The sequence below is a fragment of the Oxyura jamaicensis genome, chromosome 2 (genome assembly GCF_011077185.1).
Source record: "Oxyura jamaicensis isolate SHBP4307 breed ruddy duck chromosome 2, BPBGC_Ojam_1.0, whole genome shotgun sequence".
Taxonomy (NCBI): Eukaryota; Metazoa; Chordata; class Aves; order Anseriformes; family Anatidae; genus Oxyura; species Oxyura jamaicensis.
In genome coordinates, this window is record NC_048894.1 from 31172002 (window position 1) to 31240528 (window position 68527).

At 39.0% G+C, this 68527-nt stretch overlaps 1 protein-coding gene across 6 annotated transcripts; it reads right to left on the reverse strand.

The window, feature by feature from the left end:
- Window positions 1-20362: 20362 nt before the first annotated feature.
- Window positions 20363-60576, reverse strand: AGR3 (anterior gradient 3, protein disulphide isomerase family member). 6 transcript variants are annotated; one of them, XM_035318496.1, is made up of 10 exons: window positions 60314-60576; window positions 46614-46674; window positions 31004-31126; window positions 28890-29025; window positions 26365-26428; window positions 24824-24876; window positions 24107-24183; window positions 23776-23839; window positions 22635-22718; window positions 20363-21858 (listed from the first exon to the last, which is right to left on the reverse strand). In XM_035318496.1, exons 4-10 carry the CDS (start codon window positions 28993-28995, stop codon window positions 21809-21811), a joined length of 498 nt encoding a protein of 165 aa, XP_035174387.1. In that variant the 5' UTR covers window positions 28996-29025; window positions 31004-31126; window positions 46614-46674; window positions 60314-60576; the 3' UTR covers window positions 20363-21808. The 6 variants fall into 6 exon arrangements, with proteins under 6 accessions (XP_035174387.1, XP_035174388.1, XP_035174389.1 ...); XM_035318497.1 differs by lacking the exons at window positions 46614-46674; window positions 60314-60576 and adding an exon at window positions 32864-32881; XM_035318498.1 differs by lacking the exons at window positions 46614-46674; window positions 60314-60576 and adding an exon at window positions 31243-31260.
- Window positions 60577-68527: the final 7951 nt, after the last annotated feature.

Genomic DNA, 68527 nt, shown 5'->3' on the forward strand with positions numbered 1-68527 from the left:
TCCCTCCAATTCCTGGGAGTATTAAATATAAAATATTTTACTAAAAGAAAAAAAAAAATGAAAGTAGTGAATAACTGACTCAGGTAAATGAAGTCAGTTTCCTGGAGAGTAGCAAATCGTCTAGGCTATGCTCTTCAGTAATGTGCAGTGATGTGAGTACCGTGTGCTTCTGCTGACAGACCACAGGCATGGGAGCCTGTAATGGGTTTTTTTGTTTCCTCTCATCCTGATGGAGTGTCTGTGTGCATCACTTCTCTCATCTGTAAACCAGAAATGATGATCATTAATGTTATTTTAATTATAAGTTTATATGACGGAGGTAACTTTCACCTTTCTCATGTGATGATCAAATAACCTGCAAATAGTTGGTATGCTCTTCCATCTGTTCTAGCTGCCTATACTTTCTATTTTAAATTCTGGAAAGGAAGGCCCAGAGAAGTCATCCAAAAGACCCAAACAACTTGCAGCTTTAGATGAGATTGATGCGGGCACTCGAGTGTTGCAATGTTGTGCCTGTGTACATGAGAAGCTGTGCCCTATTTTTAGAGGATGTGACCTCCAGTATGGTCTCCTGTAACATATTTCTCTCCTATCATTGAAGAAAATTACAGTCTATTAGACTGAGTGTTCAACTAATGCCTCCACTGCTTTTTTATTAAAGCTGTATATTATACACAGGTTTCTTCTTAATATTGACCAATAAGATTGTAGCACCTGTATTTCCTTGCACACTTCCTGGTCGATGTGTGCAATATATCAGTGGTGTGTGCAGGAGCAGTCCCACTTTCCGCTCTTGCTGTTGTTGCTGAGTGCCCCAAATAAATAAATAATGTTCTTGTAAATAAATGATTAACCAAAGCAGAGTTATCTGAAGAGCCTAAGAATTGATGTGAGCAGCAGCAAGCTGCATCTTAAACTACGAGACCATCCTTCTGGCGATTGACACTGCTCCGCCTGTGAAACTTCAGCCTGAATGCACTGCAATAATAGGAATTTTCCAACTGTCTCTGTAAGGCAGTCAGCTTGGTTTTGAAATAAAACCAGCCCATTTCTTCTGTTAAATACAGGAAATGGGAACGTAAATCTCCTAATGTCAGTAGCTATTACTTTTTAACTATTTCACTGCAGGCTGTAAGATTTTCTGGGAGTCTACATGTATGTGCTGGGACTGCTAGAGCCTGTGCTGTTGAAATGTGTTGTACTACATGCATTGTGAGGTGCTCAGAGAAGGCAGTGGGACCGCTTGCCACAAGTGCATGTGGTTAGCAGGGCTAAGGCTCAGGTACTCACAGACCTTTTAGTTCCTTCTGATTCTGGAAATGAGAAAAAAAAAATATTTAATTTAACAAATCTTTTCCAGATATCTAATACGTGCCTTGGAAGACTAAAGATATTTAAGGATGTTCAGGTTAAAGGTTGAAAGATGTTCATTAAATTGAAACTGTTACTCTGTGTTCACAGGTAATTTAAATTGAAAGAAGAAATATTCCACAGGCACCATTTTACTGCATGATCATAAGGGTTTCTTTCTGTTACTAATGTTGGAATGTAATTTTTGCTAATGTAAAAAAACAGGGAGATACAAGCTTCTAGCTTCTCTGTGTGACTCTCTTCAACCTATCTTAATGCAATTTCTAGAAAATATTATGTTAAAACAAAGCTTTGTTCTTGATTGCAGGTAAATTCCTCTTTATAAAGGAAACTCACACCTTGATGGTGTGTTTCAAGACTCTGAGTATAAAAATGTCTCAGTTTTTAAAGGTCAGCCCTTGTCAAGCCAATCTCAAACTGAACACCTCTTGCTTTTCCTGACTATTAGCTGGTCTAATAAAAGAATTCACCTTTCCTTACAAACTGATTTATATATAAATTTTGCTTCATAAAATGTTATAAAGTGAAAGATACATCACGTCAGGAGCTGAATTCTGAAAAACCACCTAGTCAGGTGCATGAAAATGCTGCACTGACTTTCTGTTTCACTGAATTCTGCCTGGTGAGTCTCACCCAGGACAACCTGCAGAGCTGGCGAGCAGGAATCTGGAATAGCAGCAGCAGCCCTGGGTGTTGGCTCTCTGCTCTGTGGCACCATAGCAATTTGGGAGTGGCTTTGTTTAATTAATAATCAAAATAAGCCACTTGCTGCCTTTAGTTTTATTAGGGAAGAGGACACAGAGCGGCTGTGGCTGGTCACAGTAATGAGATTTAAGTGTTACAGGAGATAAGAGAGACCCTTTTCTGTTCATGAAAGATGATATTGTCTTCCTTTCTCTTTGTGTATTTTAAGAAGGATGCTATTTTTTTTTGAACATAGTGGACAGGGCATAGTTAGGACAGGGTTCCCAATGCAGCTCTCAGTTAGCAAATATGAGACATCTAAAAGTTAATGCTGAATTTATTGTGCTGGTTAAACAATAGCTTGCAGCTAAGTTATCAAGAGAATATGACTGCAGTTTTTGCTAACAGGAATTGAATTGGATATAACACTAAATGCAAATAAAAGCTCCACCCTGGATTTTTTTTTCTTTTTCAGTTTTGTTATATCTTTCTCTATTTTTAAGATTGCATTATTCTCCAGTTCACCCTATATCAGTGTTAAAGATTTTCATGACAGACGGAGTAGCATTTCTTTCCTCATTAGCTGCATGTGCCAATGTTGAAATTTTGAAAAATAAATGCATATTTGGGAGCTGTAATAATAGCACTAGTTCTTTGTTGTAGTGAGGATGCTCCCCCCTCTACCAATGGCTTGTTCATAGCTTCTGCACCATGTACATCTTCAAAATAACAGTGGAGTTGGATGTGGAGCATTTTCCTTCATTCATTTATCTTTCATTTCATTCAGCCTTTTGCTTAGGGACCAAATCTATGACTAAGGCAACCTTTTTGAATGGGCTCACTGGAAATCTGGAGAGTTATTTGCTGTCAACAAATACTTTACCACTACCAGTACAAAAAATCCTAATAAATTTTCCCACAACTTACTTTACAGCGCAGAGCTAGTTTGAAGCACAACAGCTTTGCCATAGTATCAATAAGTGTTTTGGAAAATGTTAATATTTTTATTTATATTATTTCAATTCTTGATCAAAGTATAGGATTTTTTGCTGTTTCAGAAAGTCATTTTGGAAAAAAAATAAAATTGAGAATGAAAAGTAAGACTTTTTCAAACTTTCTCATGCAAAAGAAATGAGAATTGTTTAGAAAATGTTGTTATTTTGGCTTCCCTTCCCAAAATAAAATTGTGTTCCAGAGCATGGCCTCTAACTTGTGGATATCTGGTAAGATCTGTAAGTGTGAAGAATGCTTTAAATGAAGGCATGAATCAGTCACAAAGTCAGTGCTTTACAAAGGAGTTAACCAGGTAGGCAGTTTGATGAGAGATTGGCTGGATGAAATAGACTAAGTCATAAAATGACAGTGAGCACAAAAAGTGGCACAACCGATGGAATGGTGTAAGTAATGCTTCACAGAAGCACTTCTTCCACTCTTGGTAAAAAATAGGATAGTGTAAATAGGAAAAAATAGGATAGAGTAAAACAATGAGTTTAAGTTCTTCTTCAAGTGCAGTGAGGCTTTTGAAAATATGAGAGCAAAATTTTCAAATTTTTGAAGTGGTGATTCATTTGAACTGGGTCTTCAGAACACAACTTCAGGGATATTTGAGAAATTTTGGACTTAGGTCCACAGCCCAGTTTTGCATCTGAGTCTTACCGTTGCTGAAGGTATTTAGGATAGTGCCACCTGTGTCAGGGCTGCCAGAGCAGAGCGATGTCGTACATGCAAGCAGGGGTGAAGGAATGAGCAGGTCACAACATAGTGACATGAATGTTTGAAAAAGCTCAGTCTTTTGAGTGGAAAATCTCAGTTTACATGGTATAATACACTGAGATATTTTAATCCCCGAAGGAATAAAATCAACCTACTCAGCATTGAGGTTATGTTGGGAGATAGCAGAGAAGACAATACTGTCATTTTGATAGATAGAGTGCATCTAGTTTATAATTACAGATGATCCATTAAGTGCATAGCCAGGTGCCTCCATCCTACACTGTTCCTTACTCTCAGTCACAGGAGAACTTACCATTTCAACTTGTGCAAGTTTTGCTATATTGCTGGATACCCCTTCAGGGTACAAGAAGAATTTCACTTCCAGACATGGTGTTAAGGTTAAACTAGTTGAGGTATGCCTGTGGGTCATATGTAAGTAAGTGCTCAGCCTTGTCCTGGTTCCTGGCCAGTTTCTGGGAACTGGCTTTGAGCTGAGGCACCAGCCTAGAGTGAGCGCCCCACACCCCAAATGACGTGGGTGCATGATGATGTATGCATGTGTGATTACAGTTCTTGGTTTTCAGATAATGTGGCAAGGCCAGTTTTTTGTTACCTGCCTTAAATTTTTTTAATTCATTCCCTCATTTCTCATTTTTTCATGGTTATAGAGATGTCAGGATTTAATAACCTTTGAAACACATAATGTGGACATCTAAGTCACGCACACGGTGGAACATGTATGTGTTCAGGCATCCTGATACCGGACGTGCTGGCAGAAATGTCCTGGAACCACCTTCCTCGTAATTCCTGCTTTTAGCTCACTTGCAAAGCTAATTGGATAGAGTTTCTCAGTGTAAGCTGTAGCTTGGCTTGTGTTTCAGCTTGGTTTAATGACTAATCTCCTTCCAGTCTATATATGTTTAATCAGGAGGTGACCTAGGTCAGATAATATGTCTGCTGCAAATGTTCTACTTGCAGCATGTTTCATTAAATGATAGCAAATCTGTTCAGAATTCCTGCTATGCAGATCCCTTTCAAAACACTTTCACTGAAGGAGAGTATATGTGTTATACTGTGAATGGCTGCCTCCCTATTTCTTATTTCCTTCCTGTTTTAAAGAGCAGTTTCAGGGCTACAGTATACCCATGCTATATATATCTGTGAAGGTTTCAATTTCTCAAGCTGATGCTAATTTAAGTTTCAAAGAACTTCCTTCTGTATTAAGCAATTGTTTATAGAATGCTTAGACTTAAATATTTTGTTCTAAAACTCTAGCCTGCCCTAAATCTTGTTCACTTTCATCACTGTTATCTTTCTGGTTTCTAATCAATGTCAATCTCTATGTATCATTAAAATCTGCTCTACAAATTTCAAAATTCCGTGTCTGTCTATTAAATCTACATTTTTTTAAATCATCTATCTGTGTATGAATATACACACAAAGACAGTGCAGAAATGACAAGGGGTCTTGCCAAAACAGTGACACAGTAGGCCTCTTTTAGTTAATATTCAGAAATGGGAAACAAGCTTTCTTCATGGCCATTTCAAGCATTTGATATCCATTAAGATCATTTCTTGCTGTTGCAAAATTGAAAAGCCTCAGGGGTTTTCTGCTTGTTTTGTGCAGTGATGTCAATGCTATCCATCTGAGGTTCTTTTCATCATGGTCAACAACCAACACAGAGCACTAACAACAAGCAGTGACACCAGTAATTCTATCCTGGGAAAACAAACAAACAAACAAACAAACAACAACAACAACAACAAATCACCATGTGAATACCTGCTCTCCTATGGGTGACTCTACCTCCAAACCAACAAGCCATGCCTGGGGAGGGGCTGTCAAAGTGGAGGAATCTGCCCACTGACATAGCATCTGCTGTCTCCAGTGGGTGGTCAGGCCTCCCAGGGCAGCACCTGATGCTGAGCAGTGCCTCCTGCTGATAAAAGGACCCAGAGAGAGCATACTCTGCTAAACTGCTCCTCTGAGGGAAATCTAGGGAGGTTTTTCAAACAATAGCCTGTTCAACAAAGACCCTAAACATACCTATGTAGGAAAAAGCTGTCATTCTGACCCTGGCTATTTTTCTTTGCTTTCTGCTTATTGCAAGTGAATATGATTCCTTTCCCCCCCTCTAATATTATGGGCTTGAAAGGAGCATAAGAAACAGAATATCCTGTCAAATAAAATGGCAGTGAACAGGTGGTGAATGCTTGATCACTCGTATCATATTGTTTACAGGCTCCTTTGCATTGTAAGGACTCAGGAAGACCTTTGGTCCCTAAGCTGGTCATGTTAAGTTCATTGCTGAGGGTGAGGCCCTGCCGCACGCTCAGTGAAGTTATTGTGTGTGGAAGAGAATTAAGGGGCAGCCGCTCTCACACAGGCTGCTTTGTGTAAGATGGGCTGGGAGGAGAGATGTGTCCTGGAAATTAAACCCCTTCCTCTCTGCTTCAGCTGTGCCTCTGCAGAGGGAGTGGCATCACTGCAGGCTCACTGCTGCAGCTGGCTGCAGAGTTTTCTTGCTGTGTTTGCCTAGCTGGGTGGACTCTGAGACAAGGGAAGGTGAATAGGAGCTCTGACTGATATACCTGCTTTGCATAAGATCCTTGAAAAAGGTGTGACAGCCATTGACAGCCCTTTCTGTTTCTTTCCTCACTGGATGCAGCTCTGTGGTGGGGGAGGAAATAGAGTCAGGATGGTGATCCACATGATTGTGGTGTGAACTTCTATGAAAGAGTGACTGCATCAGTAAGGGAAGAACTGCTGATGTCAGCTACCTGGATTTCTGTAAGGATTTTGACATGGTCCCACAATACATCCTGATCTCTAAATTGGAAAGTGATGGATTTGATAGGTGGGCCATTCAGTGAATAAGGACTTGGCTTGAAGGTTGCATCCAGAGAGTAGTGGTCAATGGCTCTATGTCCAGGTGGAGGTCGGTGATGAGTGGTCTGTCCTGGGACTGGTGCTGTTTAATATCAATGACATAGACACTGGCATAGAGTGCACCCTCAGCAAGTTCACAGGTAACACCAAAGTGAGTGGAGTCAGTCAATGAAACAAAATGAAGGGATGCCATCCAAAGGGATCTGGAGAAGCTTGAGAAGTGGGCCCATGTGAACCTAATGAGGTTCAACAAGCCCGAGTTCAAGGTGCTGCATTTTGGTCAGAGCAATCCCAGACAGGAGTACAGGCTAGGTGAAGAACTTAGTGGGAGCAGCTCTAAAGAGAAGGACTTGGGGGTTCTGGTGGACAAAAATCTTGACAGGAACCAGCAGTGTGCACTTGCAGCCCAGACAGCCAACTGCGTCCTGGGCTGCACCAACAGAGTGGCCAGCAGGGTAAGGGAGGTGATTGTCCCCCTCTGCTCGGCCCTCCTGAGGCCCCACATGGAGTACTGCATCCAGGTCTGGGGCTCCAGCACAAGAAGGATATGGATCTGTTAGAGCAGGTCCAGAGGAGCGCCTTTTTGCAGCTTTTCAGTACTTAAGGAGGGCTTATAAAAAGATGGAGAACAATTTTTTGTTCAGTCTGATAATGACAGGATAAAGGGGAATGGTTTTAAACTAAAAGAGGGTAAATTTAGATTAGAGGTTAGGAGGAAATTCTTCACTCAGAGGGCGGTGAGACACTGGAAGAGGTCTCCCAGAGAGGTTGTGGATGGCCCATCCCTGGAGGTATTCAAGTCCAGGTTGGAAGAGACCCTGGGCAACCTGATGTAGTGGATGGCATCCCTGCCTGTGGCATGGGGGCTGGAACCAGGTGATCTTTAAGGTCCCTTCCAATGGAAGCCATTCTATGATTCATTCTATGATTCTATGATTCCTGCAGCATAGGAAAGGATGCTCTTATCTACCGCAAGCCTTGCAGAAACAATTAAAACCACTATTGACATGAATAACCTTGAGCAAGTTCTTAGCACAGGCAGTGGTGAATAGCTGCATTGTGAAGGGTTTTGGCTCACCTGTGTTCCCACTGGTGTTTCAGAAAGAAGGCTCTCAAGGTAAATGAAGATAAATAGAATCAGTAATATAATAAACCAGAGAATGACAAAGAAGTGTTGAGCAACAATCAAAACTTTATACAGGGACCAAAAGTTTACCCTCAATGATACCTGCCCATTTCAAGCACAAATACAGGCTGGGCAGAAAACTGATTGAAAGCAGTACTGAGGAGAAGGACCTCTGTGGATGAGAAGCTTGGCATGAGCCGGCAATGGGTGCTTGCAGCCCAGAAAGCCAACCACATCCTGGGCTGCATCAAAAGCAGTGTGGCCAGCAGGGTGAGGGAGGTGATTCTTCTCCTCTGCTCTGCTCTCATGAGACCCCACCTGGAGTGTTGCATTCAGCTCTGGGGCCCCCAGCACAAGAATAACACAGAAGTATTAGAACAAGTCCAGAGGAGAGCTGCAAGGATGATCAGAGGGCTAGAACACCTCTCTTGTGAAGACAGGCTGAGGGAGTTGGGGTTGTTCAGCCTGGAGAAGAGAAAGCTCCAGGGAGACCAGCAGCCTTCCAGTACCAAAGGGAGCCTGCAGGAAAGCTGGGGAGGGACACTGTGTCAGGGAGTGTAGGGATAGCACAAGTAGTAATGGCTTTAAACTAAAAGAGGGTATGTTTAGATTAGATATAAGGAGGAAATTCTTCACTATGGGGTTGGTGAGGCACTGGCACAGGCTGCCCAGGGAAGCTGTGGATGCCCCATCCCTGGAAGTGCTCAAGGCCAGGCTGGATGGGGCTTTGGGCAACCTGGTCTGGTGGGAGGTGTCCCTGCTCATGGCAGGGGGCGTGGGGGAGGGGGGGGGAGGGGGGTCGTGGAATTAAATGATCATTAAGGTCCCTCAAACCCAAACCTTTCTATGATTCTGTGATTTCTGGGTTATTTCATTTGTGCTACGATTTTATATAGAAAAGATAAAGTGACCTCTTAGTGCAAAAAACCCTCTCTTACCAAGAATTTTACCTAAAAATTATTTTTTTAATGGCATTTTTTATGACTGTGAAAATTCCTTTGGTTTATTAATAATTAAAATTATATATGAGACTGACAAAATGATACTGGAGTAAATTTTGAAAGAAATCATCTGAAGAAGTATTTCATTATTTGCACACAAATATAGATAGAAACTGTCAGTCTTATATTTTTTGATTTATTCACTGACTAAATTAATCCAAGAGACCTCTCTTTGGCCATGCTCATAGTTCCTTTTCTTCTTGGTCCTGGAAGGTCAGGCATAACCTGCATACATGAGGAATCTGCATGCTACTTATATGGGAGGGAGAAACATGATCAATGTTAATGGAGATGACAAATCAAATCTGTACTGTACCTTCTCCTTTGTTCCTGTACTGTCTTCCAGAGTCAGTCTTTCCTTTGGCATTGTTTTTTTTTCTTGTTTTTCCTCTTAAACCAAGGAAGGATGCAAAGTTTATGTAGCCAGACCAGGTAACAGTGACCAGGAGGACTGAGATGCAGTGCTTTTTATGAAAACAAATTAAGAAACATACCACTCTTATGTTTGTTAATATCCAATGTTTTGCATTATGTTAACTAAACTAGTGGTTTAGTGACATGGGTTGCTAACTAGTTTATCATGCTCATCTGTAGTCTCTTGCTGTCTTATCCAAAGAATGAGCTGAATTATAAAAGTGAATTTTAGGTCCATGTGGCAGATGTGGTTTTGTCAAAATTCAAAAGAAAAAAAACAGCTGCAGAAAGAAAGAAATATCTTTTTTTTAAAAAAAAAAACAACTTTTTTTTTATTTTTTTATTTTTCTTTTTCTCCAAATATAGCTAATCTGTAGTGTGGTTAATCCTTTTGATTCTACATAGTGCTGTAATTTGTGTTCCAGACCAATGTACTAGTGAGAAATCATAGAATCATAGAATCATAGAATATCCTGAATTGGAAGGGACCCATAAGGATCATCAAGTCCAACTCCTGGCACCGCATAGGTCTACCCAAAAGTTTAGACCATGTGACTAAGTGCACAGGCCAATCTCTTCTTAAATTCAGACAGGCTTGGTGCAGTGACTACTTCACTGGGGAGCCTATTCTAGTGGGTGACCACCCTCTCAGTGAAGAACCTCCTCCTGATGTCCAGCGTAAACTTCCCCTGCCTCAGCTTAACCCCATTCCCATGGGTCCTATCACTGATGTTTATGGAGAATAGGTCACCTACCTCTCCACTCCCCCTCGTGAGGAAATTGTAGACTGCGATGAGGTCCCCCCTCAGCCTCCTCTTCTCCAGGCTGAACAGGCCAAGTGACCTCAAAATACATTAAGAGTTCACATGGCTCCCCGAAATCTCTCTGTAGTGCAATTTCCAGACTAACCTTCCCAATTCTGTAAGCAGTGAAACAGTTATTGCCATCTTATGCTGCTAGGCAATGGAGTACAGTAGATGTATTAAATTAGTACCATTTCCTATCTCCTGGTTAGGCCTGCTTTCTTGTCATTTGCTGAAAAATACACTTGGCTTCTTGATATGTTTCTTCTAGGATGTTGGCTTTTTTATTGGGTACAGTTATTTTTTTACATGTCAGTGAAGAGATCTCACTAGCCAGACCAATATCCAGAACGACTTTATGTAATCCCAAATGTCTCAGACATTTACAACAGCTTCTTTAAATCTAGAGCAATTGCTAAATTAGGGTGAGAACATTCAGCTTAGCTAGTGACTTGCCCTTTGAGCAGAAGATTGAGATGATCTGTATTTTCCAGTAAGAGCCTTAATCAGATGGCAACCAATTTTTGGTTACCGTTTATCTACATCAGTTTGCACATAAAAGAAATCTGTACTTTAATTCAGCACCTACTCTTTCCTAATTATGTCTTGGTATTTTTTACTGAACAAGCTAATATTTACCTGCTGTTCTATTCTGGTCGCACGAAGCCTAGCTTGTACAGGAGATGACTTTGAAAATTTTATGTAATCTTTGCAGAGTAATCACCTTGGTAAGTATGTGGATAATTAAATATAAGTTTTGTTCCACTGAGGGGTGTATAAAGTAGTAATTAAAGCTAACATTTACCAGGAGGATGTGGCCTTTCTATTTCAAGCTTTTTATAAGTAGAGATTATAACCACCCCCACAATTTAACTGCAGAAACACATTTAGAATGTGCTTGATGTTTAATGCATAGTAAATTTATATCCTTCTTATTGGCAGTAAAATAAGTAATTAAAAATGCTGACACCCATTACAAGAGAGACAATATGTTACAAGTACGTGCCTAAATCGCCTTGATGTGCCTGAAAAGTTCCTGAAAAGCACTTGATGTGTAGGTAAGTCCCTGAGGCACATTGAGTGTTAGGTCCTCATATGCTCATGTACACTCACTGTCAAGTACATATGGACATCAGTGCATCTGCCCTAATTCAGACACTTTATGCTAATAACTTAAGAGTAATACTGCTAACATAAGAGAAAAAAACTTGTAAGAAATCCTCAGGACCTGGCTGGTAACTAGCTGTGCACTAAAAACTAAAGCTCTTCTCTAGTCCATCACTGCTCTCTAAACAGAACGTAGCTCCCTTTGTGATAGATTTAGTGCTGTACCTTTACTCTTGTAGCCAGCTGTGATCTGTAGTGGATGTCCTGGCTTTAAACTTAAGCCCTTCCCTTGAATTTGAACAAAGTCAACTAGCATTTAACTACTTGATAAACTTCTGATAAGCTTGTAATAATCAATGAATTATTATGATTGTTTAATCATGTATCAAAATGAATCAAGAAATGCAATAATAATACATCAGCTACCATATTTTCCCATCATCAAAGCACAGCCAGTATTGTTACCTAGGAAAATTGCAGAGACACAGAGCTTCAGAGGTGGCTTCACCCAGGCTGAGCAGAAGTGCAGGATCACTTCCCATGAGTAGCTGGTAATGCTCTGCCTAATGTATCACAGGAGGCTATTGGCTGCTTTTGCCACAAAGGCACATTGCTGGCTCCTGCTCAAATTCTTGTCCACCAGGATCTCCAGTCCATTTTATGCAGAGTTGCTTTCCAGCCAGTCAGCACCCAGCCTGCACTGGTGCATGCAATTATTACTTCCCACCTGAGGCACTGAGGCACTTCTCAGCACTGGGCTGCTAAAGAAGCAGCCCCTAGGTGCATTGCCCTTTGTTGAACCTCATGAGTTCCCTGCCTGCCCGTTTCTCCAGACTGTTGAAGTCCCTCTGAAACATCTATCTGGTCTGTCAACTACTCCCTCCAATTTTGAATCATCTCCAGACTTGCTGAGCTATCTGTTCTATCATCCAGGTCACTAATGAAGGTGTCAAGAATATTGATCCCTGTGGTACACCACTAGTGAATGGCCTCCAGATGGACTCTGTGCTGCTGATCACAACTTTTTGAGCCTGGAATGTCAGCCAGTTTTCAGTCCACCTTGATGTTCACTGTACTGTACTGTACTTCGTCAGTTTGTGGGGATGTTATGGCAGAAAGCTTTGCTAAAGTTGAGATAAACAATATTTAATGTTTTCCCCTCATCCACTGAGACTGTGTTTTTATACAGGGCTATCAGGTTAGTCAGACATGTTTTCAAAGTGTTTTCCAGGATTTTTATTCCATCACTTTCCTTGAGATTGAGCTAAGTCTTTACTGGCCCAAAGATCTTTGGATTCTTTTTCTTCTCCTTCTTGAAGGCAGAAACAATATTTGCTGTCTTCCAGTCCTGAGGAACCTCTCCTGATTGCCATGACCTTGCACAGATAATCAAGAGTAGCCTCATGATTATATTAGCCAGAGCCTTCAGCACTCATGGGAACAACCCATCGTGATCTCTGAATTTCTGAGAGCAAATCTAACCAGTAAAGCCAAGGTGAAGAGAGCACTGATTACCCTAGTTTTTTCTATGTTCTCTGTCATCAGGGATCCTGCTCCATTCAGCAAGGGTGGGACATTTTTTCTAGTCTTCATTTTTTGGTTGGTACCCCTGGACAACCTTCTTGTTGCCTTTAATATTCATTACCAGATTCAGCTTGAGGGGTGTTTTGTTTTGTTTTGTTTTGTTTTGTTTTGTTTTTCTATCCTGCATGAAAGTACAGTGTCTCTGTATTCCTCCAAGTTTTCCTGTCTCTGCTTTGACCTCTGTTATGCTTCCTTTTTATGTCTGAGTTTCATCAGGAACTTCCTGTTCATCCATGCACATCTTCTGTTGTCTTTGCCTGACTTCCTGCCCTTCAGCTGACATGTTTCTGGGCATGGATGAGGTGATCCTTAAAAGTCAACCAGCCCTCTTGGACCCTTCTTCTCTCCAGGATCATGTCCCATGGGACTGTTCCAGGCAAACCCTGAGCAGACCAAAGTCTCTTCTCCTGAAGGCCAGGGTTGTGATCTTTTTGCTTTGTTTCCTTCTTTCAGGATCCTGAATTCCACAACGTTAAGGTCACTGAGCCTATGACATTCACATTCCTGTCAGGTTCTTCCTTGTTTTTAAGTATGAGGTCCAGCAGAGTGTCTTCCCTCATCGGCTCCTTTGTAACCTGTGTCAGAAAGTTTTCTTCAGTGCTCTCCAGAAGCCTCCTGGGTTGCTTGTGCTTTGTTGTGTTGTCCCTCAAGTAAATATCAAGGTGGTTCAAGCCTTCCACCACAAAGACCAGATCAATAATGGTGCCTTGTCAGCACTCATTTGCTCTAGGCATACCCTTGGGGTGGGCCCACTTCATCCCTGTTTTCTTGGTTTTCAGATCCCTCACTTGCCCACTTTATCCAACAAGAACATATGTTAATTAATATAGTATTAGTATTCCAAATTAATTTTGGATACAAAGACCTCTGATATGTTATTTGATAATATGTTGTAAAACACCTTCAACTTTATTAGAGAATACATTTTTGTGGTGGGGCAGAGGGGACTGTTTAATTTTTGGAAGCTTTGGTGTCTAGATAGTTTCAGCTGAGAACATTAGCAGCAGTCTTAGCGAGCAATGATACTTTTTTTTTTTTTTTTTTTAATTATTTTCTCATACTGTTTTAAATTACTGTTCTTATGGAAGATTTTACTTGTTTTTCAACTTTGTTGTTTCAAAATAAGCTTATCAGCCTGACACCTTTTTGGCAACTTGCCTCTGTGGTTACTTCGTAGTTTGAATATTTCCATGATTTATTAGCATATAGTCACAAAAATATTGAATCTACATGGCTGAAATATACACACAAAGCAATGCCAAAGTATTTACTGGCATTGGCAATGCTTACTATTGTTAGACTTGGAACCCCAGCTTCGTCTTTAAATTAATTTTTAATTTACCTGGAGCTACTTTAAGACCTCTAGCTAAAACTGTGGAATTATCTGTTTACCACAAATATTTCTGGAATTTACTCTTTCTCAATGACATTGTTACCTCTGGGTTTGTTTATGGCTCAGTAGAGCATGTCATGAAATTATATAGCACAGGGAGAATTTTCTTTAGCTTTCTTGGTGAGTCATCCTTTCTCCACCAGAAGGACACGTATCCCTTGATTTGTTTCAGTGCAGGAAGGAAAGGCTTTATGCTTTAAGACATTTGCACTGGTTATAAAACTGCGGATGTTCTCTTTCATTTATCTTAGCACAGTGCCTTTTTCCCCTTCGTTTCAAGTATTCAAATGACCAATAGAACATATTTCTCAGTCAGAAAAAAGCCGTGCTAATTACTTTGTTCCTTTTTTGTTGTTGTTGTTTTGTTTTGTTTTTTTTTTTTCTTTGTTTGTTTGTTTGTTTCTCCCCATTCATACAAGCTGGTTAAAAGCATCTTCACTTCTTTGCCCTGCTACATGGTTTTTGTGTGATCTTAATCTGCTAATGTTTTAGTTACTTCTGTATAAAAACACGGATAACTAAATATCCTTAGACCCCGTGACTCTTTTCAGGGTAAATAACCAAAAGATCTATCAGTCTCGTGAATATTACTCATTTATTATAGGCAACCTTCAGGCAGCATAACTGTTTGTGGATAACAGCATTGCCTAATGCCTAAGCTCTCTGGTCCTTTGTACTCCAGAGATGTCCTATAGCTGTACTTGAGGCTGTAAAAGTTCAACTCACTCTATAGTCAACACATTTGGTCAGGAAAGGCAGCCTTCATGTATCTCTGAGAAGACCTGTAGTCCTACCTGAAGGTGTTAATATAGTGGACACCACATAAGCACTTAAGATGGGCTCACATTTGCATGGTAGCCTTCTAGAATGATTTCATGAAAGAATACTTATTCATTTAAAAATCTCTGTTGGACATTAACAAAATTCTTTATTGGCTCTTATACACACACACAAAAAAACCTCCAAAGCTTTCTTTCTCTTTAGAGGAATGTCCCACCTCCCATATCTTTAGCTGAAGAAAGCAGAACAACCCATAATATGTTTTCAGCAGAGTGTGGTTTTCTATGGATTAATTTGTTTGGTTGGTAAATAAGAAAGGGCATTCTTCCAAGGAAGAAAGGATTGAGTTTCCAGGCTCAGTGTAACAGCTGCACTGAATCTTTGAAGTCATTCAGGCCTGTTGGAAGTTCATTATAGGATCTAGGCATTTTTTATCTTTTTCTCATTAAGACCAAGAGTATACAAATGAGAACTAAAGCCACTTAGGCCATGAGGGAATAATTCTTTCTATTAGGGTGAGATTTTGCCTCAGGGAGTATGTAGATGTGAAAATATTTGATAACAGTGAAGTATTTGTATGTGGAACTGTTTTCCAAGTTGTAGATACTTGTTTCAAGGTTCTCTGGTAGAAATGTTCAAGAAATGTGTAAGATCACAGCCCCACCTGCTTATAGGCTTGAAGCAACAAAGACAACAAAAACATCTTGTCAGATCAAGGGTCCTTTTCTTCTATCCTGTACAGTAGACCTTAACTTAGCTTCTTTTCTAGTCAGTCACTGTCATCTTCCCTGTGTGTGGACATAAGCAGTGAAGACAGAAGTGTATATATACCTATGAACTCAGTTCTCCCCAGCTGGCTGAGTACTAAATAGCAGAATGATTTCCTGTGTGCCAGCCTTTTACAAACAATCTACTGGGGACTGGCAGCCAGGGTGTGCTGTAATGAGTGATCCTCAGAGAACATGGAAAAAAGAAAACAAGGTAGATCTTTTAAGAGTATTTTTAATCTCTTTCCTGAAGCCATAACCAGATCCGAGCACCAAAAAAGAGAAGAGTGTTTTCTCAGGGGCATTATAACCTTGAAAAACTGTCACATCAGCATCTTCTCTCTCTTTCATACAGGTCACATATATACAAAGGGTGACTTGATGAATATTTACTTAAGAATAGCTAGAGTTGGAATTATAGGGAAATTTGGAAATGCAGTGCTTGATATGTCAGTGTGAACTGGAGGATGGCTCCACTGTATTTGGATTCTTTCTTATTATACAAAGGTAAAGGATATTTCTGTGTGTCTTCTGTTGTTCTAAAGGGTTCTAAGCAAAAACCTGATACCTTTTAAAAGAAAAATGTCTGCTGAAATGGATCCACATGGTCAGTTACTCTACAGTGCACAGTAGCAACCCAACATGGTAAGTGATGAATATCATGAGCACCTTGAATAGCAAGGAAAATGTATGAATATTTGAATTGTTAATTCTGGAGATTTTCTCTTGAAGGAATAAATATTCCTCCCCTTTTCATTGGCAGTTATGGACATTTTAATTGCCATGGGGACTTCTTGTTTCCATCTCACACACTCTGAGGATCTGTGCAGACCTTTGGAACAAAGGAAGAAAGGAAAGGAAACACAGCAATGACTTGGTCAGTCCTGTGGAGGACACCTCAGCATTTGGAAATTTCTCTGTGTCAGCCTTTGGCAAGAACACGTGTAGTGCATGAACCAATCCACAGTATATCAGTCTTATTTTGCAAGACAATGTTACTTTTGCCATTTAAGTGCTGAGGTGTCCCACAGTCTCTTGTCTCCATGGTACACAAAGATATGGTGGCTTTTCTTTTGTTCTGGTCCCTAGCAAATATTTGCACACTGGGAAATGTTTTAGCTCTGCAGACCAATACATCAGCCATCTGCCTAGAAAAGCCAACGCCTTTCTGCTTTGAGACGGATACATAGGGGAGGATCCTGTTCTGTCGGTTCACAGATTCCTGTGCCTCACCTCACTGACGTTAAGTCCACATTTGTTTGGCTACCCTTGGTCTGATTACAACAGATAAGCCCAGGCAGTGAAATAGGTATGAATATGTGAGCAAGTGGCAATAAAGTTTGCTTTCCAGAATATGCTGTGGTCAGAGCAAAGGCAGAAATCAGAGAAGTCTTTTATATGAAATATTTGTTTCCATAAGTGATACTTCACTCATGTTAATATTAGCATCCATGCATATAATATAAAGGTTATGAATTCTATAAAGTGCATAAGCTACCCAGATGGGCTTTCTCAGCTATAGGTCCTTACATTATGATTGAATTCATCCTATTTAAAATAGCTACTGCTCTCACACTCACATTTTCTGTCTTTTGTTCTCTTCCTCTGGCTCTAAAGTGAACAGCAGAGGTCAAGTAAAGCTGGTTGTTTTAATTCTGGTTAAACAAAAAACAAAAGGAACAGTTTCCCTATCTATTCTAAGAAATGGAAGTAAACAGCATGAATAAAGATCTGCCCATTAATATTGTGAATACTGTGGCATGCCAGCAGAGAAGAGGAGTCATTTATTTCAAAAGTAAAAAGGGAAAAGAATCATGCTATGTCTTCCTTTGCATAGGTTACAGAAAAGTTATCTTGTCCCTGAGCAATAAGAATTTAATCTCAGATCTGAATTTCTGTTTCATCAGGTCAGATAATCTCCAAGGAAGAGAGGGCAGAAAGATAGTATCAGCTGTAAAATTATGGATGAATGTTGAGCTAAGCTGTGAACAGAAAAAATGTTGCGCAACATTCAGGGTGTTTTTTACCTGAATATCTAGCTCCACCAAAAGGATTGTATCCGAATCTTTAAGAAGCACAAAAATTTAGTTCTGTTTTCTCAAGGCTACACATTTCAGCCTGATGTCTATAGGGATTTGAGAAGTGAAAGAGGAGGGCTGAATTCCATTTGGCCACTTGGCATAGCAGATCTCATCTGACACAAAGGGATTCCTGTGCCTGTAACATTTCTGGGAAGTGGTTGCTGTCTGCTTGGATGGGTGGTGCATCAAAGCTATCAAAAAAACTGTAGTGGAAAATATTGTTCTACATTACAGATGTAGCCTGTATCTGTAAGATCTTTGGAAATGGGTCCTGATTTTCTTCAAATGTCAAAATCACAAGCATTGCAGTGTATATACACAGATCAACTTTATTTCTAGAATGAAACTCAGTGATATGTATATTGTTCTGAGTTTTTTATTGTTTAAAATATATTCTTTATAATAAGGAAAAGGACAGTACGGTCCAGGAATTGTGTTAACTCTCTCTTCCACAATGCCAATAACTGATAATACTACCATTATTTTCTGTTACAGCATTGAGATGAGACTGTGGAGTTTAGCATTACTGAGCCAAGGTGAATTCAGGACTATAGTCCTGAATCACAAACTTTTTGAACAGATCTACAAGAAAATTGACCAAAATGCAATCCCTAGGCATGCAGAATATTGTGTAAAATAATAATTGACATACAACTTTCAGATCAAGCAAGGTGACACCCATCTGGTTGTAGCTAAGCAGAAGCAGCATAAATACAGGAGTTTAGTGCTTTTATAGGGATTAAGATGTATTTGATTTGAGTAGCTAGTTTTCTAACTTGAGACACTACCTGTTGCATCACAGATACTAAGAGAGAAACATGACAATACCATCCATTTTCATTTAAGCCTGTGCCAGCCAAGGTAAATACATTCCAGTGTGTATTTTATTAGCAATTGTTATCAGCAGTGAAAAATGAATAAATGTGACTTTGACTGAGTGAGCACAGCCAATATATGCTATCTCCAGAAAAAAACAGAGCCAAGGCTGCACATCTGGATTTCTCAAAACTGTAAATTGTCTGAGGACAACCACAGATAAGAGATGTGGGTTGAATTTTGTAACCTTATCTCAGAGAGACTCCATTGTGTCCTTGTGTCTAGGAACATCTCCTGCACATTAGCTAGTCACCAGCGTGAGGCCACCCTTCATCTCCATAACCTTGACTGTGTAAATTGTAAAAGTAAGACCTTGTTGCAGTGAATTCTTCTTTTTTTTTTTTTTTTTTTTTTTAATTATGTTCCATTCAGTTAAGCAAACAAGTCTTGTTTTATATCAACTGACTTGCATTTTTATCTGATAAAGAATTCTCTAAAAACAGTGTAGTTATAAGTTCAACTACATATTTGCACTGAGATGGGACCACTGAGTTACTGTGTTGTGACACAAGACTGTGTCTGTGGTTTCCCTCTTTTATAGTAATGTGGGTGTGAGCAGTGGCAACAATCAGCACAAAAATGTTGTCGTCCCCAGGTTTGGGCTGCATGTTTTGTGCTGTTTTATTTATCTAACGGAAGAGAGGAATTAAAATGTTCATTCACTGTATAATCCCAAAGGATCCCTCAGCATATTTATGCTCTTCAGCTTTTGCGTGTATGAGGATACTCTTCCTATAGGGAAAGGCTGATGTGGTATCTGCGTCGAGTAGGGTAGTCCACGAAAGTAGCCTTTTATGGCTGACACTGTCATCTTTGTATCTAGCGGCATGGTAGTATTAATCAAGGAAGCAAGAATACCATGAACAAAAACGTAGCTACTGGAGTTAAGGGATAGATAGTTTTGTTCTGCAGCTGCTTTCCAGGTCTGAAACTGAAAGTTTTTCTTTCACACTGAAATGAAGGCTTAGGCATGCAGACACTTCCAAAAGTATAGCCTTGCCTTAAATACCCACCAAGAGCCTGAAACCCTTGTCTTCTGAAGCATAAATGTCAAGCAGGCATTGGATGATATTGTAACTGCCTCACATTTGTTTTCCTACCCAAGTTAGAGTAGGAGTTGTTTCAAGCCAATGTCCCCCATGATCTGAGAAGGACCTGGGGGTTCTCAGGGTTTAAACTAAAAGAGGGAAGATTTATTTTAGAGGTTATGAGGAAATTCTTCACTCAGAGGGTGGTGAGGCACCGGAACTGGTTGCCCAGAGAGGTTGTGGATGCTCCATCCCTGGAGGTGTTCAAGGCCAGGTTGGATGAGGCCCTGAACAACCTGGTCTAGTGGGTGGCATCCCTGCCTATGGCAATGGGGTTGGAACTAGACGGTCTTTAAAGTCCCTTGCAACCTGAACCATTCTATCATCTTGGGAGAACTTGGCCAATGTTGTTGAAAATGAATATATGGAAGGAGAAAATTCTCTGCAAAATGACAGTAAAGACCTACCACTTTATATCTAATTTTTTTTTGGTAATATTCTGAATCTACTGTATGCCAGCATTTCCGAAGTTCTTTTGTGCTGTGCTTCTCTCCAATGTAAATCTTCTCTTCACCCTACTTGGAAAGTACTGCTCTAGCTATCTTGTGTCATGTCTGACAGCTTGCTCACATTCTTTTCTTCTGAACATCTCAGGTGTGCTCAGGAGAGGATGTGCCTACAGTGTTGGAAATGTTACTAAATCTGAAGTAGATTTTGGGCAGAAATGATCAAAACTAAACACAATTCAAAGGAATGTTATCACCAATTTAATTTTGTTTCTAGCATTTTCCTACAGGTTAAAAAACAAACAAAACCAGAAACAAAACATTTAACAGATTATGAAGACAATACTTAAGGACTAATACAAGATTATTTTCTCTGATTTTACCAATCACTTATGACCACTTTGTTGGAATATGTCATTGTATCCAAATTTTACATAACTATGAAGGCATAGATAGCCACAATATAACTAACTTATGATGAATTAATACTCAGTATTGTATATTAACATAGCTGCCCTGCAAAGGACGCATCTTTCATATGTGCATTTAGGCAACATCATAGGAAATGGCAGGTCACACAGATAAGTGACACTGGTTTCTTGCACAGAACATAACACACTTGCTCTTCCTGCAGATTAGTGGCTTACCGTATTGCTCTAGTGAAAAAGAAAATTGTTGGGACAACAAACTACCTCAACTGAATTCAGCTCTTTATTTAAAATAGGTGCCTGCCCTTCCACATGGTGATTTTGTGAAGAAGAGTTTGTATGTACAGATCCCTTCACCATGCTTCCACCATGATGTCTGAGTCGGGATGCTGCAGAAGAAGGAATGACCCGTGATGAGCTTCCTATGATTGACATGACATTTCAGAGAGTTAGGAAAAGCCTGGTCCTTTTTCCCATATAAGACTTTGCAAGCATGACTTGGCCTCAGGTGTGGAGTTCTGGGATTATCTCCTTCAATCTCTCTTGCATCACTTTATTTTTATCATGGCAAAGCCTGTAGTTGTATTTGATGATTGTCACCACTTCATGTAGACCACATGCTCAGAATAATATATATGTTCTGTTTCAGTTATCAGAATAATAGTTAAAGACACAGAATAAAGCTAAGCCTAGATCTCAGATTTTTTTTTTTTTTTTCTATATTAGCTATTCTAAAGTCTATAGCAAGAGCCTTCCTGTCTGATTTGCCAACAAATGAGAAATAAGCATGTAAATCTAAGCTACACAAAAGACTTACAAGCTACATGAAATAAAAATAAAAATTAGGAGCTGAGATGTAGATATTACATTACAAAATGAATTGTAAATTGGCATTAAAAAAGAATGTCTATAGCTCTTGATCAGAAGTAGTAGCTGAAAATAAAGCTATAGTTGGATTAATAAAATGCAGCTCAAAGTTGCTGCACATTAAACCATCACTTTCAGTAATTCAGAAAACTAACTTCAAAGTGTTTGACAGATTTCTTATCCGTTTCCCAAGTGGGCATGATAGCCTTTTTATGTTTGGTCTCCAAATCATGCATATATATCTCTTACAAAATCTGGTATATTAAAGTTGCTTGGTTAGAGTTCAGAATGCTAGTAGAGACAGAAAGACTAACTAAAATGTTTTAAAATATTGGATATTCTGGTGCAGCTTCACCCCGTAGAGGCTATGATCACTTTACTGTTGTTTGTTACAGTTCTGTCTGAATGAGACGTAATGCTTTCTTCATGTTCTCTATTACTGAAAGAAAAATAAATAAGAACAGTAAATTGTACTTAAAGTGCATTGTACAATTAAGAAAATCTAGTTTGATTAGTAAATTATTCACTATAAAATTAATTTAGGGTCACATTATATTTTAGAGCTTTGTATAATATATAGTAAAAATTCTTGCATAAGAATGCTAAAGCTGAAGGCGAAAAATTTAATGAGTCAAAATGTTTAACTTAAAGGGATTTGACAAGATTCCTTTCAACTTCTTTACTTCTCAACAGCAAACCTGGTAATTAGATGTGACATGCATATTTGCGGTAAGATACTGCACTGGTGTCAGGTACATGGTATAGTGTAAGGACTAGCTCAACTTGAAAAATCACATTCCTTTTTGAAATATGGGTCATAGGTGGTACTCAGGTAACCACCAGCATTTTTTTTTCTGGTTTCCTCCCACCACCAGCTGTTTACATTTTGCAGATGGATACTATATTGTAGTTGAGCCATAGCGACTTTCACCACCCTCCAGCAAACTGCTCAGATCTTGGTCCTGATCACACAACTCTCTTTTAACTTGTCTTTCCTGAGTAGTCCCAGTAAATTCAGTGGGACTACTACAAATGGGTTAAAGTGTCTTGCTAGAACAGGTTAGATTATTATAAATGATTGTAAATGCTCACACACATTCTTTATTCATTACTTTGAGATCTTAACTGATTCTCAAGCACAGATGATTGGGATTAGTGTGTATCTGGCTGCTTACAGTGTGAAATGCAAAGTAACACCATGAAGCAGGCACTTACAGAATGGTATGTCTTGTGGCTCATAAGCATATAGCCGATTAGAGTATCTTCCTGTGATATCAGCTCTTACTGTGAGAGATGGGTCTGAAAAAGTAACCATATTAATCACTGCTTTCCACAACAGCTGAAGGTGATGCCCATGGCGCAGCACTGACAGCCCTGTTCCTGAGAAGTCCTGATTTCATCAGCCATGCAATTACAAGGCTGTTACGCTCTGTTCCAACCAACTGCTCTCTATGTGGAGAAATCCTGAACAAAAGCTAGCGCTCAGTTTTATATTATGCAGCTATTTTTAAGGGATTGATTACGCATGCATTTCATCCATATTCAAATAAAAATATCCTGTGTAACAAGTTCTGGGGTTACCTTGGGAGAGGCCAGTTTGACTGGATGCACAGATAGTGAAGGTGATGCAGACTTAATGCAATATTAGCATGACCTACTGAGAGCCTTCAGAGGTAAGATCTTGTGGTTCTTAATGTTTCTATTGTGAAAGGAAGTTGTTGTGAACATTACTCAACAGGTTCCCTTTACAAGCTCTTTGTTCATTAATCTTCAGACTCCTGTTGCTACCTTGCTCTGACTGCGTGTGGGCTTCATCCCACCTAACTTTAGATGCTATGCCAGCGCTGGCCACCTTTTAAGTTCCCTGTGCAGTCAGTGAAAAGGAATGTGGACTGTGGGGCATGATTCATTTGGTTTATTCCAAATGTCAAATTTACAATGCAAGAGATCATTGCTTAGACTCCACTGACCATTGACTTTGTGGTAATGTCTGCAGTATGGACATCTACGTTGTTAGATATTTGACTGCTTTCAGCAAACTTTATCTCATAACACTGCTAGCAAGAAAGACAGAGAGCTAACAGGGGTTTAACAGAGGCCCAGATGTTAATAGATATTTAGGCACCTTGCTCCCAAGCATACAGAACATATCTGTAACCTGAGGAACTTCACAGGGGCTGAAGCCTCCAATAGAGGGAGAACTGAACTCAGGTCTGGCAAATTCCAAACTAATGGTAATGACAAGTTCTGAGCTGTTTTCTTTTTACAAAATTATTTATTTTGATGTCCCCAGAAGAGGACACTTGCATAGATTCAGAAATCATATATTGAAAAGATGCATAAATATTGTACCTACCTATGAACATGATTCGAGGCACATATTGTCCATCAGGTGACAGGTTTTTATCTGTAGTTTCATGCTGGCAGAGAAATTAAAGCTAATTATTAAAATATTCCTGTAAACATCTATTCCTGGAGTAGGACCCCTTGTGAACAATCTCATACCAGAGGACAGAAACATCAAAGGTACTACTTGTGTGTGTATATCCACACACAAATGCATATATGTGCATGTAACTGAAATGCCAGAAGTACTTAGCTAAAATGGCATGAAAAATTCAAGACTTAGAAAGAGAAAACACAAGCCAAATAGTGATACCTGTCAAATCTCCCCAAACCTTTCATACCATGAGATTCAGCATAATGAAGTTATTTTGGGCCATTTCTTGTACCTCTTCATTTTCAGCGAAAGCTTTCTTCAGTGCTAGAAAAGACATGAGCATTTTGAAGTCCATCTCAAATACTGCTTTTCCTTCTGTGTTTGGGCACTGGAGACTGGCCACATTGTTCCTGTCACTGCTTATTCACATTCCTGAGGAGACACTTCAGGGCTCTGTCACAGACTTTTTTTTTTTTTTTTTTTTTTTTTTTTTGACCCATGTCTGTGCAACCTCCCAGCTATGAAAATGGATGCTCTCTTCTGTTATTTATGAAGCCTGTAGTTTCAATAGATACCATGTCTTGTCTTGACAAAAGTGCATTATTCTCAGAAAATTCTTGTTAGATCAATTTCAGCAGTCTTGTCTGCTTCTCTAGTTACCCGTTCAGGAGGGCCAAACAAAATTAAATCTGTTCAACAAGTCAGTAGCAAATATGTTACTCTTAATTTAAACTGACAAGTGCTGCATCAGGGATAGAAGGACAGCAGCACTGAATATTTTATGTTCTTTTTTTTTAGTAGGTTCATAGCATACTTTTTGTAAAAAAATAGCTTTTCAACTACAATTTCATATACCTATTTCTTTAAATAATTTTTTTGTAAGTACAAGGTAAATATATAGATATTTGTAGTTTCGTATAAAGATGTTTACAAAAATTTAACATTCAAAAAAAATCAAAATTACCTTGGCAGTATTGGCAGTCTTCCAAATGGTGAATGACCATCAGCGGCTTGTTACTTTTAATAATAATAAAACATGTGGTTAGATAATTTGACAAATATGTAAATAGATGATTTTACTAGCAGACTGGAAAAGGCAAATTGCATTTCATGTTATGTTAACTCACAGGACAACCATATCGGCATTCTGTGAGGAATGACAGGCATTTTGGTGAAAGAGACAAAGGAAATAAAAGAAAGCAGAGAAACAAAGTTTCCTTGTCTATATAGTTTTTCTAAAGTAAAAGATTCTAAAGATTCTACAACAGAGATACCACAGAGTCAGAATCATTTCATTCCCAGTTAATATACAATCAAACTATGAGTACTGAAGAGATATTTAATATTGCCTAGGTATGTAATTCTCCATGACTATTAAAATAAAAATAATCTGTAAACTGGAATGAAATAATTTTTATAAAATTAAGTTTCTCATCAAATGCTCCCTAAGAATAGTTTTTTTTTTTTTTTGTTTTTTGTTTTTTATAAGCTGTCTTCTTGAACAGATATACTGCAGATATACTATTTATTTATTTTGGTAAATGTTTTTATAGAGTATCAAAGTTTTATATTTTTTGGATGTCAAAACATAAAACAATTCTATACATTTTCTCCTACATTTTTTCAACTTGTGTTTCTGTTCAGCCAGTGAGTTACTATTGCTTGATTTGCAGTCACTGTCAAGAATTTTTTAGTTCCTAGACATTTTCACAGGGTACAAGAAATTGATTGCCATTTACTTTAAACACAATTTGCTTTCACAGAATCACAGAATTGTGTTGGTTGGAAGAGACCTCAAGAGATCATTGGGTCTAATCCCCATGCCAAAGCAGGTTCCCTAGAGCAGGTTGCCCAGGTAAGCATCCAGATGGCTTGCCTATAATATAAATATAATTTTAGACTATAATCGTGTAGCACAAGATATTGCTAAATTGAAACTTAGCAATACATTGTGCTACACGATTATAGTCTAACATTAACAGGAATAGTGATTTAAATAAATATTATGAATCCTCAAATATATTTTCAGCTGAAACCCAGAGAATGACTCACTTGGTCCTACTAGGACAGTGAGAAATTGTGGTAGGTCACCATGCAAGAACAAATATAATTGATTTCCAGCTGTTGACTGAGGAGGAAATCAGAGATCCATGATACATTAAAAACAAATAAATAAACAAAACAACAACAAAACTTCATTATTATTATGTCTATTTATCATTGCTTATTCAAATGATAGCACTACTGTTGTTGAACATCAGTGTTGTCTTTCCACCAAGAAAGGACAGTGTTCAAAGTAGACTTGCCTAATGGCCTAATGTTGCTTCAGAGTCATAAGATCTCTACAACTGCTATTATTTATACACAGAAAATCTGTTGTATTTGAGTGAGTGGTCTGCAAATCAGCTGTGACAGTGGTTCTTTGTTCTGTTTCATTACAGTGTATTCAGGAATGACCATCTGATTAACAACTTTGTCTTTCAAAACTGTTTTGTAATCTCTTACCTTTTCTTTGCTTGATAAAGCCCTTCTTCATAAGTTTGTACCCAGGTTATTTCATCTCCCCATCCTAGAAATATAACAAGAGTGTTAAATGGTGGCCAGGTAAGTAACTCATTGAAAATTACATTTTTGACATTTATTGATAGTAGCACACAAATAAGATTTTTTAATTTTAATTTTATTTTTTTTTCAGCCAAATATTCCCAAACACAGTGGAACTACTAATTCTAAATCTGTTAATAGATGCACTGGGATATTAAAAAAAAATAAAATAAAAATACTTCAGCTGACTGAGGATTTGTACCCAGTTCAAACCAGTTCAAGTCCCTTGGCAAACTCATTAGATCTCTTTCTGAATACTCAGAATTCCCTAAATTGGTGACAAAATTATTTATATCTTCATATTTCCTTTTCATATTGTCTGCTCTATATTTAATGTAGATGCTGAGGTTTAAAAAGAAAGCTGGCTTATAAAAATGAGAGATAAAAATAAAATAGGTGAAATAATATTAACTTTAATGTGAATGGTTTTGAAGAATATAGAGTTTTAACCCTAATTCTTGAGTCACAAATTTCAATCCCTGGAGTTGTAAGTACTTCATTTAATTAAATAATTTAATAAAAGCATGACTGTTAAATAAAAATCTCCACCAAAACAGAATCCTAATGAATCACCAACTCTGCAGCCCATCCGTAGCTGATGCACTGAACTCAAAAAGCAGACTGTCTGTTTGGTTTCATGCCTTTAGACCCCAAAGGTGTCAGAAACAATGCAGATTGTCCCTGCCTCCTGGGCTTTGTCACCTCTGTTCACAAAGGCCTTCACAGGAACTGCACATGGTAGAACAGCTTCTGGGTCTGGGAGACATTAAGTCTCCCGTTCTTTTGCACTGTCTGAGCAGTGCTTGGTCCAGCCTTGGCTGTGCAGAGATTTACTGTTAGCCTTCTCATGGGACAATTGCTTGTGAAGCTACTAGGTCATCTCTTCTTTCAGGAGAGTGATTTTGATTTCAGATCATAAAATGATCTGAAATCAAAAAATCATGAAATGTCTGGTTGATGATGGGGTTCTGACTTCTTGACCAGTTGATTTCAGCCCTGGCTGAAATCTGCTGACGTAGGTAGTCACACAGAGAAGTCAGCTGGGGTCATTTTACAGCATGCTTAAGTATTCCCTTTTGATCTGTGAAAATTACGTGTAATGTGCTCAAGGCTCTGCAGTATCCCAAAATCCCATAAATCAGAATTAGAAAACTGATGCTTTATTTCTGTGATAATTTGTTACAAAATTGACACAATAAATTGACTTCTTACTTTTTCTTTTAAATTTTGTTTTTGCATTTAAAAAGTGGGAAAAATAAATTCTGTTCTAGGCAAGGTAGGCAACAGATACCAGATTGGGTAAAATCTTTCTCCATGGATACTGCTTATGAAAAGTGATTTGACATTTATCTTTGGTTAGTCCAGGGATTAGAAACTGTTCTCTTGTATGTACAAAGTGTTTCATATGGAAAAGCATTTATCCTTGTTCCTGGTATTTTATGAAGCCTTTTGACTGTTTATTATTATTATTATTATTTTATTTTTTGCCATATGGAATAACTTACAACTTCAGTACAGTTCCTACAGTTGTTCTGTTCCAATACTTCCTTTTGCTGCCCAGATGCCTCCCGAGCAACTGGCCTCTGATGGCACCTGTGTGAATGCAGGGCTCTGCCAAGATTTTGTATGGGAAGAACGCAAAGGTGAGCCATGCTTTGCACAGCTTGCAGAACAGCTCAGGAAGGGAGCTGGAAATTTTGGGGAGTGAATGGGCCTGAAAGGAGAGGAAAGACTTAGAAGAGAAAAAGACCCCAGCAAGCTATTTTTCCACCCATTTTTTCTTGTTTTGACATAAAGAACTTAAAATAGCATCTTAGTTTAACATCCAGGTTGAAAATTATGAACCACAAGAGAATCCTTTAAATGGATGAACCAAAAGAGAATCCCTTAAACTATCTGCTAATAAGGAAATGAAAATGAAAATGAAAAGGAAAGATCATCCCTAAACCCCACAAAAATGGCTCAAACTGTTGTTCTATGTATACAAATGGGCCTGTAGAGAAAAAAAATGCACAGAAACTGAAGTTATGAAATTGTATTTCAGTAGCTATGTTACCATATCAAATTGTCTTTTAACAGGCATCTGAAAAAATATTTTTTCACTGAGAGTTCTTCAAGTGCAGCCGGGTTTCAGAGACTCAATTTAGTTTACTTGCTTCTACTAAGTCACTGTGGGTGATATAAATTACATAAGCTATATGAAGCCCTCAGACATATGCTTAAGAACAAACAGATGAAGTGAAATTACATGGAGGAAAAAGATACGCTTCTTAGTGTTTCACTTAACCTTAACACTTAACACTTAACCTTAGAGAATCATGCCTAAAAATGTATATATATGCTTTCAGGTATATTCTAAACAAAAACATTTCTGGACCTACATGGCAAGATGAGGAGATAACTACATAATGCAAAATATACAGTACCTCTTGACAGTGTCTGAGGTGCTCTTTTTTCCTTTTTGATTGCCATTGCAAGGTTTGATGAGACTGCAATTAGCAGGAGGGGCAAGGCCAACGTTGAATGGAGCATTATTTGATCCTGTTCAATGCAGCAAGGAAACTGGAAAACAAAGCCCAACTTTGTGAACCAGGGCATTATCAGGAAGTCACTATCTTATGAGATAAATTTCAAACAAATGTTCTGATTTCCAACTATTTCTTGCAATAACTCAAACATTTCCTCCATTCTTCATGGCATTTAAAAAGTGATTTCCATCTCAATCCTTCTTAATAAAACAATTATCAATGTTCCTGTCTGCTTCCTTATTCTGAAGGTGTTTGCTTCTCTTCCTGACAAAGATCACTATAACAAATTCAGTAACTTCTGGTCTTGATAAAAGTCAGAAAACAAAAGTGATGGTTGAGGAGAGGCAAAACAAAGCCGAATATCTTGAATAAATAAGTCTTCTTTCTGCCCTGTGCAACTGTCTTTAGACATTAGAACTCTGAAGTTCAGGGCAATACCCAATGATTTCTACTATGTTAGAAAATGTAATCTATGTAGCCCAGGATATCACCCAGTCAGCTTGCTGATTCTCACTGGAGATTCATTTTTCAAAGGCTGAGCTATAGGAGACGCCAGGATGACCTGCTGATAAAGTCATCTGAGAAACAGACAAAAACATTCAAAACATATCCCAAAACACATTTACAAAGAAAATTTCAAACTTGAATTTAGGAGTGACATTTAGGTGGAATTACAGCCCTGAGCACGGCAAAACAAAATGCTTCATGCTTCTCAGGACATGAAGGCATAAAAAGTGAAGCAGGTTTTCTCTTTTCTTTAATGAATCTTCCAGCACCACTAACATCATTGTTAACAGTTCAATTGTTGGTGAACAAATTCAAATACTGCTTCCAATAACTGGCAAAATAAAACCAAAAAAGTATTCTATCCAATTGACTAGAAAAAAATGCACATTATGAAACAGGAAAAAATATATATATATATATAATTTTATTGTTACAGTTCTGTGTTTCTGAAGGAATTTCCCCCAAATGCTAAAATAATTAATACACTCATATTCTCCTCAGACTTGTCACAGTTCCCTTTCAGCCCCAACATGGCATCAGAGTTGTTCTTTCTTTCACATACCTTCCTCCTTATGTTTGTTCATCTTTTCTATTATTGAGTGAGTTTTATTTGGAGCTTATTAATGCTTATTTGGAGCTTATTATTATAAATAAATTTTATATGGAGCTTATTAATTCAGCATATTAATTTAATGATTGGACTTTACAGAATTTTAATAAGAAAACACAAAGATTTCCATTGTTTCATAAGGAAAGACTATAGCTTTTAGCTGAGCTTGCAAGCTGAGAAATTTTTGGGAATAGAAACTCCATTCAAATTCCCACTATGTTGGTGCAGACCACTAACCTGAGTCAGCAAAAGCAGCTCATTATACACCACTTCTATGGAACTATGGTACTACTACTCTTGATAACTCAGTTTTTAACGTAACTCTATCTGAAGGCTAACAACCTTAACATTAGTTTATCTGTCAAATGTTAATAATAAAATATAGCATTTATATTAACCTGCTAAAGCTCTATGTAAACATAAATAGTTATGGCTTTGAAGTCGTACCAGATATGTCTCTATAAATCAGGTATGGAATGTGTGAATCAGTTCTGTCTTTCATAACGTATTCACAAAAAATCAAAGTGTTAATCTCTCCAAGTCACATGATTATTTATCTGAAGCTTAAATAATTGATTACCATCCTGAAAATCCACAGGGTTTTGGAGGGATAATTTATTGAGTTGTAGCTGGAGGCAGTTTAAATTCAGTATTCTGAATTTTTGATGCTACATGATCCAAAGTTAGTTAAACTAAGAAAAGAAAAGAAATGACAGCCAACACCATAAGAAATACTTTAATCTCTCTATCAGAACATACATTTTGCTAACTAACCTCTAAGCATTTATCATTTGTATTTTTTTTTTTTTTGGTATAACTAGTCTTTTAATGAATTTGTCAGTCAAAATTCATTTCTGTATTAAAGGAAAATTAGAAATAAGAAATGTTTTCTCACCAGCAGCAATCAGTTCTCCTGTTGGAAGGTCCTTTTTCTGAAATTATTTAGGTAAAAAAAGTGATTTAAGCACAGACTGCCTGAGCTCTCTGTATCTCTGTGTAGCAACAATGGCACGTTCACCTGAGAAAAAAGAAAGAGATCTTTTAGCTGGAAACCAAATTAATGCATTTCTACCCTCCCCCTTCCTTTTCTGCCATCCCTTCAAATTGCACTCTTGTGAGTACCCATGCTTGTACACTGAATCTTTGGATTTCTCTTCGTCTTGGCTTGTATCAGGTGTCTTGTATGAGGATCAAAAATAAATAGTGGCTTATGTGTGCCTGTTACTTCCCCCCTCAAACAGTTTGAGTCTGGCTTATGCCCAGTGAAAAAAGAAACCACCAATGAAAGCTGGAACTGTAGGGGCTTTTGTTCCCAGTGAATGGCTGTGCTCACTGGTGCCTGAAGATAGGTATGAAGCTAGTAGTAACAAGGGTTACTTTGTGTAGAGGAATGTAATTAACAAATAAAGTCTTTTTTTTTTTTTTTTTTTTTTTTTTTTTTTTTGTTAGGGGGAAATTAAATTCTTTACTTAAAATATGGTATAAAGTATCTGATTATTGTCCCATCCCTGGAGGTGTTGCCCCATCCATGGAGGTGTTCAAGGCCAGGCTGGATGGGGCCTTGGCCAACCTGAACTAGTGGGTGGCATCCCTGCCTATGGCAGGGGGGTTGGAGTTAGATGATTTTTAATGTCCCTCCCAACCTGAGCCATTCTATGATTCTATGATTATTGCTTCTCTGAGTTGTAGTTTAAAAATGGTCTGATTCTTGGGACATGTTGCTTAACACAATTTTTATCTATCTTGACTAATATGGGAAAAGCAGAGAATCACAGAATGTTAGGGTTTGGAAGGGACCTTGAAAGATCATCTAGTCCAATCCCCCAGCCCTTTATTTATTCCCTTTGCACAAACAAGGAGTTAGCTGGATTATCTTTTCCCTCCTCCTTGGATAGCCTTTGCATGGGAATCAGGAGCAATTCCCTTTTGGTTCTTCCTCTCACATGTGTTTGTTTATATAGACTGTATTGTTAGTTTTTCCTTCTCCTTTTCATGTGAAGCTTGTTTAACTTGGATGCTTTGATATATTGATGTCTGTTGTCACTGAAATATATGTGATTAATAACATATAATTCTTGTGTTGTGTTTTTCATATCTATCCAACAAGCCTTTTCATTATGATTTCTAATATTTGTGCATAAAATATTACCTTTTCAGGTGGTATCTCTTATTTTCTCCTTTTTTCCTCCTAAATATTTGCTGCTACAAAAAAATCAACTGATTTTGTAATAAAAAGTGCAACATACGACCTTCTGTGTTTTTGGTGGTAAATTATCTTTACCATTTTTAATGGAGAATTCAAACTTGCACTTCCAGCTAGCTGGAAGCTGGCTGAGTTGCAAGAAGTCTGCTTTGTGGTCATGAGTGTAGACAATTCCAGGCTCAGTTAATATGATAGTATTATCAGATTTTTTAACCTTTGCAAATTTGTTTGAGCCTTTAAGCTGAATACAAATCTGAATTTTTAAGTGCATAATATGAGAATTCATAGTAGGAGAGTAAAAGAGGAAATTAAGCATCTGAGAGAATTTCTAGGAAAAAGAGATGCCCCGGTGGCACCTCTTCACTCTTTCTTGTTTGTCATAGGTTATGCTTCCTCTCATAAGGGTAGGTGTAGAATCCCTAGAATTACAGCTAAGTAGAAGAAACCCTTAATATAAGTAGAGAAAGAATATTCAGTTCAAATTAGAAAGAAAATTTTCACTTTTGTTTTTGACCGATTAAAATGTCCTCCTTCAGCACCCTTGTCAGGTACCTCCTGTCTGCTGCTGCTGTCCCTTTGGGTCTCATGTGCTCTTCCCGTGCTCCAGGGGAGGTATGGAATGGGTGAAGTGCAGCACCACTGCAGTAACAAAGGGCACTATTAAGAACCTTTAAAAAGCTGTTTTCTGTGTTAGCATCTATGATTTAGATCCTTTGTTGGGTCCTAATATTATAATATATCGTAATATTGAAAGCATTATAGCTTTAAAAAAGGGCAGAACAGGTCTGGTTGCCTGTTTTGGAAGGAGCCTGCTAGGCCTGCTGTCTGCTGCCACAGGTGAGCTGGTCTCACTGTGGGAAGCTGGGGGGCAGGGGGGAGGGCTTGCAGCTCAAACACATTAATCCCTGACCACGTTTCTTCTGCAAATGAAAACAAATGGTTTGACCATTTTGTTTTGTAAGCCAGACAGTGTCAGCTTCCTTCTTTATGACAGTAAGACAAAAGACTCTGGGTTTAAAAAGAGAAGCAAAAGTGCTTCAGCGTCATTGGTGGAAGAGAGAAAAGATAATAAAGGATTCAGGTTTCAGTGACAAGTTACACCTATGTAAAAGATTTTGTTTGTTCTCCTTGTGAGTTGTTTGACCAATCCCCACATATGGTGGGGATTTGATAATGCTGCTGCTTGTTTTGGTTGGACCATGTTGTACTGAAGGCTAGGAACAAAGTGTCTTGCCCCATGGAAGTCAATCAGCTTTTGCTTGGATGGTGACAATTTTTTCTTCTGGAGTTTTGAAGATTTCTGCTTGTGCTAGGCATTGCCTTTCACAGGGCATTTGAGCAACCTGGAAAGGTTGTAGTGTCTCATCCAGTGCTAGTGAACTGGGTGACTCAGCAGTGAGCTTAGCAGGGTTTATCTCATAGCTGTGGAAGTCTGTGCTCAGTGTATATGTGCATCCAGTCACTCCTTGGTTCACTGGTACCAGGGGGTGGTATGGTGGGGCAGACATTGCACCCTGCTAACCAGTGTCTGTGAAAGCCATAAAACCCCTCTTGTACTCACCCTTGGACAGGCAGAAACCGAGCCCTGCGGTGGCTTGAATTCCCATGGCAGCAGCTCTTACCTTTGTGGAGCTCCACTGAGGTCCTGCATTTCAGAGCATATCCACCTTGGGAAAGTAGCAATTAGAAAAGCTGTCCTTGTTCTTCACCCTACCCGGTGGGCCATGTTGTGGAGAACACATCTCATGCCACGGAGAGGCAAGATACCAGCCAAGATCAGTCAAGATATTGAGTTGACCAGAGCAAAGATTTGTAGAGGGTAATACTGTTGTTCAGTTGACTTCATCAGTAACTAACATGGCATAAAAATTAGTTTGCAATATACACTCATTACATTATCTTTACAATTTTAATCACACAGGCATTTGTGTGGAAAGGCTTATAGTGAGTTAAATGATGGACCACACTGTGAAGTTTGTCTCTTAGTTTTTCTTTAGTTACCTAGGAAATTTGGTATCACAGCAAATTCCTAGTTCTGCTTATGACAACTGCTGTGATGCATTAGTAGGGATATTAATAAACGCGCAATGGTAAGTAGACCTTTTTTCTTTGTTTTTGAACCTGCTGAAGATAACCATCTTGCAAATGAGTATAATTCAAGTGCATTGTCTAATAACCAGAGATTGTTCAAGAAACCCAGATTCACGAGAGGATGTAGGCACTGCATTTAATTGGCTTAGCTTTGACAATGGCAAAGACATTGCACCCAGCAGTGGTCCTGGCAGGGCTGAGCAGCTTTGTGCTGATTTTCTGGTGAACTCAGCAAGGGCCCCATAGCACATGTGCCTGTGCTCAGTTCTGAAAGGGCTTCATCCAGCAATTGGGCTCCTGTAATCCTTGTGCCCCACCAGCCTAGTCCCCAGGTACATATGTGCCAGGATGACACTGAAGGATGTTCTCTCTGCCTGTGTACATGATTTTCCTTGAGCAAACAACTTTTAACACCAATTCCTCAGTGTATATATTCCTGTGTTACTGAGACTATTTTTATTAAGCTTTTTTTGGACCAATATAATACTAAATAAGTTCTCAGGCATACAGAGATTTTTTTCAGTTCAGCACGGAAAAGTAACAGGTGGCAGATATCAGTGTCACATCTGGCTGCGTGAATCCTGGAGCACTTGTTTAATCATTGTACTGCCTTTTTAGGATGTGACAGTATAGCATTTTGTGTCTGCATATTTCCTTTCAACCTGCTTGATCCCTTCAAGTGACATACAAACTTTATGATAATAATCCATGAAAAATTATGTAAGGATTAAAAGATGTTGATGGCAAGAAGCTGGGGAGCCCTTGGATCTGTCTTACCTAAAGACAGTACCTCACCTCCAGCTAGCACTCGCTAGCAGCCAGACTGATCATCACAGGCTGATTCAGATCTGCTTCCACAGATAGGAAAGGTGTTGATGAAGTTCTTACATTGTCCAAATCTGCTTTAGGTCATATGTACACAACGGATGAGAGCACAGCTCCCGTGATGGCTGTAATTCAGCATGGTTCCTGCAACATCCATCTATAATTCCATGAAAGAATTTTACACATGCCTAATGTGCCTTGCAAATCAATAAAAAAAATAATTAGGAAATTACATAGACACAATGCCCAAGCAAATTTTACAAAAAACAGCATGAGAAAGCTTCAGAGAGCACATATTTTTGTGGTTGAGAGGTACATCTGGCTCCTACTAACACAGGTCTGGATCTCAGGGCACAATCAAAGAGCGAATAGTACCAGAGATGGGAACTACGCTTCAGGCTCAGAGAACCAAACATTAACTTTCACTGCCAAACAGAAACATGAATAAATGGGAAAACCCTGCAAGTGTCCATTAGGCTTAGGCTTTGACTGACAGCCAAAAATCATTTTTAGAAAATTTCTGGTTCATTTCAATGAAGCCATTAAAAGAAATCTAGATATGACATGCTGCTTATTTCTGCGTGTGTGTTTCAAAAGAGTCACCATTGTGGAAATGTCACTTCTGGTATTACAAGATGATTCACAACAGATGCTTTTTTTTTTTTTTTTTTTTTTTTTTTTTTTTTTTTCCCTCCATTGAAAGCAGAGCTCTAGGTAACAGTCAAATGAATAAACTGCTCCAGTCTTGCCTGAGCCCCAGAGGTTTGATTCCACTGGATCACTGTTCTTTTTTAGCTTTGTATTCCTGTAAAGACATACTTATGGAACATAAGCATAATAATGTAACTGGAAAAAGATTTATTGAATTAGATTTTACGGTGGTTATACTGGCTGCAACATGTATTCTCAGCTTCCCTGGCCAAAGCCTATGTTTTCACTTGTAAGCCTTCATCTTATTCCAGTACTATCACCTTCAGCCCCCTCCAGTGTTTCCTCTGCTCTTTTGGGATACTCTGATTCCTCTATCCTTCAACTGCCCTGTGCTACAGCCCCAGGAAAGGCTTGTATAGGTGTCAGGGGAAAAATGGAATCTATTATTTTTGATGATTTTCACTGAGATTTACAGAATAAATGTATTTTGGTAAAAGAGGGACACCAGGACTGGATCTTATTGGCTCCACCCTCCAGCCTAAAATTACAAAATATTCTGTATGGGATATTTATTTACTGCTGTGTAAGCTTCAACAGGCAGAGAGAGCTTCCTCTTCCACCAACAGACCTTTCGGTGACACTGCGTTTCTAACAGTGCAGCTTTCAGACAATCCTCTAGCCTTCTGCCAGAAGAAAAGGCATCTCTATTTAGGTTCAGATATCTCTCTTTCTGAAGATCAGTGCAGAGGTATAGCAAGGAGAACATCTGGAAGGCATTTTGGCCCCCCAAGCTGCTGGCATGCCCCAGGATGCACACTCCCCTTCCTTGGGAGGGGGACAGTGTGTGCACGTATTGTGCATCCTCAGGCATGGAGCATCATCAGGCACCTCAGTTTTCTCTGCACCAAAGGACTGCCCACACATAGGTTGTGTTTAACATGATGATAAAACAGTGGGGGAAGTGTGGAGAAATGTGCAGCTGGAAAGAGTTTTTCCCCAGGGCTTTGTTGTAGTAACAGGAGGAGGCACAAGGACCTGAAGAAGGTCCCCAGTCCTTTCTGCTTTAGTGTCCTCTTGCCAAATGCTGGGAACCTGCACACCATTGTGCCCCACCACCATAGGCACTGAAGGGGCCACCAAGCAGGGCCCTGCTGGAGGTATTTTTCCAAAGGTTTTTAAATGGCTTAGCAACTCTTTGAGGAGCCTGAGGTAATCTGAGATCTAACTTGTTTATATCTGAGTTTCTGGATAATGTGATTTTTAATAGAATGATAACATTTGTGGTGTTTGGATTCAATAAATTACTTACTGAAACATCAAAATCTACAGAAAATTAAATACAAACACCACTGTGTTTGGAGGTTTTGGGTGGCCTTTCTGTAGAGTAAATATGATCTTTCTGTATTTATAGTTCTACAACCCTTCACATTTATTGATGTGGTCCGTAAGACAAGAATTTGATCATTCCCAATGCCTCTAGTTGGCACTGTTGCATTACTAATAGTTAAAGGACGACTGTTTCTGTTTTAGCTTTGCTGGATTCCAGTGATAAGTTCAAAATACAAATTGTTTAAATATAAAATTTATTACATGTAAAAATTCACAAAGCTTGGAAAAGCAATTAAAATCAATTTTGAAAAATCAGAATGCTTTTAATTTTATATATATATATTTTTATTTCAATTTTGGAATTTACATGCATTTAAAGTAATTTGTGAGGGCACAGGGGTAGAAACCCAGACCAGATTTTAAGGAAGAGAGCCAGGAAATTCAGCATGTGTTTTGGAAGATATTGAGAGCTCAGAAATATTCAATGAAACTTTCTGACTGCCACAAGAAATGAAAAGCGGCTGCATTCCCCTACAGTCAGAGTGTCCCAATAAAGACTTCACAAGCAGGAATGCTCTCCAGAAACACATTGGAGTACTTTGGTGCAGCTGTGAGAGTGAGTCAAGCAGGCATCTGTTGAAAGACATGCCTGTTGCTGCAATGGTTTGTGATGTTTTCCTGCAGTGACATCATTGTATCTGTTTTAAAATATAATACCATATAACAATCACAAGACATTGTAGGCTGTAAAAAAAGAGTGTTCACAGTATCTTTTTGCATCTAAGTATTCTGTACAGGTATTCCTTTAACTTTTATTATAATAAGGGTTTTATCCCAGGGCTTGCTTCCATGAAAGACTAACGCAAGAGGGCATGAGAGTAACTCAGTATTTCTCAGCTTTTGTCTCCCTTTTACTCTCTGTTCTTCAGCCAAACCTTGATCCTGCAAATTTCTGAGTCCTTGGCCCCATTCCAGCGCAGCACTTGGTGCATATTTAACTTTAGGCACATTAGCAGCCCTATTGATGTCTATGGGACAGCTCATATGCTTAAAGTTAAGCATGTTCTTGAGTGTTTATACTGGATCAGAGAATACAGAATTGAGCTCACTGGCAAGTCTCCAGGAAGCCTTCTCCTAAAAAAGCCAGACAAGCTTCTCTTCTGATGTAGACCTGTCCCGGTGCAGCAGTGTTTATCCCCAACAGGCAGTTACTTGGAAAGGGCTCTTGCTGATCATATCTTTTAGACTGAGAAGACCGTGCTGCTTTACCAACAGAAAGGTTTCAGCTCACCTGAGTGAGCACTCTGTGGAGTCACAACCTGAGGTCCCTGCACGAATTGTGAGCTCACTCACTGCAGTTGATCCATGGAGCTGTCATCCCATCATCCTCAACCTGTTGTTGATGTTGAACAACATAGAACATTTTTCATTCAGTCTGAAAAAGATAAGTGTATTCATAATAAAGAAAACTGCTTTTGCATATAATATCTTTCACAATATATATCAATATATAGAATATTCAGAAAACTTGAATCAGTTTATATAAAAAAAAAAAAAAAAACACGAAAAAACAGTGCCAAAACCTTTAAGGATTACTATGGCCTCCTTTCATTACAATTCACACCTGAGAAGAAGGACAAAGATAGCATTATCTAATTGAAAACAATTTATATTTGAGTAGGGAGGCAGAGATGGAAACAGGGGGCATGTAAAAATTGATGTACCTTGAAAAGTTGGCAGGTATCCCAGGTGTTCCTTTTCTTTATCTCTGTGACCATTAAAAGCTGTAGAACATCACACTGTGGTGATCCCTGGGGAACAATTCACTTCCAGTTTTGGGACATATTTTTAACCTGGCCCAACATAACTTTTTGCCATTTTGTTACTTTTATAACCTGCATAGTTGATACAGAAGCATCTTTAGCTTCAGATTAGCTTTTAGCTGTAGTATTTTATTCTCATTGTTTTTTAAAGCCAAGGATTAATAGGAGACAGACAGAAACACAGGAGTGAGTCATCAAACTACCACTCCTGGAGGCAGCCACACCATAACACCCTGCTTATAGATGCATTGAACTACCTCAGATTTACTTAGGAATTTTGTCCCATTCTTCTTTCATAAAACTTCCTTTGAAATGTACTCCTTTGAGAGAAAGTCTTGTTTAGCTAGCCTAGACTTAACACTTGGCAACTTCTTAGCAAGCATTCTTGCCAGTGTTGCCCTAAATGATTCAATGATTCTTCTACATTTCTTGTAAGTATTTCTGCAGGGAGATCATATCTCAACTTGGTCTTCATTCTTCTGAACCAAAGAAAGAAGAAGGGTTGAGTTCCTCATTGCAAGAAATCTTCTGTATTCAGCAAGTCTACTTGCCCTTTTCTGTATCTTTTCTGGCAGGAGTTCAGGTTTCCTGAACAGAAGTGTACCTCAGTATGACAGATATGGTCCCACCTGGGGCCTGTATGACTACTCTGTCTCTGGAAACACATTGTCTGATACGACCCAGTGTTACATATCACTTTCTTAAGGTTTTTCTGTATTAATTGCTAATGTTCAATCATAATATGATCCATCCTATGGATGACCATGAGTGTACCCACATCTTTATTTTCCAGGATTTTTTTCCAATTGGTAGTCCTCATACTCCGGGCAGAAATATCTGCTAGTAGTCTTTGTGGAAATAATTCTGTATAGGAATGCCTTTTCCTTCTTTAACAATCTTTATAAGATCTAGATGGGCTAGCCTGTACTGTGAAGAGAACTGGAACCACTTGTGTTTCTCCCTGCAGGAGGATTCACTCAGTCTGTACTTAGCCTGAAGAAGTTAGTCTCCCTAAAGCTGCTACTTTAGGCAACAGAGATGAAAATAGATGAATGCAAACACATAGGTTATGTCTACTCTAAATCACCATCTGGAGGAGCCAGACGGGACCGGGATGGGAGGTGCCAGATGAGGAGACCATAAGAGTTTGGCTCCCACCAGCTGATGCTAGTTTCATTAGGTATCCTTCCAGTCACATCTTTGGAGGATCTCATTATATCTGCATTCTTCTTCAGCATGTTCATAAAAATAGATGATGTTAGATCTCAAATAAACTTTAAGAGACTTTAAGCCCCAAGATCTGGATATTTTAAACACAGAAGTCTGTGTTACTGATACTCTAGCTAACCTTATTGTATCTATTACAAACCCTAGCCATCAGCTTGTACCTGTTTAACTGATATGCTGATGATGATAATTTCCAAGACCTGCATAACAACTTCCAGATGTGGCATACTCTGATATATATATATATAATAATTATTAATTATAATTATATATATAATTATTATTATTTATTATTTGAGAATAAAGAATGATCTTTTGTTTGAATTAGTGAGCTGTCTCAGAAAGCAGGTATAACCTGACAGTTATATGTTATTGCTGTTGGTCATGTTGCACAGAAGATGGCTTAAGTGATTCCAGTGGCTTTATCTTTTTCCCTTTCTTGAAAAAGTAACTTGTTACTGTTGCTTATACATGTAAAGTTCTGTAACAGGCATTTGGCTGAAAAAATTTGGTGCAAAGTTTCAAATGTGTGGCTTGTGGTGAGGTGGGGTTTGTAACTGACATGGGGTTCTGTTCAGGTTCTGCCTTGCTGTACTTCCATGGTGAAATGCAAATTGATGAACTTTCTCTCTCAACTTCCACCACTGAAAATTAGACACAGCCCACAGAGAGACCACTATGTTCAGATTAAAGGCTGTGAAGTGGTATTCATGTTTCCTTACTTTATGTTCCCAGTGAGAAAGATACCTCGTCTATGCTAAAAAAAGACTAAGCTAGACTCCTGTTCTCAGTCACCATTTTGAGAGGTCCTTTCTTTCTCAATTGACCAAAAGCAGATATTGAGGAGATTGGCATCATCTGCTAAGTGAGTGCTGTGCTATCACCTCCAACCATATTTTTCTTTTGGAAATGTGGTGGTATGCCTTCTGAAACATAAGCCCATCTTTTGATAGTATGCAATTTTATCCAGAAAGTTTCCCAATTGTTTTGATAATAATAACAATATATAGTTTTGAAAATTATTTCTGTCAAGGTTTTCCTAAAGGGTGAAAAATCCTTATTTTAACCATAGGAATTCAAGATACTATATAAAAAACATTCTTATGCTGTCCAAAAACATTATCGTCACTGTGTTAAACAGCAGAACTGGATGAAGTTTATTTATTTGTTTAATTATTATTCTTAGGGAAGAACATGAATGATGGAGAAGAGAGAAAAATTTTAATAAAAAGTCGAGTTTACAGGGCTGGCAGTTAGGGCAATGTGAGGGGATATTTTTACTTATAAACTGAGAAAACTGAGAAAACTGAGAAAAGTTTGTCATTTGAGAGGTGCATGTAAATTACATAGGGCTCTGTGATATCCCTTGAGTGAGAACAAGGAAAATTGCATAGTTTGCACCAGTGCTTGTATGATTTCAGTGCTGAGACTTGAATGAAAAATAATGTCTGCCAATGACTGAGCTAATTTGCCCATACTCCAGGAAAGACAAATTTAAATGAGTTAATAAATAAAGGAAATAAATTATGTTATTAAAATATTAAATTATTGCAGGAAAATCCAATACAAATTACATTCCAAAGGTCAGGAAACTTGCTGGAAGGTCTGTTGTCTGTCATAAGAACATGAACTGGACCGAATTCTGAGCTATGTCCGTTATATAGTGATACAGGAGAACTAATTGGCACAGGTTCTCACTGGTGGGAACAGGACTGGTTGGGAGAATGCTAGTGGCTTACAAATACTTTCCCCTTCTCTTGCATGTTGATTTAATTCTAGTTCAGCCTGCTGGTAACCATAAGTTGCATGAGAGTACAATATGGATGTCACAGCACAATTTGCCATGGTTTTGTATCTATCTGAGATTAAATACCCAGATCCAGGATGATTATAACAAACATGCCATGGGAATTTTTCCTCTGGCAAATAAAGACACCTGGAATATGGACACCTGAATCTGAGCAAGACAACCTGGCTCTCTTTGCAGTCAATGGAGATCAGCTCAGTTAAGCCAAACTGGGATTAGTCTAAAGAGGAGGTCTCTTACATTCACAACATCCTCCAAACCAAAATCAGGCTTTGTCAAAAGATGGGCATGACAAGAATAGGAAAAAAAAAACAGCAGTTACACTGAGCACATTTCAGAGGAACTCTTCAGAGGAGCATCGTGAAGACAAAATTAATTGTATACCACTGAAACGGCATTTGAGTAACAGGGTGATAGGGTGATACTCTAAAACCTAGTAATTTATTTCCCAGTCTTCCTGTCTTATTCATTAATCTTTATTGACCATATTATATGGTCATGCTGTTTTGGTTCTTTTAAAGCATGCTTTTAAAACTGGAGAAATCAAAATTTTCTTCAATTGCTTTAGCAGAAATCTATTTCCCATTTTCTAACAGTGCAAATTTTTTGGACAGTACCCTTGGGAGGTCTCTTATAGTCTTGTATTCAAAGCAAGATTGACACTGAGTTCAGAAAAGGTTGTTCAAGGCTTTGTCCAGTCAGGTCTTGAAAACCTTGGAGGAAAGGTATTCTGTGACTTTCTGGGTAACTTGAAATGATTAACCATGTTTCAGAGATCATTTTTATTTTATTTTTTTTTTCATTGTGGAATGAAGGAACCTTTCCTTGTTCCAATTTATATTCATTTTCCCACCAGAGGAAAGTCTGATTCCATCTTCTTTATAACCTTTATGTAGGCGCTAGCAAGCACTGTTAAGTAGTTCCCCCTAAGCCATCTCTTCCTCACACGCTGAACAAGACCAAATCTTCCAGCCTTTCCACAAAGGACATTTGCTCCAGCTCCTGACCATCTTGGTGGCCACTTGCTAAAGTGTGTGCTTATTGAAGGGTACAAAACTGAATGCAGGTTTACAGATGCAGTCAAATAAGTGCCAAATAAAGGGGAAGAATCACTAACAGGACTCTTGTTAATTCCGTCCAGATTTTTTATTTATTTATTTTTATTTTTTTTTGAGGCCAGAGCATGCTGCTGGCTTATGTATAGACCCCAGTCCTTTTCAGAAGAGCTGCTACTAAAGCTGGACAATGTCCAGACAGACAACATCACTGTAGTGGATTAGCTCAACCCAGGTTTTTGCAGGACTTTGCATTTTTATTTCTTGAATTTCATGACACTCCAGAAATATAATCATATTAAATCAGGTTTAGAACAAACACATTTAGTTCCTCACCCCACTCAAACAGCCAGCATAAATGGTTAGGATGGAAAAGCAGAAATAGAATAGAACAACACAGAATAAGAAAAAGCGATTTAAACCAGGCAGGAACCTAAAGACATACTCTTGGTTTGATTTAACATTTCACCATTGAAAATTTAAATTAAGAGCCTACAACTTTATATCCATAAACATTCTCTCTTCATAAACAAGACCTAAAGAAAGGAAAAGTTCTTGGGCATGAGAAGAACCAAATTGTTTTTCTCCTTTGTTCATGACAAAATCTACAAGTAACTCTTAAATCTACCTTTGATATACTCATATGTCTCTCATATTCATAGAGGAAGCATCTGGAAAAAGATATTTGAAAATTTATATATCAAAATTTATCCCACAGGTGGATCTTAAAATATTTTTTGACCTGTCAAAGGACAAGAAAACCTGGAAAAAATCATCCCAGCAGGCATAATTGAAACTAGTAGACTAGCTGTGCCGAGAGAAATGGTATTGCAAACTTATAAGTATAGTCATGAGAGAAAAACAAAACAAAACAAAACAAAATGAAAACAAACAAACAAAAACAACAAAGAGCTAATTATCTAAGACTATCCTGAGCTCCCATTCTACATGTTTATGCAACTGTACTCATCTTTCTTTTCTTCTTTTCCACTGTCCTTTGGTTCTGACTTTTGCTTTTTAAAAAAATATTGTACGCAATGTCTTTGGTGAGTGGTGTATCTGGACTGTATTCATTTACACAAGAAAAACAATGTAACTTGATCTCTGATTTCTTAATCATTACACCCAACAAACAATCAATGTTTACTAAATCACTGAGAAATGTTATCAATGAAAAATAAACATTTGGACAAAGTTTATAATGAAAATAGCAGAAGAAATAAGGGGGGAAAGTAGAAAAGGAGAACAAAAAGGTCTGATACCTCAAGACAAATTTCAGATTGCATGGTTTGTCACTGCCAGGGTGCCAGACACTCTTAAATAATGCAGAAAACAAATTCACAGTTTTTAAATGTCATTTTTGAAATGACAGAACAATTATGTTTCTTCTCAAGTTGCAATAAATCACCCTGAAAATGATGGTCTAGTTAATCTGATGCAGGTTATCCAAGCCAGTTGTCTGGGTCTATCCAAAACGCATCAAAAAAAAAAGAAAAAAAGAAAAAAGAAAAAAAAAAAAAGTCTGGAATGCAAAAAGGTCCAAAACTTTCTTTATGCTCTCTTAGCTGTCACATTATTTTATGCACAACACTCCTAACTCAATGGCTGCCTGTTATACCACAAGATCAAAACAAAACACAAAATTAGTGCTCTCCAGTCTCTAGCCATGTCCTGTTTCTTTCAGTATGAGTTTCACCCTACACCAATGAAATCAACTGTGATGTGGAGGAGGCCTTAAGTTGGTGATTGATAAAGTACATTGCTCTACATCACAGTGCGGTTGGTATAACCCACTGAGTAATGAGCTGGTGAGGTGAGGAAAGCACAAGCGATGTAGTCAATTGCACAACAGGTGAAGATGAAGCTCCACAATTTTCTCTGGGCAGGATGAGGAGGGATTCTCTTTTATTCTCTATCCTAAAGTATTGCTGTGTAAACTTGAATGAGAAGAATAAATTAAAAATACATTTTGTAGCTGTGAATGCAGACATGCAGACTTCTTCCGTGACTACTGCCGTTGAAGAAATATATCTGCCTCCTTTGATTATCTTTATTACTTAAAGATAATTTACTTAATTTACCTCAGTGAAGGAATGAATGAGAAAGTAGCTTTGGAAATTAATTACTTCCTGCATCTTCTCTTTGTATATCTTAGTAGTGCTTGATACTCCTTAGTCTTAGTAGTCTTGATACTCCTGCAAATTTTTACCTTGAAAGTGAAGACCTAAGGTAGGTTTAAGGTAGGTTACTTACAACTAACTTTTGTTAAAAAAGCAAACTAAAAACTCGTGGTTTCCTTGTAACTCCTTATTTTATTATCTTTCAGAATTTGCTTCATTATGGTATATCACATTTACCATTGTCTTCGCATGATTATGATGTCTAACATCAGGAAAATAGCTCTTGATCTTTGTCTTTAACTTAGGTAGTTTGCTTTCCAACGTATTTAATAATCTGTTAATTTTTATGTCACAATTTAACTACTAATCAATATTTTACAGTCATTCCTATTGATTTCCCTGAATTTTATCATATATAACATTGACTTGAATAATTTCCCCAACATTTGCTTGAACTATACTTTCTGTGACTCTGTGGCAATGCCTGTAGGTCATACTCACAGGGAGTCTCAAGAGCTGCATTTCCCACTCCTTTGGACTATCAATTTCATAAATGACTTTGGAAAGCCCCATTTCTGTATTTTGATAGCAAGGTATTTTTGGTATGCTCCATTTTTGTATTTTGATAGCAAGGTATTTTTGGTATGTTTATGCCCTTGGGAAATGTAGCATACTGTGTTATGATGATACTGTCTACCAGTTCTAGTTATAATTTTTCAATGCTTATATGTTATCTCATATTCTATCATTATTATATTATATATTACATACTATATACTATATAGTATATATAGTATATATATGATATATATATCATAAATTATATATTTATTATATATTATATACTATATATTATATACTATATATTATATATTATAGTGGTACATTCATCAAAGCTTTCATGGAATAGTTCTGACACAGAGATGTAAAGTCCGTGTGAGTTTTCATAGAAAATTTTAACGCAGCCCAATTGTAAGCTGAGCAAAGTGAAGACTACAAGGAAGTTGAAAAGTCAGCAGTAATATTTTCATTATTTCTTTTCTTACTGTAATTAATATTATTGTTTATTATTATTATTAATTATAAAATTAATCTTAAAAGATCAGTAATAGAAGTTTTTCATATGAAGTGAAATTTTAATTTGTTCCTCATTATATGAATGCTTTATCCTGAATTGTTGCTTTGTATTTTCATGGCAATGGCTGTGGTAGAAACAATTCCTTAAATATGAACAGTATAAAGCAATGAGCTTCTAGAAGACAATGCAGATGATGAACAGTATTAGAAGACAAGGAAAAATGTAATCTCTTGCATTAGTGAGATGGAGATTAACTAGCAAAGTGCTAACAAGAAATCTCTGAAAAACAGTGTTACCTTACTCTGGAAGTTCAATGTGCAGTCAGTTGTGCCTCTCCCCAGCTAACAGCATTATTTCCTACCACAAAAAAAAAAAAGCCAAAAAAAAAGCCAAAAAAAACTTGTTTGAAGCTTTTAATAACTTACTGTGCTTCATTCTTCTTCAGTTCAGAGAACAGGATGTGCAAGAGAAGCTTAACAAACCACTACCTGTATCAACCAAACTACTTTTACCACAACAGGACCTAAATCTTTTTTCAGAGATGAATAAGGTGTAGATATGTCTAAAAATGTCTAGACGGGACTTCCTTTTCAGTACTTGGCAGTATTTTGATACAAAGCAACATTCTGATAGCTTTTAAATTTCATATTTCAAAAAAGGAAGGATGGTTTTAATAAAATAGATCTCTAATAAAAGAGATCTTTAATAAAAGAGATAAAGTTTAAGCTGATGTGTTAAAGCAATCAATTACTGGCAGTCCAGTGACATCTTTTCACAGATGGAGGTGCTCCATGGTACTGTAGCTAGTTTAGGTCCTTGTATACAGGGGTGAACCACTGTAAGGCATCTGCCAAAGGAAATCCCTTCTGAGGGACAGATTTCAACTTAATGAAAACCCCTTGAATTAAGACAGAGTGGGAAAGAGACTTTGGAAATAGGCAATGAAGATTTCTGCTTTTGGGGTTCTTCAGCTAATGTGAAGCCTATGTTGGCATTACAGAGATTATAGATTTGAGTAGGCAATATATATTTTATTCATGGACTCCCTCAGTTGTGTTAGAGGCTATAGATAGGAAAAGAGTATTCCTTCCTTTATAACCATCTCACTGGTGAACTTTGCAGAGGAACCAAATTATCTCAGTTTTGCAGAAACTAAAATTAATGAATAAGCACAGGTTATGTAATACAAACCCATTCCTGCCAGATTGGTTTCTATCATGTACTACAGCATGATTTCCTATCTCTAAATCACATGTTTCAGAAACTGATAATTTATTCTTTTTTTTTAAAAAAAAGTTGTATTTTGTACATGGCCATTTGCAAGGTCTCTCGCTTACATTTTCTTTAAATTCCTGACTAAAAAACAGAAATCAATAACCTCATCCAAAGTTTTCATTGTCTTGGAGAGCCTTTCCACTGACTTCAGAAGGTTCTGCCTTTGGCCATGAAGAAACAATGTCTATTGATACTTACCTCTATTTGCTTGGAATGTTGGCAAGACATAACTGTAGATCTTGTGCAGCTCTGGCCACAGTGGTCAATTAAAACAATCAAATTAAATAATCCAGTACAGCTATATTTCTCTCATGATTTCTATCCTTTCAGTGATTGCCTATGTACCTGAAGTAATTCTTACTATGAAATGCTGTTTTATGAATGCAGTCTGTTCTTTCTTTCCTTCTGAGACTGACATGTACAGAAAATTTCAATAATCATGAAGTCTGGCTCTTGACGGGTAATGTGACCCAAGCAGCTGCCCTTTAAGTAAGAAGTTGTGATTGAAAAGGCATCTTCTTGAAACAAGTAATTGAAACTATCTGGCCTTATTCTAGACATTCATGGTAATGTACTGGATTGTTATAGGAAACATGAAGGGATGACAGAAAACATTTTCAGATGTGGTCATGGACCTCTGAAAGTCTTTAGAGAAAAACAGAGTTCATAGAGTTCCTGCATATGGAAAACAAACTTTTTTTTTTTTTTTTTTTTTTCTTTTTTTTTTTTTTTTTTCACATACTTCTGTAAAAACAGAAAGTATAGTGCATTTTTTGACTTTTTCAAGCCATGTGGCAATATTTGGGAAACATAATGCTACAATATTGGATAACCATGGAAAATTCTAGTTTACACTGGGATGCTATGCATAGCCATTAAGGCTCAAGATCTCTACGTCTTAATCTCCAATACTTACCTTAAGAGGTGACAGAGACCTTGTGCCAACAAGTAAGTCCATGTTAGTTTGGATGGAGTATTATTTTACCTCACAATAATGTAAGGATTTTTAGAGAAGGAGTGCAAAAGAGGAGAAGGGCTGAAAGAGTGACAGATGGAAGGGATGAAGAATGCAATAGAGAGGAATTAGCTGTGTAATTGACCTGACAATTTGTTAGTAAAACTAAGGATGAATGCAAATGGGGAACATATATATGGTGTATAACAATACTCGGAAGAAAGACACACATAAGATTTGTTTTGTCTCTGACAGTTATTTGAGCTTCTGTGTACAGTTTGTGTCTACATAATCCTAGAAGCTAGTGCAGTTGGAATAGTCTATGCAGGTCATAGCTTGTAAGGCAGTGGTGCACCTGATATTATGTACAGTCACTTTTGACCTTCCAATGTGAATAACCAGGTAGCCGTTTCTAACTTGGTTGACCAATGTCAAGGTATAGGGCTATAACTCCTCAGCGCTTACAGTAAGACCAGACCTACCCTGCTAAGTGAATTTAGAAACACTGCAGATTGGAAGAGTGACACCTTAAATGCAGCAGAGAATCTTCCTCTTCTGCATGACCTAGTTTGTTTGGGCATAATGCTTCAGATCACCACAGTCTCCCAACACTTAGCTCTGTTCAGGAGCTCTGTTACTGAGGCCTGACAGCAGAGAGCTCAGCATATGTGTTTGGCCAATATGCATCAGTAGTTAGCAAAACAAATAGGATGCTTGAATGTAGTAAATTATGGCTAGGAAGTGGAAGAGAAAGTGTTATGGACTCAAGCAACATCAGTCCATGTGTTGACATGTAGTAAATATCAGGACTCAAAGATTTTGCTAATTAAAACACATTTGGAGGGGAAAAAAGAAACTGTTACTCCAGAGTTTAGTAATGCTAAACACAATGCTGGAGAATGTTCTTGGGGGGATGGCAGTGTAGTGGAAACTATGTGTAACTCTTTACAAGAATCCGAAAGAAGGGAAAATGATGTCATTTATGCATTTATTTAGATGTCTTCCTAGTGTTATTAATTTTTAGTGGCTGGCATAGAATAAGAAGAGATCTGTATGTTTGAAACATCTTTTGCGTATGAACTCATATTTTAGCTGGAGCTCCGAAATAGTAGTGCAACATAAATGATAGTAAAAACAAATTTGTGGTGGATTGACTTTAACCAGTAGTACCGTTTCCCTTAAGCAGTAGTTAACCAGACTGTTAACTACTCTGAATTAATAGACAAAATAGCAACACAATTTTTTGTATGCTTTTCTATATATTGTAAGTTATGCCTGTAAGTTATAGCATAAATTATTACTTATTATACATTTATATAAGAAGAGTCTTCCTCCTGCCAGTTTCCCTGTCAGATACCTGTCTTTTCTTAAATATACAGAAGAATGTTAAAATGTCTCCACTGTTGGACATTTAAAAAAGAAAAGACAACAGCAGGGGCCAGGGGTATTTTTTCAGTTTTCAAAACATAGTGTCATCAATACATCATGAAGTGGTGGCTGTATTTTTTTCTTCCCTCCATCCTCACAAAGCTGAGTCAAAATTTGTAGGTTTATCTGCATTTACCTCAAGTATTTTATCTCCAGTTTTTAAAGTCCTTGTTCTTCCTGCTGTGCTGTCTTCCAAAATTTGTTTGATAAAGATCTTTTAAAATTCCTCTTTATTCTTCAGACACTTTATTACAGTTTGTCGACCAAAAATACTAGTTCCAGGAGACACGTGTGAGTCTCTATAGATCTCAAGATCTAAACATTGAAAAAATACACACAGAATTTTAACACCTTAAAACATTTTTTTTTAAGCTATTAAATGCAAATCATTAAATAAATGTAAGCTATTGGACATTCAAAACTATTTAAAAGAGTAAAAGCATGAGGACAGAAGCCTGAGAATACTCTCAGCAGAGGTAGCTTTTTACTCTCAGTAGTCCCTACCCCACAAAAAGAAAAAAAATTGTTGCCAGCAGTCAGACACCTACCTAGCTGCTCACTCATTCCACCTCCTCAGTAGTAGAATGAATTAATGTTAGGATGAAAATCTTGTGGGTTGAGATGAAGACATGGAGATCATTTAGAAGTTATCATCATGGACAAAACAGTCTTGAATTGGGGAAAATTAATTTATTGCCAGATAAAATAGATTTAGATAGTGAATGATAATAATTTAAAAAAAATAATAAAATAAAATAATGCAATTATGCCTTCCTCCAGTCCGTCTCACCCTCTCCCACCCCACCCCTTTTTTTTTCCACAGAAGCTCAACAAGGTGATCTTCCAGGCACTACTGTTGAAGATGGGAATTTGCTTTGAGCATTTAAATGTTTCTCAAAAAAGAGAATGGACAGATGTAAGAACCATGAATGAGAACTCTGCAGACTGTTATGTAGACCACACGTGGTCCCCATGTACCTGCAACTGACCAAGAAACAGCTGATGGTTTCTGTTGCTGTTCAGTTGTATTATTTGTTTGAAATTTATCAGTTCTGTCAACATATTTTAAGACTTTCTGAAAGTTTTTCTCAGATTTCATACAGTATCATATCTGTATTTCTTGAATCAGTTTGTATGCAACATAAAAAAAGACAAAGGAGAAAGAAGTTACTTGCTAAGGCAAGAAAGAAAGAGTACTGGCCAAGCTACCCATTCCAGGGCTAATTCATCCCTTCCTTCTAGCAGGCATAGTGTTCTAGGTGTGCCAATTCCCTTGCATGACCACTGTGATGCCTTTTTGTACCTTTCTCCCTCTTATGCTGCTTTGCATATTTTTTTTCCAGTGAAAAAGAAAGAAATTAAGTTTTAGTGTTTGTGGGATGAGCGACATGAAAAACATTTTATTTATTTATTTCCAGCTTGCTCCACCAAGGAAAGAGAAGTAGATAAATGAAAACAAATGGCCCCATTAGAATTTCACTGTTGTTAAAAAGCTATTTTTCATTAAAAAAAAAAATAATTTCACTGAAAAAAAATTAAGCATCTGTAATTGTGCTTTTGTTGATTCAGAGCCTGCTGAAGCCAACTGGGAGCTTTCCCACTGATTTCACTGATTTTGGATGGGGTCCCTTATGAACTAACGATGTGTTGTTGATTTGATGTTTGTTATAAGGGAAGCCAGAACTTTCTGAAACTTTTCCTCAGACTCATTATCCTCTGCTCAATTTTGTTTCTGTATTTCTTTGATGAATGAATGTATGGCATCAAAAGGAACAAGGGAGAGACGAGTATGAGTTTACATTTCTCTTTCCCAGAACTTGCATGGTAACTTCATTTGTTGTCTGTTGTTTTAATGTATAGCAGGCCCGTGTTCATGTTGTTTTCAAGATGGAAGTAGAGATTTTCATTATTCTATAGGAAGCATTTTCACGGCAAGGTCCTTTGAACATTTTCCATTCCAGACTAATGGAGAATAAAAAAAAAGCCATGGGATACCATTAGAAAAACTGATTTCATAACATTTTAAAAAGCAGCCTGTCTTCTTTTTAATCAATTTTCTAGGATCCTGCTGAGGACCCCTCCTGACAGTTTGTCATCTTGTCAAAAATAAATTTTCTTTTGCCTTTGCTCTGATGGAGGTGGGGCCTTTTTTACAGATGGCTTGGTAAAGTGAGTAGAAACTCAGAAAGAGGGATAATTATTCATAAATGACATTTCCCATTTCTGTGGTTTTTCTTGAACAGGAAAGATACTCTAATGTTTGGTTCTAATGAGAGGAAAGGATTTATTGTGTCTCTGTCTTATCTCCTGGGAGTGTAAATGCTTTACTTTCAACTCTTCAAGTAGTTTTGATTTTTATTTAATTTTTTAAATCCCAAATGCATTTTACTTTCTTTTGGCACTTAACTCCAATCATTATCCAGAATCCTGGCTACATAAAGACAAAATTTTAGATAACTGGACAGCTACTTAGCTGTTTAACATAAGCTTTTCACAATAACTCGCAGAAGTACATCATTTTAATGATATCATTTCTGAAGGTTAATCTGTATGGGGTGTGAAGCATTAGGTCACACTGTATGTTTGTTTTCAAGTCCAGGAGGTGTGTGGGACGAAGTGTTCCCTTCTGGTGCTGAATAAAGCAGATATGCAGTCATGGCAAGATGGCCAGCATGAGTCACAGGTGGGAAACCGTTGTGGTACTGAAGAACTTGGCTGTAGCCACTGTCAGCATTACCTCCATTTGAGGATACTTCCCCTTCCCACAATGTATTGTTCATTTCTGACTCACCCTCACTCAGATAAACCTGGGAGTCACCTGGGAGTCTGTAGAGCTACAAAGAATACATTTTTTACATACTTACAGCTCACAGGTTTTAGAGCAGCTGTTTTCTCCCTCAAAATGTAGAAGTACCAAACTGTAGAAGAGGGAAGTACATAAATTAAGTAAGGTTGAAACTTCTGGGCTGTAATTGCGCAGCACATTGACTAAGCACATTGACTTTACCTGCTCTAGGGAACCTGCAGGGGGGTTGGACCCGATGATATCTTGAGGTCCCTTCCAACCCCTACAATTCTGTGATTCTGTGATTCTGTAAGGGCATGTGGCATTTGGGGAAGCCAGGGGGGTCTTTTCAGGCTGAGCAGCTTCTCTGTAAGTTCTCAGTCAGAGGACTGGACCTCATCTTTTGCTCCAGTGAAAATCCTAGCTTTCTTCTTAAAACATATTATCCACTAATAGGTTGAGAATGGTCTAAGACCCGATGAGGATTAATAGTTTCCAGTAGTAGGAACTAGGGAGCTGTATACAGCTGTTATTAAAAGGTGAATTTAATAGAATAACAACCTCCTTCTTTGTCTTTCATTTAAAGGAAATGTTGTGTTAAACATTAAATGGCTCAATGACAGCTACACAAAGGGGACTTTCTGTACTCTCTGTTGCACAAGGAACTCAGGGATGTTATGTGAAAACCCTTGCCTACCTAGCAGACCTAGTAGAGTCTTGGGAGTTTCCAGGAACTAGTTTGAAAATTATAGGCAGCATTGGTAAAGTCCACTTATGAACTGTGGGAAAATCGCTGCAGTCCTGTGTATCTTAAACCCTTTGACAGAAAACCACAGGGGCATCATTATTGCAAATTTTGAAGAACTCAAGCAGCACAAAAGAGAAATAGCCACTTCTCCATTACAAGACCATGATTCATGTAACATTTCTTTTCTTCCTCCTCTTTTATCATCCCAAAGTTTTTTAAGGGCTATTGTTGCTTTATTAAAAACAGCTCAGCTCCATTTTGCTATGTCCACTACTCTGTGGATTTATTTTTATCTGATTGCTGAACTCAAGATGCCCAAAGTGTTCTGTTATCCTCCATAGGGCTTATGTGGCATGGTTTTGGTAGTGGGGGTCTGCAGTAGTGGCCTCTGTGAGGAAGAATCCAAAAGCTACCCCATGTTAGATAAGAGCCAGTTTTAGCCAGCTCCAAAGGGGACCCACCACTGCCAGAGTCGAGCCAATAAGCAGTGTTTTTTGCAACTCTGTGAGAGCAGACTTAAGAAAGTGAAAAGAAAATGAACGAGAAACAGCCCTGCAGACACCAAGGTAAGTGCAGCAAGAGGGCAGGAGATGCTCCAGGCACAGAGCAACAGTTCCCCTGTGGCCTGTGGAGAGGCCCCTGGTGGAGCAGGCTGTCCCCCTGCAGCCCATGGGTCCCACATGGAGCAGATCTCCACGCTGCAGCCCGTGGAGGAGCCCCCGGTGGAGCAGGTGGATGTGGCCTGGAGGAGGCTGTGGCCCATGGAGAGCCCCCGCAGGAGCAGGCCCCGGGCCGGAGCTGCAGCCCGTGGAGAGGAGCCCACGCAGGAGCAGGGGGTCTGGGGGGAGCTGCCGCCTGCCCATGGGGGACCCGTGCTGGAGCAGTTTGCTCCTGGGGGATGGACCCCGTGGTACGGAGCCGTGTGGGAGCAGTTCTTGAAGAGCTGCTGTCTGTGGGCAGCCCCCACAGGCTCAGTTCGGGAAGGACGGCATCCCGTGGGAGGGAACCCATGTGGAGCAGGGGCAGAGAGGGACCGTGAAGGAGTGGTGGAGATGAAGTGTTAGGGACAGACTGCAGCCCCCACTCCCCGTTTCTCTGCACCACTCAGGGGGAGGAAGTAGGAAAGGCTGTATGAGAAAGAAGGTGTTTTTAGTTTGTTTTTAGTTTCTCGTCACTCTAGGTTGTTATTGATAGGCAATAATTTATATTAATCTCCCTATTCTGAGTCTGTTTTGCCCATGATGGTAATCGTTGAGTGCTCTCCTTGTCCTTATCTCAACCCTTGAGCCTTTTCCTTCATATTTTCTCCTCCTTTCATGAGTTTAGCTTCCCAGCTGAACATCTCCTCTTTTAAAATATTTTTTTTTCCTACATAAAGTGCATGTAGGCTTCAACTTGTATAATATGTTCCTTCTCAGTGAAAGAAAATGTCTACATGGTGCTTTACTAAATATGCCATCTTATATTTGGCAAAAACATATCAAAACTGTTTTCAAGGAAGAGGATATGGCTGAAAAAATAGAGTCAGAGAGTCATGTTACATTATCTCTGTGAGAAAGAGAATTTTCATCACTTTTACAAAGCCAGCTTCCTACAGCATGTGTGATCAGCACCTGCCAAGCACATGGAGAATGTATGAAGGGGGAGTTTTTTCAGTGTTTAGAGAATAAGCTGCTCATAAAAGGAAGCACAACAACAATGTACTTACTCAAGAAATAGGCATAGCAAAGGCAAAAACAGTGCAAAGGTTCCTAGACCTCCTGTGCACTTATTCCATGATGAATGCTCTTCCCTGCTAATGCAGAGAGAGATGAGCTTTGCTTCAGTGCTTACTTCAGCTCTGTCCCCTCACCTCTCCCTGCCAACCAAATAGCTGACTCTCACATTCCCTGGTTCTATGGAAATTCCTCGGTGAGAAGCTGGACTGCACCCAAAGGAATATTTTAGGAATATTCACTCTTTTCACAAGGTGATTTCTGCCCTTAGCACGAGTGAGACTATGCATTAAGCTCATTAACATGGATGCTGTAGACAGCAAAGCTCGACCACAGCTTTGCTGCTGGTAGTCTTGGAGAGAGCTCCTACCACTAGCAGCCTGCCTAGGGTACCCTGTAACTTTCCCAGTTAACATTCAAGTTTGTGCACAGCAAGTTAACACTGAGTAAAAGATGTAGCCAGCAGAGGGCAACGAAGGTTAGTTTTAGGAGCAATTGCATAAAACTGTCCCAAAGTGGTCAAAAATGTAGGACAAAAAGGTCAAACAAAAGCATGTTGTGAAGTATTGCTATACATCTATTTCTATTAATTACTATGAGACCTAAACAAACCCTTGTAATCATGTGAGCTATAAACCTCCTTTTTAACAGTCATATTAAACAATGTAGTTCCTTATTTATGACAATATAGTTAATAGTCTTTTCAACAGGGGGAAAAAATAATAAAAAATGATACTGTCCTAAAATAGGACAAAGAGCTTAAGCCAATAGCCAATAAAAGTGTAGCTCTTCATATAAATCCTGTTTTATTGGTCTGTTCTGGAGAGCAGTTGTTTTGTTTAACTTGATAAACAGGTCATTTTTTCCCAAGACAATTAGGTGCCTGAAAGAAAAAAAGAGGGAGAGTTGGGAAAGTCAGTTCTTGCTCAGCTCAGAGAAGAAAAGCTGCTTCTTTCAGTCAGATGCAAAGCTCTTTATCACAGATACTATCCAACATGCTGGAAATAATGTGAACTTACAGTAGAGAACAATTTTTTTTTTTTTTTTTTTTTAACTTGGTTGACATCTGCTAGGGACATAACTTATATCCAGGCACTTGGGCAAGCAGTTGGTGCCAAGAGAGTGCAACATGCAAGTGTTTATCACCTCTAACAATTGGGGCAACATATTTTTTTTTTTTTTTTTTTTTTTTTTTTTTTTTTTCAGACTAATTGCAGCTCTGGGTGCCAAATATTTTAAAGCTGATCTTTTGGCATTGCTCTGTTAACCAACGAACAGCTTAATAGCAGGAAATGCCTGGAGTGTTCGTGGGAAATAGTATTTATTTGTTATGTAGAAGACCCTGAAGGAGCCCTTCAGCACTGGGACCCTGTTGCAACTCTGCTATGCCGTACAGGAAGGCTCCTCTGCACAGTAGACCTGGGTTTTACTGCTATATGTGTTATGTCTGCTCAGTGATCTGGGGTATGTCACTTGATTTTTTTCTACTGAATTTCCCATCTTGAAACAGTATTAGTAATTCCTCTATTCAATGTGCTATCAGAACTATAGCTGCAAATGACTATATAAAAACTAGGTTGTGTTTTGATAGGGGATAGGAGAGAAGAAGAAATATCTATTTCATGAATGTTATTAGCCCAAGAGAAAAATGCTGGGCTATTTGACTGAAATGAATAGACCACTGCCCTCCCAAAATTTCAGCAGAAAGCTGGCAGCTGTAACTGACTACTCCTGACAGTCCTATCTGACTACTCAGAGTAACAGAGCCTGGCAAGGAAACTATGAGACCTCATGCAAGAAAGAAAATACTCCTTCCAAAGAGGGGAAAAAAAAAAAAAAAAAAAAAAAAAAAAAAGGAAAGCAATTCTGTGCAATGATGGCACAGCCTTGAAGAGCTCAGGAGAAGGAAGAGCAAAGTCCCAGAGGAAGCAGAACCTCATACACCCAGAAGAGCTTCCCAGGACAGGAGCAATTGGCTGGTGGTAAGTGCCCTGATGTTCCTGGCTATCAGCAGTAATGATCATTATAGCTAAAGCTCTCAGCGCCTGTGTGTACTTAATTCAGAAAGAATACAGGAGATATTACACTGTGTCAGACCCAATAAGGAGACATTAATACGTACCTGTTTGCGCATGAGGCAGCTGTTGCTTCTGAGCTTTTATGATGTCTCATCAGCTAACAGCGAGGAGCCCAGCTGGCGCCAGCTCAGATGTGAAGTGGGACCTACCTGGAGAGAAGGCAAATATTTGACTTGGTGCTGATGAGCTAGATTTCAGTCATGGCACTCTGCTCCCTGTCAAGTGAATTGTTGCAGAGGTAGCGGGTGTGCTTGAACCCTGATGAGTCCCTTTTAATTACTGCTGACTTTTGTCTTTTTCACTGGTCTGTCTCACACTGAGCCCCAGGCATCCCAAAATGGAGAGCTATCAGAGGCAGCAGCAGGTTGTGAGTAAAGGGGCTTCATTAGAGTTCAGAGTGGTACACAAGGTGGGGTGACAATCACCTGGAACTTGGACTTTGTGCTCATGATGGATACATTAAGTGAAATTATTGAGCACGAGAGCTGTAGACAATTCCCAATGAAATTATATTCATAGGCTTTAATATTTTATATATATACATACTTATATACATATATATTTTGAGGCTAAGGGGGTCATTACTTCAGTCCTTCAGTCTCCTATGTCTCACCCATATGACACAGGGAACTGAAATGAAGATATAGAAAAAATAAAGCATGTTTGCTTTTGTTTTACAGACCATAATAAAGCATTCACATGAGCACAAGTAAAGTGTAATCACAGAGTGGCTCTGCTCTGAGCTCTTTGACTGCTGCCTTGAGAGGCAAGAGAAGCTGTTCCCAGGGGGATAACGTCCTGGGGAGGGGAACACAGAAGGGTGACAGTCCATCCCCTGTCATGGGAACTTGCTGGGTTTTCTTTTTTCATAAATGCAGGCTTCCAGGTGTGCAGTGGAGGGCAGCCTGCTTATGCTTCCCCTCTCCTTCTTCTCTCCCGAGTCATCAGGGCCAGCTGAGGATTTGATAAACATAAGGTTGCTCCAGTTTAGCTGCTGCTCAGTGTTTTAACGGAGTCAAGGCACTGTAATGCAGCAGTACTTCTGCCTGCCTGATGTACTCCGCCAGCATAGATTAAATGAAATAAGTGAGCATGAGAGTTGTAGGCAAGTCCCAAATAAATTACATTCAGAGAGTTTAAATATTTTATTCATTTTATTTTTTGAGGCTAAAGGGGTTGGTAATTCAGTCTCCTATGTCCCATCCACAACAGAGACTTTCTCTCAGCTACTCCTACCCTTTGAGGACAGATAGTAAACCTTAAGGAAAATGTCAACATCCATTGATATCCACTCAGACAGGCAAAATAAAAATCCCTAACTCCTTGCCCTCCTTGCCCTTTAAGTTAATCATCAGGGGATTTTCTTTACTTTCCTATCTTGAGCCGTAGCAAGAAGAGGATAATGCTGAAATATTTTTTTTCCTCCTTTTTTTTTTTTTTTTCTTTTTTCTTTTTTCCCCAGAGGTGTTCACACATTAGAGCAAAGTTGAAAGCACTAATCAGGGAATAGGCAACCTTCCTTAGTGTTCCTCCCCTCACAACCATTTCTTCAGTGGCCAGAATTATTAGCTGTTTGGGGAGTGGAGGGGAAAGGCAACTCCAAGATAGTCTCTTCCTAACCAGGGGAATGGGCATTGGCCCCCCAGGAGCCTCCCAGGAGGACACAAGTGAGGTGGAAGGCAACTGAGCCCCATACAGATGCACTGTGGAAGCGTGTGAGCATGACAATGCCCTGATAAACCTCTGTGGCTGATCACCGGACATCATCTTTGAGCTGCATACAGATCAGGCATCGTGGCTGGTGGTCCCTATGATGAACATTTCATTAGAGATCCTATTATAGTTAAATGATGAAGAAAAACTTGAAAGCCTATCAATTTATGAGAAAAGTGAAATTGTTGAAGGCACTGGGAAATACACTTGGAAGAAAGAAAAATTTTGATGTTTTCAAGAAAAGCAAGATTTAGTTTCAAAACTTGTGAGAGAATCACAAATGCTTGAGGTAGGCAGTCCTATTATTAAATGTGGAGAGTAATCTCTAGTGCCCTTTTACATCCAATGAAAAAGTCTTATGGTTAGCACTTGCATTCTCTGAAATATCTAATATTAGGATTCTTTGCTCGTAAGATCAGAGTTATGCATTTTAAACAGAGGAGCAGAAAATAACAGAATCAATAATAGAATATCACAAATGAAATAATTTTTTGATTCTTTTTGTATTCAAAGACTTGAAAGTGAAAGCTTAATTTACTTTGTATTTTCTGCCACTGCAGCTACAGTTAATGACATTTAATTTAATAGAATAATGAAAAGACAAAAGAACAGTTGATCAGAGAGGTGAATGAAGTTTTTGAGTTTTATATAATAGGGATATGGGAAGCTGACAGTGGTGAAGAAAAACATCTTAAGGGAACAGATTTGTGTAACTTTTAGAATGTTTTACATCTTAAAGAGTAAATGCTTGCTGCTGTACAGGAATCAGCTACAACATTGTTACAGCTTTCAACATGGAAGCTGTGCAGTTTGTGACTGGAGAAAGCAAAACACAGAAGAGAAAAAATATTTTGTAACCTCCCTACAGTATAGAAGCAGAAAGTGAATTAGGGTTTTCTAAGTCTGGAAATATTAATAATCAAACAATATCAGTTTATTTCCAGGTAGTCAGAATTAGGTCATTTTTTTTTTTTTTTTTTTAAAAAAAAGCCTGTTATCTGATAGATAAGCTAGCAATGCATGCATTCTTAAAAATGAAACTGCCTGCTCTCAGTATAGGCTTATTATGTCTTATAATGTATCTTTACATTGAGGACTTCTGTGTTTTTAACAGTGAGTTGTAATATGCCTTTGCAGCTATGAGATGTTTCCCGCCTTCCGACCAAAAAGTCAAAAATAGACTGGAAATTTCCATTTTGATAAGAAAGCCTTAAAACAAAAAATGGCATGGGTGTGGTAATGCACAATATATGTTGACATCACAGGCTCTCAGCCAGGTCTGTTCTGAGCTGATCCTACCTTCTCTCCTTTCTGCTTTCTCCTTTCCCATCTTTTCCTTCTTTTCCATTCTTCATTGCTCCAACCCTATGATGGCCAGATATGAAATGCTGCCAGTCAGGATTCCCAAGCTTCAAAGGGATCTCTCATCAGCTGAGACAAAGCTTCTTTTGTGTAGCTCTTGGAGAGCGGCTCTGGCTGCTTCTGCGCAGTTAGGGAAATTTAGTGTTTCTCTTCCCTCCAGCCTCTTGCTGCACCATCTGGATGTTGCAGGGATGATTTTTGTGTTTTCCCCAAGGTTTCAGGTGAAGTATGATTGCAGTCAGTGTGATGTTCTGCAGGGACATATCATTCTACATGAATGGATGCAAACCAGTCTCTGTCTTTTTTCCTCTTTTTTTTTTTGTTTTTTTTTTTTTTTTTTTTTTTTTCTGGTGAGGAAATCTCTCCCTGTAAGGTATATGTTTTAGCCTTGTGTTTTGCCAGCTCAGAACAGCTTTAAACTGCAGGAAATAGGCAGTGCTGGAAATTCATTACCAAATGGAGTTCATGGATACAGTAACAGAAAGCTGTGAAAAAGAAAAGTAATAGAATTAACACTAAAAACGTTTTGATACAATTGGATGAGGTTCTGAGGCTCAGGAAATACTACTGTGCTTTCTGAAAGGTGTCTTGGATTTTGCAGGATTTGTCAGCTTGATTTCACAGGCTTTGCTCTAATTTTCCATGTCCTGTTCTCCAAAAATGTGAGTGCAAACAATGTGCCAAGTGCAAGCACTGGGAAGAGTTCACCCTTCTCCTTTGAGGAAGTGATATTAAATGGGTGAGAAGTCAGGACAAGAAACAGCCACAGTGAGTCACATCTCTGATCTGTTTAACTTAGTATTCTATCAGCTAGGGTAGCTAGCAGGAAATATTTAGCAAGAATACCAAAAATAGGGCAAATACAGTAGTAGTCTTTCTGTAAGAGAATCCAAGAACTGGGAGAGAGGGATGAGGCTTCTGAAGTTCTCTTACCTATTTGCAATGCAGAATTTTAAATTGCCTATGATTTACTCTCATGTACAAAGATGGTGCTTATCAATGGCTTTGCAAAAGGAAAAACTTGCATTTAATTTCTCTTTGCTTCTGGCAGCTGAAGTTTAACATCACTGCTTTCCAGGACCAGAGGCTCCTCAAGGCAGATGTAGTGTCCTTCTGCACGTCAACAGCAGAGTGCTGGTTCCCCCCAGGGCTTTCACACACGTATTTTTCTCTGTTTCTTCCACTTCACAAATCCAGATCTTACCTCTGGCCAGTGGCTCAGGGCATCCATGCCTGTCTAGATCATGTGGCTCTTTTTTATTGTTGTTGTAAGCCTATGGGACTGGGACTGTAGGAGTGAAGTTAAAGGTTGACACAAATAGTCTTCTGTGCTGACTTAAAAAAATTCTGGTCTCAAATAAAGGTAGATATTCATTTTTTGCGAAAAGCACAACAAATTGGAAAAATTGCCTCCAGAGACTTTGTTCACTTTCTTTTGGAACTGAAGGACATGTGAGGGTAGCGGCCTAGTGACCACTTTATCTTCCCTGCTCGATGAGAAGGTATGTGGGCACGCGAAGTTTCATGCAACAGTTTCTTGGGTAAGCATTACATTTTTCACAGATGTTTCACGAGGGAATGCAACATGGGATCCACTTTCTATGATTCCAACTGAAGGAGAACCTAAAAAGGTGTGCTGTGAGTCACCTTTTAAAAATACTGTTAGAGAAAATGCTCCTGGAACATTTGAGTATTGAAAAATGTCATACTGAGCCTAATCAGCACGGCCTCTTTACACTTTGTGGTTAACAAAGGGCACACAAAGACACAGCTAAGGGCAGAGCTAGGGGATACAACAAGAAGAAGGTTTTGCTGACTTTGCATTATACAGTGGTTAGAGAATCGTGCAGTTCTGTGTCCTTCACTGGGCAAAACTCTAGCACACAACATCTTTTATTCAGCATTTAACAAAACCATTGCTGTGCCATGGCTGCATTTCTGGGTGATGCCAGTCTGACACTACCTTAGGGTAGAAATGCTCCAGGTATAACAGAAATGTACCTTGCAATAATGAGAAATCCTTTTACAAGCTAGAGAGTAAAGCACTCAGAACAGAAGAGCTGTTCTGGTGGCCCCAAGGTGATGTCTCCCACAGCAGACAGAGAGGTGAATGCACAACAGCAGCAGTATTTTACAATAATTTACGTGAAGAGTAACAGAATGACAGAACATGAAGCTACAGTGAAAACAGATGAGATTTCTTTTTTCTAGCGCTAATGACAGTGAAATGTTCCCACTAGGAATTTTATTGAAACTACATGTTTGGGGGAGGAAAGAAAAATCTGGTTTTATTCTTTCTTTCTTTTTCCTTTTTCCTTCATCATCTTTTAGGGGGCAGCTTCTCCCTAAAAGGTAAACTTGATTTAAAAATAGAGAATAGAAAAGGCATATTAATTTTCCTTATAATATGTCTCACTGTCCAAAATGACTGTAAGCTTTTCCCTATTGCTTTCTCTGACAGATTTATAGATGGATGGATGGCAAAACCAACTGCAGCATGCTACCTTTATAACGTAAAAGGGCCAAGGGCCATTTGAAAGGTGGCTAAGGTCACAACATGTAACGTGTTGCTCAGCAACACCTTGGAGCCAAGGAGTCTCTCATGCTGTGACTCAGCTCCTCCCAGGTATGTGCCTTGGCTGTCTCCCAGCTCTGCAGCGAGACCTGGGCATGCAGCAGCCCCAGCAAGCTGTGCCTGCTTTTCCCTGGGGAGCAAATGCAGGGGCGGTGGCTGTCACGTGCTGCCTGGACAACAGGGGATCCAGGACAGAGGGTGGGGATGGGGGCAAGAGATGCACAGGTTTAATTCTGTCATTGTCTGCAGCCTATAACAAAGTATAACAAAGGCTGAGACATACAAGTGTTTCCAAGCAAGTGGTGTCAGCACCTCCAGCGAGTACTCCTCCTCCCACCATCCCTTCTCTCAGAAAATATAAAGTGTTTGACAGGTAACAGATAACATTGCCAGGCAAGGGAGTTTCAAACGCTTACAAGACTTTCATTACTCAGACTAGAGTGGCTCACCAGAGCTGGCTGGGGACACCCCTCTATGGGCACCACAGCAAGGAGATGTGGATTAGCTGTAGGGCCCCAGCAGCCAGTACCCTCCTCTGCATTTGCAAATAGCCTGGGAGAAAGCAACCAAAAACCTTTGCTGCTTTTGCTTCCACTTTAAGGGGATGGAGTTGGAGGCTGGAGGCATATAATATCTGATTCATGTGGTGCTTGGTGCAGAGGAGCCAAGAGTTATTACCATCCCAGTGGCCTAGGGCAACAGAGGGATCTTCTGGGAACTAGCTGCAATGGCTGCTGTGGTTGAGCTATTCCGGTTTATACACAGCAGTAATGTTTCTGTGGCGCCTAGTGTTTTAATCCAGATCAGCAGGTCTTTCCTACACTGACCTACAGATCTCTATCAAAACTAATGCAACTCCCTTCTGCTTTCAGTGAAAAAGGTGGTTCGATAACCTTCTGCTGCAATGCTGCTCTTTATTACAGGAGTAATTGCCCTGGCCTAGCAAGTCTGATGCCTTTGTGTTTGTTCAGGTTTTGCACACTTGAATGGTAATGCAACACTCAAGCAAAGAGATATAAACCACTGAGCCTCTTGTGTTTCTAACAAACAGCACATATCATCTCGCTGTCTGCTTTTGCTCTCATTTGTGGGACTCCTTTTCCCATAAAGGCTAGTGAACATGGCCTTGGAGATTTTTGCCTCAGGTCTCTTGTGGTGTTTTTGATTCCTCATTGTGTTTGCAATGACAGAGCCCCTTTCAAGATTCAGTCTGCACTGGTGGTTTCTTTTGCTTGCAATATTCCAGCTGCTGTGTAAAGACTGACTTCAGGGGGTCACCATGGTCTTGCCTGGGACCCTCCTCCATATGCCTGCAGTTCCTAGGTGTGATTAATGGGGTTCCCTCATGTCTCAGCTATAAAACTGCATGATCAGATCCAGTCTGACAGTGATACTTTGTGATAAAAAGCTCCTCTCCACAGACATGAAGGAGCATGATGGCTGTCAGGGAACCCAATGCCCCAGTCAGGGAGAAGTACGCAGTCCCTGCCAGGGCTGTCCCAGCAGTGCCATCAGCCCCATGTGCTGGGGGTGAACCCAGCACTGGCGGCAGCTGCTCTTCAGAGCACCCTTCAGTCTGAGGGTATGGGACACATTACAGGATGTAGGGGAAGAGCAGTTGGGGACTGCACAAAACTGGTGGGATTTGTAGAGGAAGAAGCAAAGGCAGGGAAACAGAGGGATGAAGGTGATCAGCTCCATTTCTACCTGAGGGCACTGCCTTCTGTGTGCATGTTTGTGTACAGATCTCTGTGTGCCAGCAGCTGGAGTCAGGCCATGGATCACAGCGGCCCACGTGCCTGCATGCCAGCATCCACAGCGAATGAGAGTAACTGTGCTGGTGTACGATGGCTAGCAAATATACAGCTGGACTAGCCAGCTAGTGGGATAACTGTCCCGGGAGCCAGATTTCAAAGCAACTGTAAGATAACTGTGTCTCTCTGTGTGACAATACCAGAGGACTTGGCTACCATAGGACTTGGCCACCACAGGGACTGGGAGGTCCAGAGCAACTGCTGCAGAGACCATGGTGTCTGGGGCAGATGGAGAGGTCTGTCTGTGTGTGTGGTCCGTGTGTCTGGGCACAGGAGGGCTGCAGCCTCAGGGACTCATTTGCCCATGTGCCAGCAACTGAGGAGACTGGGATCCAGGGGTCAGGAAACCTAGTGTCTGAGCTGGAGAGCTGCTGGAGGGATGCACCTATGTGTGTATACATGTGTATTCCTATTAACAGAAATTCAGCCAAAGAGAGGAAGAGGATGAGGCCACTGGTGCCATTTGCATTTGTGTGAGTGCTGAGCGTGGCTGTGCTGATCTGCGTGGCTGGCTGTGTCTATATGTGCGAATGCAGCGTACACGTGTGCTTGTGTGAGCGCCCTTCGGCCTCGCCAGACCTGGAGGCATGCCGAGGGCAGCCCTGCCTCTCTCTGCCTGTTGGATTTGGCAGCTCCTTAACAGCCCCTTTTTTTCCACCACCTTTTAAAAGTTGGTTTAGCATCATGTGCCATGTTTTGCTCTCACATGACATACAGGTACACAACTTGTTTTCATACTGAACCTCCTCTAGTTAACCAAAATCTTTTAAAAACATGGTTTGACAGACAGTGCTGTAATCGAAAAGCTGCTTTCTGTCTCCTGCTGACTCTTTTCTGTTTTGCAATCACCCACTGCTAGCAGTAAAGCCTTGCATTGAGTCTTATTCTAATGCATCTCAGTGTTTCATCTGGCTCCCCAGTGTTTTCATAGCCCATTTGGTCCTGGGAAGAGCTGTCCATCACCCAACAGTTAGAGCCTAACAGAGAAAGGGAGACCTGATGCACACACACCTATAAGCATTGCTTAACTTCTGCATAAGACAGAAAACATTTCTAACTGACTTACACAAAAGTGTCTTAATAATGTATCAGCTTTCTCTTCAAAAGCTGTCTTTTATTTTTGCCTAGTAGCTTTTTTTTTTTTTTTTTTTTTGGTGGAACAGGTCCAGGATAAAACACATAATTAAAACTTGTCATGCATCAATCACTTCAGGGCAAATTATCCAGGTAAGTATTTTGGTTTTACTATAGGTTAAGTGGGTAAGCTTGGTATTTCCTGTGCCATAATTCAAATTTATGGCAGCAGACTAATTTGTATGCCAGATCCTGTACAGAGAGCAGTAAATTTGGTGCCACAGCTTTACTTGTAGGATGATTCATATCAGACTTATAAACATAACACGTTATCACATCAGATGATGTCTAATATCTGTCTACCATTCTTGGAAGTGAACAAGAGTGATGAGATAAGAACTGTAACAGAACATCACTGATTTCAGGAAATTAGCTCTTTTTCACTGGAAACCAAAAGCTAAGTCTAAAGATTGGGTTTGTTTAGGCTTTTTTTTTTTTTTTCCAAAGATCGGTCAGGAAATTATTCTTATAATATGTTTCACATTTAATGTGGGTTTTGGAAGCAATGTCCTGTGGTATTGACTTGTCATAACTACATGGAAAAGCTGAAAAGACTTAACTACAGAAATCTTTAATCTAAGAAAGGTACATGGTAGGTGGATACCATAAAAAACAGGTGCAGTGTGGGAGTTAAAATAAAGACAGACCTGAAAGCAGATCTGTAACATTGCTGAGAGACCAAATCAAACATAACCTTGATTCAACAGAATTGACTCATCTCCAGGCAGACACAGGCTATGCAAACAATCTAGACTGACATAATTTCTGAAAGTGAACAGCTTCTATCCAGCTTGTGATAAGGGAACATTGAAAGAAGGAAGTTATTTTGATTTATTTGGACTATTAGTTGAAGCACTGCCATTCATACAATGGTTCATCCTAACCAGACTTTTACCAACTTCACACATGCACTGAACTTCTTTTAGATCATTGTTAACATTTTATTTTGCTGTTCAGCAAGTGACACTGTCTTTGTCACTATGCTACACAAACATTTTTATGGAAGACCAAATAATTTATTCTGACATAGGATTTTCTATGTTTACAATGTAGTTTTGTAGGAATGGGCCAAATTCAGATTAAGGTTACCTGTATTCTTGTATTTCCAATTGCTTGACTTTGCTATTCTTATCATCTCTGGATATGATTGCGATGTGAAGTTTCAGGGAGCAGGAAGAGTGGGGCTGCCTTGGGAGGGAGATGGAGCCAGGAAACAAGCCCAGCCCAGCCCTGGCAAGGTGATGCCCATGTGGCAGGACACAGTCCAGGAGAGCAGGGGAAAGGGCTGGAGACAGGTATTCTGCAGTATCACTGGGGCAGGGACTGAAGGCTCTGGGCTGAGCTGAAATGGGGCTCCTAGCCCATGGCCAAGGGTGAGGGGAACCAGGTGAGGCTGGTAGGGCCAGTAAGACACTCAGGGCTCTGATGGTAATTTTCATGGCTTTTCTTTCTTTCTTTCTTTCTTTCTTTCTTTATTTATTTATTTATTTTTAACATGAAAATAAAGAACTCCTAAATTCTGCCATGTAGTCTTCCATGACATTGTAATGTTTAAATTTATCCATGGACCTATGAGAGAGAAGTGATGGAAGGAGCAGGTTGCTATCACAAGCTAGAGGAAGAGATGTACATTGCAAGAAGCTTTTCCATGAATCTGTTCTGGGATCAGCCCTGGTCTCTGAAGTGTCCTAGGGAACATGGATTTTTTTTTCTTTTTTTTTTTTTTTTTTTTTTTTTTCCTGAACTCAACCACTTCTTCCCTGTTCTTTCTGACTTCTGCACATCCTAATTTTGTATCTTGCTCACCCTGTTTCTCTCTTCTACTTCCCTCTTCTTAGCTAGCCAGGCCCACTACTTTTCTCAGGAACAGATGTCCACATTGAGGTACCTTGTTGCCATCCCATTCTTACCCAATTTGTCTGAGGGTAACCTGCCTAGCTCTTCCATCTAAGTCTACTTTCAGACACCGTCCTTATCTCCTGTCTAGTCCCTTGTTCTGAGCAAGCACTTCTGTCCTTGCTCCTCACCTTCACTGAATATCAACAAGTATCCTTTCTGAGGCTGCATTCAAGACAACTCCAACAAAGCCCAAATCTTTTACTATACAATATGTACAGCTGCATCCAACTCATCTGCAGTATCAAAATATCAAATAATGAAGTCATTGTTATGAATGGGAGAAAGCAACTATCAAGGTAGATGTCACAACAATTTTTGCATGAATTATTTGTTAGATGTGTCACAGAAATGAACTCTTTCCTAAGGAAGGAGTCAAAAGTGGTTGAAAACTTTGTAGTGTTGATTTACTGATTCATCTTCACAAACAGGGTGGGAACCTGGAAAGGATTATATTGTTCATGGTATTTCTTTCAGACCTGCTGCAAATTAGAACCTGTCTTGTGAGACTGATGTTTTTATTATTTGCTGTTAAATTATCCCCAGCCAAATCTTCATTTTTTTTTTTTTTTCCTGCAACCACAAGCCATACAACTGAAGTTACAATCAAAACAGAAGTTCAAATTACTCTCCAGACTTTCCATGCTGACTTGTTATATTCAGAATTTATGGTCCAAAATTATTCCCACCCCTGGAAATTGTCTTTTTTTTTTTTTTTTTTTTTTTTTTTTT

What these genes read in the sequence shown, in the direction of transcription:
- AGR3 (XM_035318496.1), bottom strand. Translation starts at nt 28,995, where the DNA reads ATGCTCCATTCAACGTTGGCCTTGCCCCTCCTGCTAATTGCAGTCTCA. An exon ending in ACCTCAGACACTGTCAAGAG is followed by an intron (nt 26,429 to 28,889) that starts GTACTGTATATT and finishes TTATATTTCTAG; the next exon opens with GATGGGGAGATGAAATAACC. An exon ending in CTTTATCAAGCAAAGAAAAG is followed by an intron (nt 24,877 to 26,364) that starts GTAAGAGATTAC and finishes TATTATTAAAAG; the next exon opens with TAACAAGCCGCTGATGGTCA.